We start from the raw sequence: 71,746 nt of genomic DNA, 5'->3' as shown, positions 1-71,746 counted from the left end.
GTGTGCCTTGGCAGGAGTCAGGCCCTGGGGAGGGTGCGTTCCTGGGGCAGCCTCGGCCTCAGCGACAGCACAGGCATCCAGGGCTGGCAGCATCCTTCAAGGTCCTGTGGCCCTTTTTCCACTGAAGGTATCCTCTCTAGAGCATCCTATGACCCAGCAGAGACAGCCATGGGGCTGTGGAGTCCGGAGAAAAGATCTAACAGTCAGAGCATCTGGGTCAAGACCCAGCACTCCTTAAAGGACTGGCCTTTTGGGGTGCTACATATTTAGGAGATTTTGGGCAAGCCATTTGCCTTCTCTGAACCTTATTCGTACATGTCTGTATGCGTTTATGGTGAAGACAAGATGTGATACGGGCTCTGTAGATAAGGATTGAATAAGGACTGCTTATCCACTCTCTACTCAAACTGGTCCGGTGATGGGTAACTTACTACTTTAAAAAGTAGAGCTTTGGGATCTAGTTGGTTCTAGGTGACATTAGCCAGACCACTGGTTATCTCTCCTAATTTCAGGTCATCCAGCACGTGAACCTCAAACCTTGAGAGCCTCATTGAAGCCACTGACTCAATATTGACCAAGAAAGAATCAGAAATAGAGGCCGATGTACTGGGGACTTCATTTTAGGCCGCTGGTTCTCAACCCTGGCTTCTTAAGAGAATCATCTGGGATGACAGCATAACCTATCCAAAGCTCAGACCTTATTCCAGATTTATTAAGCAAAACTCATCAAAGGTAGAGGCAAGACGTCAGTGTGGTTATTGAAGTTTTGCAGTTGGTTTGACTTATGCAGCCAGGGTGACAGTCTCCTTTCAGGTACGTTCAGTCAGTCATGGGTCCACCTCGGGGCACAGCCACAGCTCATATTTTCCCACCTGTCCACAAGGACATCTTGAAAGCATTTGTCGAATGGATGCCTGCTTCATTCCAGACACAGCATGTGGAGCCCAAATCTATCTAGGTCACCCCAGGTTGAGGTTAAACCTGGGGCCACATTAACAAAACTTGCCCATGTTTTACTGGCTCTGGCCCCACTTCAATGGGCCCCTGAAAAGTCCTCCCAGTTTTGTCGGGGTGTCCCTTATGTATTTAGGAATACATCTCATTCCCCACATGATGGAGTTTGCTAAGTTCCTTCCCTCCTGCCCCTCCTTTCTTTCTGACACCCGCTGCCCATGAATCAGAAAGTGGTGGAGTATCTCACTGCTTCCACCTCTGCTGGTACTCCCTGCAAGGATGCAGATGCCCATATCCTGTGTGCAGTATCCCAGACATTGGTACCATTCCTTGGCATTCCCTTTGATTAAGCTACACTGGGTCTGGTGCAGAAGTGAGGGGAAGGCTAGGGGGTGACACACTTTGTCATGTGGGTTTCACAGTAGGGCAGTTGCAAGTCTTTTTTTCTTTTTTTGCGGTATGCGGGCCTCTCACTGTTGTGGCCTCTCCTGTTGCGGAGCACAGGCTCCGGACAAGCAGGATTAGCGGCCATGGCTCACGGGCCCAGCCGGTCCACGGCATGTGGGATCCTCCCGGACCGGGGCACGAACCCGAGCCCCCTGCATCGGCAGGTGGACTCTCAACCACTGTGCCACCAGGGAAGCCTGCAAGTTTCTTTTGAGTCCAACCTCACCAGCATCTTCCTGAAACCTCCCCCCAGAGGACCTGACCATGAGTTCCTGGTCCAGATCCACGACCTGAATAACTAACTCATCATGGCCTCTCTAGTGTGTTTTTGCTCTTTTCACTCCAAACCAAAAAGACTTAACTGAGTTCAACCCAGACTGACTTGTACGCATCACCTCCTGACTGGTCTACCCCCAAATTTGCCTTATGAGCCCAGTGTACTCAGTCTGTCTTAGAAATCCAGGCCCAATTCAGCCCCGAATGTAGACTCAACTTAGGTCAAAGCTGGGATTTCCAAGTGTGTTACAATCCCCTGGTCTCTTAATTTAGCCCCACTACCTGAGGAAATAGTAATATTAATAGCTGCTGTTAATTAAGTTCTTAGTCTGGGCTGGTGTGATGCTACGTGCTATACATGGCTTATCTCATTTAATTCATGCAAAAGTGTTGTAGAGTGGTTGTTATTACGACCCGTTTTATAGATGAGGGAAAAGAGGGTCAGAAAGGTTAAGTAAATTTCCCATTGTCACTTAGCATGGAGGTGGATGAGCTGGGATTTGAAATCAGGTCTGGGTAACTCAGATGCCCCAACTCATGGCCTGATGCGGCTGTTCCTACAGAACTCACGTGGTTTCCTGGTGCTGCTTTCCCAGGGGCTATGCATCATCCAGAAAATAAGGAGATCTTCAGCCTTAGGAGGAGTCCAGGGTCGATGCCTAGGGTTCCATGTTTTCTATTGCAAAATTGGACGGCATCTTGTCTTCCAGATCCTAAATTATCCATACTTCCTGAAAAGTCCATTTAGACAAAGACACAATATTGAATGTCAGCATGTCAGAGCCAACAGTACCCTTAGAGATAAACCATGAAGTTCATTTCCTTCCACACCCAGGAGAAAGGGATATCCTTAAGGTTGCACGAGTTCACAGCAAGCTGGGTTCAGGACCCAGGGTCTTTTTCCCCAAGCCTTGGACTCACTGTGTGAGCTTGCGTAAGTCACCCCTCTCTGCAGAGTGAAACAGACAGATATCCACAGAAGCAGTCCCAGTATTAAGCTAAGATTTTGGGCAGTAAAACCTTTTGGCACAAAGGAAACTGAAGTGGGAATCTACTCTAATTGCTCAAAGCCAAGGTGGTCTGCTGAATCAGGGGTGTGGGTCAAGTATGTGCTATGCTAGTTAGAAAATGGGGGCCTTAAACAGTTTGGGGGCATTGAACTAAACTAACTCTAGTCATCATGCTGACTGAACTCAGAGGAAGAATCTTCCAACCAGTGGTGTAAGTAAATGGTTAACAGCCTACTTTCTGGAAACAAACAGACACACTTTGCCCATTTCCACCGTGTAAATGATGGCTACTTTCAAATTACCCACATGATATTAACTAACTTGCAAATTTCCTGAAAATTTAACTTCTGGCTCTTGTGGGCTGGTATAAGTCGTCTCCAGCACACTGTTGCTTTTGAATCTTCAAATACTTTGCTAGATTCCGTTCATTAAACTTTGTAGCAGACTTCTATTGTCCTGGGTATATGGTGAAACAAATGGTGGGTGGAGCTGCGCAGATAGCTTGGATGACTCATTGATAGGTCTTTTCCTGTGATATCACTACCTCTGTTTCATATCTTGGCGAAAATATTGCAATTTCTACCCTGTTATAGAACAAATAGAAGTGTGACTTGTGGTTTACAATCTACGAAGCTGATTTCATATAATTTTGACAATTCTATCGCATTTCTCACAGCAACATTTTTTTTTCCCCTCCTGGGATGGCTGAATGTCGTGTTGGGATACTGTATTGGGAATTGCTTCCCTCTGATCCTTTCTGTAAGGCTGCCTTCCTCTTTGTAGTTTTTTGTTTTTAGTTTATTTTTATTTAATTTATTTATTTTTGGCTGCGTGGGGTCTTCGTTGCTGTGCGCCAGCTTTCTCTAGTTGCGGCGAGCAGGGGCTACTCTTTGCTGTGGTGCGCGGGCTTCTCATTGTGGTGGCTTCTCTTGTTGCGGAGCACGGGATCTAGAGCACAGGCTCAGTAGCTGTGGTGCATGGGCTTGGCTGCTCTGCGGCATGTGGGATCTTCCCGGACCAGGGCTCAAACCCGTGTCCCCTGCATTGGCAGGTGGATTCTTAACCACTGCGTCACCAGGGAAGCCCACCTCTTTGTGGTTAGCGCAAGTTCAAGGCTTTGCCACGTGCACCCTATGAATTTTCCTTGCCTCCAGCCTGGTGCTTCTGGAGGAGGGGAGATGGGACTTTCTGGTTCTAAATCTCTCCTTGGCACATGTTCTGAAGAACCAGTGATTCCGTTTGAACAGAGAAACTGCAGACAGATGTGCTGTTTTCACATCTGGCTACTGGGAGGTACAGCTGCATTTGGCCACCCACTCTTTTTGCACTTGTGTTGGGGGAAGGAATCTGTTCCTTTATTATACTGGTGTTTTTATCTGCAAGGGGGGGAGGATGCATAGGTGACGTTCTCAGAGATACTAGGCAGACTCCTGGGGTGGGGCAGATATTTTCTTAAATCTGGGTGGGCAGGCAACGGGGTAGAAGGATTGAGGGTAGAAGCCATCCCTGCATCCCTGGTCTGCTCCTCACTCCGCTGAGGGTTTGTGAGAGAAAGCACAAACCCAACTTTACCCAAAGGACTCCAGTCACACCTCTCGTTGGGGTTAGGGAAACCCATTCCCCAGATGGCACTGAGCCAGAAAATTAGCAATGATCAGTGAAAGGGGAAGGATGATGAAATAAAAGTGGAGTCTCAATTATGCTCTAAATGAGCCAGGCGATATTAAGTCTTTAACAGAGGAGGGGCTGGGGACTGCAGGAAGGCAAAAACGATTACTTGGAAGAATTCAGCTCCCTAGTCTGGACTGAGTCATTGATTTCCTATTCCAGCTCCATAGATGGACCATAAAGGCCTTGTAGAGTGCACGTCTCCCCTGCTCTATCTCTCCATGATCTGCATCAAGGAAATGTAAGTTTCTCTGTCCTGCTTTTCTGTCCACCAGCATCAGATCCTGGGTGGGTCCAAGGGAAGAAATGTCTGTGAGCATTACGTTAGGGATTCCAACTTACTAGCTGCTGGGAAGTCAGATTTGTGGTTTCGGGGCACAGGATGTTGCTGTGCGAACCATGGTTAAAGTTGCTTTTGTAAAATTATAAAAGTCATTTGTTGTGTTTGTATGAAATGGAAGGCTGCAGTGTTTCCATGAAATCTCAGTCATTAAAAACAAAAGCACACAACTTTTTTTTCCTTAAATTCTGCGAAAAGACAAAGTAATTGATGTTGCATTTGGTGATTTGCCCTGAGAAATGCAATCATCGGGACAGCCTGTATCAGTCATTTAGAATGGAAACCAAATGTTACCTTCCATTTCTATCCATAACGTAAAACTTATCCCCCATCTGGCAAAACCTCTTTCTGTTGAAATGTTCAGAGTGGTGTTGCATTAATAAGTAGACATCAAGTGAAATTCACTATTTATGTCTTTTCAATGGTCTCTGTAAACCCAGTTGCACGTAGGGCTTGTATCAATAAACATCTCTACCTGCGGGTTTTCAAGACAGATTAACTGGGAAGGGCCATTATGGGATAAAAGAAGAGGGCGTGCTGGGAGAAAAATGACATCAAACATTCACCCGTGCAAACACTTCCTTCCTGGATACTATTCAGATTTTAATTTCTTTCTTTTTTAAAAAAGTATAAAATAAAATACAAGATGTTGGTGTGGTTTGGAGATAGCCCACATCTGTACCGTAATAAGACAATTCTCCAAAGTGGAACTCTCAGTGGGGTATTTATTTAATTTGTATTGGTTTTGGACCACAGCCTGTAATGAGAAAAAATACGGGTAGAGGCAGGAGGTGGCAGTTAGAAGTTGGTACCTTTTTTGAACATGAAAGTACAAAAAGGTTGTGTATGTATTTAGGTTTTGGTGAAAATTCAATAACTTTGGCTGCACACACTTTGCTCCAGAACATTGATAAAGATGGGAGAGCTAATAAAGGACCCGAATTCGAGCTTCTTGGAGATTAAGGCTGGAGCGGTGCCAGGTTTGGCTGCCCCGATGATGAAGAATGTGCTGATGTGTTTTTGCACGTGGGCCAGATGAAGACAAGGTTGATTTTTAAAGCATCTTCTAACAGCGTAGGAGCCCCAGGATCCTACAAACACCAAACAGACTCTGTGGAAAAGGGATTCACTAAAGGGGGCTTCAGAAATGCTTGGGTTTCCTGCCAGCAAATGTCTTGACGAAGAGACAGAGAGGCCAGAGTTGAGACCTGGAGGGTCCTTCCCCCAATCCAGACCGTCCTCTGCCCCTGGATCATTCTGTCACTCTGCAGGGCAGTGGTGGGAGCATCGTGTCCATGAGCTTGAGTTTGAGTCAAAAGGCCCAAAGTCCCCGAGTGAAGATGCACAAAGTAGCAAGAAACTATAGAATGAGAAGCTGTAGGTTTGGCCTCTGGAAAAATAAGGACTCTCCCTGAATTATCTAATGTCATCTCCATCACCAGCAGCCACTGTCACTCCCTCCTATTTCAGGACACTCACTTGTCCACAGTCATGACCTGTGGACAAAATCAGGGCTAGACCCCAGGCCAAAAGCATGGATGGCATGGTCTTAGCCCAACGAAGCCATCTGGGGCTTGGATCCTCCAGCTTCAGGAGGTAATCAGGGTCTGGAAAGAGATATCGGGGATGAGGTCCAACCTGGTGACCTGCCCCGCTCCTGGGCTTGGCCACGTTTGCCGAGAGCTGTTTGGAAACCATCTTGAATCCAGACCTCAGCCTTCTCCGCTGCAGGCTGCTGGACGCCCTCAGCTTACCCTGGGGTCAGTGCTTTGTGGATGGGTTTGCCCACATTTGCAGAAGGCTGCCCGAGAGCCATCTGTCTGAGAAGCTCAGCCTTCTCCTCACCAGGATGGAGATTCTCAACCTGCACTAGCTTTGCCTGAGGTCTAGATGCTCATTCGTTTGGCTATAATTAGTATGATTATTGCTACAGTACCAGGCATGGTCCATGACACATAACATTCCAGGTTACTGGTTGTGACAACTCAAGGAGGTTAATGCCTCATTACTCTTCTTTTACAGATGAAGAGAGTGATTTGAGACCAGGGCTGTCTCAATTCCAAGCTCATGTGGTTAATGTTGACCAAGGATGCTGTGAGTTGGGACCTTTCTGAACGAATCTGGAGGATGCTCTGGGCATTTTTGCCAGACTCATTGCTGTGAGCTGAGATACACATGGGCAAGGTCACACAGCCTGCTCCCAGGAGGTACCGCCTGCACCCAGCTCTTCCTCCCAGCGGTCTCTTGCATCCCTAGGCTCTGCTATGGGCCATTTTTGTCTGCCTGAGTTGCTTTCCCCTTCCCTGTGGAGTCCTGGAGCCCCTTCCCCAGTGAAGCTGACCTGCCAGTGATAAATACCATTTAATTACAGAACAAGTTTTTCTGCCATTTTTCTCAGCACGGCTTCTATTGCTGAAGATTAAACTTCATTCCAATACCGCTGAATTACCTTTTTAAACCTATTATTTCAATGTGATTAACTTCACTTCTTTCCACTTAGCTGTAAGCAAAATCTTGTTTACAAGGCAAAAAAAGTCTTTGCCTTAATATCGGCAATAATAATACAAACGAACATCGCAAGAAAATAATTTATGTGAAAAACAGGAAAAAATGGCATTGATACATGAGACTCCTCTTCAATTAATAAAAAGGAGGAAATATTTAAAAACAATTTATCAAAGAAATATATACAGTTCATACATCATGCATTTGCAAAGAATGTACTAATATTCATTCCACAAATAGCCCTGTGACCCGGGTTTTCTAATTCTTTTGTGTGTGACAAAATCTGGGTTGTGGTTAAAATCCAGAGCTGGGTTTGGTTAATGAAGTGCTGGTACCTGCAAGGTTACTGATGGAGAAATAATAGGTTTGTGTTGGTTATACACCTGCCATCCTTTATTATAGCATGTGCCCACCTTTGAATGTGGCCAAAATGCATTTGAGATTTTAAAAGAAGGCGGTTGTTACTGAAAGCCTGGGTGGGCAACCCAAAACCTAGGATAGCTTTTTGGACACACCTGCAACCTTTTTCTCTCATTGGTGTCTCTTCTTTTCAGGACTGAAATCCAAAGCCCTAAAAAAACACAGTGGTATGAAGAATTGCAAAAGATAGCACAGGGAACTATATTCAATATTCTGTGATAAATCATAACGGAAAAGAAAATACAAAAAAAGAATGTATATTTATGTATAACTGAATTGCTTTGCTATATAGCAGAAATTAACATAACATTGTAAATCAACTATATTTCAATTAAAAAATCGGAAAAAATATTTTTTAAAAGAGTAAAAAAGAAAAAAAGAGAAGAATTGCAAAAGGGAGAAATGCTTGGTGATTTTTTTAAAAAATTGTTTTTGTTTGAAGCAAATTCTGGCAGACTGTTTTCCGAAAGTTGTCGAGGCCCGGTGGCCTCTGGGAAGCGGGGGCATCTGTCACTGTAGTTATGCAAATCCTCTCTTGCTGGGGCCAAAGTGTGGGAAGAGGGGACACACGGCTGCTGCGTGTTGGCAAAACACGCCCCGTATGCTTCCACTCGCATTTCTCCCTAATTTATTTTGACCATTTTCTTTTATGGCCTTCCACGAGATGCACTTCACAGGGGGTTCCTTTATGGGGCGATGCAGAGAAATTAGCATTTACATCATGTTTAACAGTTTACAAGGAGGAGTTCTGCCCACACATAAAACAACGTGCTTTTGTACAGAAAACATTGATATTGGAATGAATATTTCCGCATATGGTGTCTGCGTTTAGCTCACGTTTAGAACCATAGATGGCTCAGGAGGTAAAACAGCGTCAGCAAGTCTCTTCAGCTCAAGCCAGGGTGCCCCACCCACTATGCCACGCCACCCAGTTGGCACTGGGAGAAAGAGGCTGAGAGAGAGAGAGAGAAAGAGAGAGAGAGAGAGAGAGAGAGAGAGAGAGAGAGGGAGGGAGAGGGAGAGGGAGAGAGAGGGAGAATATACAGACCCAGGACTGGACAACACGGGGGGCAACTACTCTGGTCCACCGCCTCCACCCTCAGAGCTCTGTCTCCTTGTCACTCACCGTCTCCCCGACCAAATTTTCTTGGCCTCTCCCCGCCTCCCCCCACCATCCCTCCTCCCCACTTTCCTTCACCTGTTTGTTTAAGCATATTAACTGAGCACCTACACGAGTCCAGGCTCTGACCTGGGGTTAGCATGGCCGGGGAGAATCAGACTTGCCAAGATTGCCTAATCCATGCAGTGTTTTTTTCAGGCATCGAAAACACACCCAAACATGCACAACCCGTCTGAACACCTTTTTCCCCCCATAAAGTACACGATGTCAAAATCATTTAGGAACTTCCAGTGATGCTGACTCCTAGTGGCCAGGAGAAGCAGTGATGGACCTGACCTGGACTGGAGCCCTGATCTCACCTTGGCTAAACGCACCCGCTGTTTTCCCTGTAAGCTCTCCATCTTGTTCTACCCAGCAGCTGGTGGATACTGATCATCAGGAAATGTATTTACATATTCTCATCTCAGTCGTAAACAACTCGTGTGTTAGAAGCGAAACCGGAGGCAGAAGCGGGGCAGTGGTGGCCGGCCATACAGACTCCAGCCCTGCTCTGTGTCGGGATTTGCTGCACCCGTGCAGCCCCTTTGAGGACTCTTCACTGTGTTGGTGGGTACCTCTGGGATCTGCATCACACTTGCCGTCTCGGAGGGGGGCTTGTCAGAGCGACGGGCATTGGCAAAGCGGCAGAGCAGACTGAGACAGAAGTCCCTGAGAACAGGGGACCGCCCTCTGGGGCAGCCACCTCTGGGGGTGTCTCAGGACGCCCTCCAGCGAGAGTGCCAGGAACTGTTAAACCCTGAGAGTGCGGCTTCTTCCAGAGTGGGGGACAGAAGCTCCAAAAGGCTGGCGGAAGTGCTGGAAACCATCAGGGCAGGTTGACAGATGTGTCTCCAGCGTCTGCCTCGCTCCTTGTGCTTGGTAGATGGGGTGCGGGGACCAGGCAGCCGAAAACCTCGATCAGTTTCAAACAGCTCCATTTCCCAAGCCGAAAGCAGAGCATTGGGCAGCCACCAACCCAGTGCCCCCAGGATGCTCCCAGCCAGAGAAAGTTCCACCGCACCTTGCACAAAGCGTGATGTTGATACAGGGAATGGTGGGTCTGAGTGAACATCCTCTGGCTTGTGAAACCCTTTATTTCTGCACCTGCTCTTGCCGCCCTGCAGACCCATGATAACCTTGAGATATGTCCACTTGCAAGATGGGACTGTCAGGCTGAAGGCTGAGTTGAGCTTCTAGAGCTGGTGCTGTCTAGTATGCAGTAGCCACTAGCCAGATGTGGTTATCGAACACTTAAAATGTGGCTAGTCCAAACGGAATAGATTGTCAGTGTAAAAGAGTCAGTGCATTGCATAAAAGAGTGTAAAATATCTCAATAATATTTTTATATTTGTTACATGTTGAAATAATAGCATTTTGGATATATTGGGTTAAATAGGATTTAATATTATTAAAATTATTTTCACCTGTTTCTTTCTGCTTTTTTAAAAAATGTGGCTACTAGAAAATGTAAAATGACATATAGGGCTTGCATTCTAGTTTTTTGGAAAAAAAGTGCTGTCCTAGAGGGCAGACCTTGTAACATGATTCTCAATGACGTTGTACCTGTGTCCTTAGCCAAATCTGTCCAGTAGCCTTTATTGCTGAGGACCCCCAGGTCCCGGAGGCATCAGCCCATCCCTTCCACTCTTGACCGGAATGTGAGTCAAACTGGGTCCTCAGGGATCCAGGCCAGCTGTTTCTTAAGAGTAGTGGCTACAGATGCTGCTTCGGTGACTCTGATCAGTTTCCACTGATCTGTCACTCCAGCGTTGAGACACAGCCCCTGTGCTGGGCCCCAGGGCTCATGTTTCTCCCTCTGGACCCAAAGGCAGGTTCCAGAGGGTCTTCTCTGGGCACCCTGTGGCCTCTCTTCCTGCTTCCCATGGTGGCTGGGCTCTTCCCTGGCTGACCCGCAGGACTCCCTCTCCTGCCTTGTACCTCCTTTACCTTAATGGGTTGCCGGGTTCCAAGCAGGAACCCCTTTAAGCTGGAACAACCTTGAGAAGCAGTTAGGAGACACTCATCCCTAAGGAGAGGGGGCGCGGTGGGATGGGGTGCTATCTCTTTGCTCAGAGGTACATCCTCGTTGGATTCCCCAAAGGCCGCCAGAATCCTCCATCTTCCGTGGCAGCCCCTCTCTTTAGGGTGTGGGCAAAGAAGTGCTTAATCTGCATTTCTCCCTCATCAAGTAGATATTTACTGAGCACCTGCCTCATGACAGGCACCAGGCCAAGTACTGGCGATGGAGCAGCAAACAGAGACACTCATCGCCTGGCCTCTCAGAGCTTCACTCTCGTGGGGAAGACACACTCCAGTCAAGAAATCACACCGATGTCTCCTTACAGCTAAAAGAACTCTTTGGCCAAGGATGCCGGAAACCGATCTGGTGTTCGGTGGAGATGGCTGGCTGGGGTCAGGGAAGGCTTCTTTGAGGATGTGATGCTTGAGCTGAAATTGTTGTGTTTCGCAAGCTTTGCTTTTTTTCCCATCCAGCTGCCGTTTCAGGGCCGGGGTCAAACTCCCTAGAAGAGGGTCCTGAGGATCAGGTGAGACCAGACAACATTTACCAGCATGGCCTGAGGCAGAATTGTCTGGAAAGGAAATTGTAATGAGAATAGAGAAGTGTTCCAGAAAATCAGCGTGTCCTGGCATTAAGATTTAAGAGTAGGGCCCGGCTGCACATGGGAGTGGGACAGGGCTGGAACTCAGGAGGGGTGAGGCAAGAGGTTCGAGGCGAAGGTGGTGAAGGGTGACAGGGTGTGCCTCCCCCCTCCACCGCCCCAAGTATGACTCCCATTGCTGCACACAATGACTTCATGGATCTGTGCGGCCTGCACGTTTCTTACGCAGTGCTTTGATGGACCTTGAGTTTTACTGGATCTCAGAAAAGCATCAAACAGTAGAGTGTGCCTGTTAGGGCACCCCTGTTGAAAAGAGCTCTGAACCAGGAGGCCTGGTTCCAGCCCTGATTTTGCCCCCACTCTACCCACTGTGTGACCTTGGGTGAGCCCCTTGACCTCTCTGGAATGTAGCTTCCTCATCTGTAAAATGAGGGGGCTGGACTGGGTTGACCTTGAAGCCCACATGCACAACTCAGGTTCCAGGACCCTGGGAGTCAATGACGTGCTTGACTGAGCTGCTCCCAGCTGTAGCCAAGAGGTCAGGGTTCAAGCCTGTTATGAAGCTGCCACTCAGATGCTGCCACTTCTGATATTAATTTCTTTTCTCCCCATGAGGCATGGGGTCTTTATAGATGACTCCGAGAATTGCTTCCAGCCTTGGGGACAGAAGCTGGTCCTGAAAGCAAATGGAGCTAAAACCCGAGAGTACCCCCATCCTGGGCTCTTGGTGAACCGACCAAAATCATCTCTTCGAGCAAGTTGTTGGCGAACTCCTGAGATCAGGGAGCTGGCGACAAACTTTCATTCTGACTGTCCTCAGAACCATGATCTGCTCCATTCCAATCCTGAATGAGCAGGTTTCCAGAGCAGAGGAAACCCTTATTTTATCCGAAGTGCAGAGTCACAGACATGGGGTTATTCAGTTTTGAGTTAGAATCCTGTAACTAGTTGAATAACTCTGGGAAACCTCCACAAACTGCATTTTTTTCATGCCTTAAATGGGGATAATAAAGTCACCCACCCTTGCCATATTTTTAGGATTAAAATGAGCTCACATTATATTATATCATATATAAGTTCCTGGTAAAATTTAAAGCTGTATGTAGATTATTATAAAATAATGACAGGGAATTCCCTGGTGGTCCAATAATAACTAACTAACTAACTAACTAAATATATATATATATATATATATATATATATCCCTTCCAGATGAAAAAAAAAATAGAGTTTAGAGATATTGTTGCTAACAAAGTTACCCTTCATTTGCACAGGGCTTTCACGTCTACTCCTCTGTTCGTTTTCTCATTTTATTCTCACCAGGACTCATGAGGCAGGTGTCATTACTCCTGTGTTTCAGGTGGGGCAATGGCTCATAAAGGAGAAGTGGAATGCCCAAGGTCACAGCTACCCGAGGGACATAAACACCCATCTGATTGCCTCTAAGTGGGGTGGTTTTCTATCTTCTTGCACTGTTTGGGCTGGATCCACAGCCCTCAGATCCTTTCTCCCTTGCAATTCTTGGGACCGCTGCTGTCTCTGTACTTTTAGGTGCTGGTCACTCAGAGCTGTGATGGTTTTGCTAGAAGGCCCTTTCTGTGACTGGGCTTAGAATAGCTCTGAGGGAGACCCCTTGGCCAGATGGCCAGAGGCCCCAGCTTCAACCTCAGGTGAATGGGAACTGGACGTGGGATGGACTTGCCCGTGTCCTGGGCTGACGGGTGGGCGCAGAGAGGGACCAACCACCCGTAAAGGTGAGAAACTCTAGGACAAGAGATCAGGCACTGGCCTCACTGACTCCTCTGGCAGGGTCAATTCCATTTCTCACCTTCCTCCTGCCACTCCCCAGGCTAGGGCCATACACTCATTCACACTAAAACTTCCTTCCTGCCCTTGAGAGGCTGGCGGTCACAGCCTGGACAAGGGGCTGTGTTTGGGGGCCACCAGCTAATCAGCCAACACGAAAGTTTCCGATTCCTTTGCAACTAAAATGAAAATGTCTCTTCAGGAAAAAAACCCAAAAAACACACACCTTATCAGAATAATAAAATTAAATTATAACAGGGCTGTCAGTGACACAATATCTGAGGGTGACAAGACGTAATCTCAGTAAAAACATCGGATCTGTCTGTTTATAGATCTAATAAATTATGTTAGAATTGTGCTCTTATAAATCCCGGCTGTCGAGGAAACCTAACAACTAATTCATCAGTTGCTCATACAGAGGTCTGCTTCTCCGTTCCAATTGTTCACCGGGCAGATAACAAGGAGACTTCCAGACCGGCTGGTTAAATGTCATTTGTTTCAGAGCTGTAACACGGCACGGATCATTGCTCACACATAGTCCCCCAATTATATTAACCTGTGCAGCAATACAGTGTAATGACATGACATTAACGCAGCCGCTTCAGAGGGGCACCAGCTTCCCTCCTCGGAAAGGACCAGGAGCCCGGCCAACAGCTTCTCCCCAGCAGCTCCCTTGTCATTTTAATGCAAAAACAAAAGCCGTGGAGTGGAAGAAGCAGAGAGTCACTTCTTTCTGGCAGCCTCCGAAATGTAAAATAGTCCAGGCTTTATCCTCTGTCAGCTCCGAGGGGCTTGCCGGCTGAGTTTTTTATTCAGCGGCTCATTTTTTCTCTAAAGGACAGGATTCCTCTCCTAATACCCCCACTCTTGAAATTCACAATTCCTTGTCTCCGAGCGCAGTTCTGGGGTTGTCCCAAAGATACGGAACAATGCGGTGAACTGAACTCTTGAGAGACGCAGAGAGCCCTATTTACAGAGGTAAATTACAAGGCGTGGAGTCCTTCTGGGTGATTAAAGCATTCGGGGGTATCTAGTTTCCTTTGTCTCGTCAGAGATAGAAGGGGAAGGTGAACAGATCTAGTTGATTCCAAAGCCTTGTTTTTCTCAGTCTCCGCTCTATTGACATGTGGGTCTGGATCGTTCTTTGCTGTGAGGGACGGTCCTTCTGCACTAACGGATGTTTAGCAACATCCCTGCCCTCTACCCATTAGATGCCAGTAGCACCCCGCGCCTCCAGCTCCCCACTAGCTGTGACAACCAAAAATGTCTCCAGACATTTGCTTCTGGGGGGCAAAATCGCCCCCAGTTGAGAATCACTGATCATGGGCAAGTCTTTCCCTCTACAGATAGCCAGCAAATATTTGCAGAGCACCAGATCTGTGCTGGGTTTTGGGCTCTTTAAGTTGCTCTGGAACTTTCTTAATAAAGGAGTGGCCTGTCTCTGAACTCCCAAAGTCTCTTTCCTCTTCAAACAGAGGTGGCTCTGCCTTTCAGACTTCTCACATTTGAAGTCCAGCTCCTCTGCTTAATAGCGGTGAAACCTCCAAGTTTCATTTGTACAATGGGGGTAAAAATAGCACACATCTCCCTGGGCTGTTGTGAGGATTCAATGATTTATGCAGGGAAAGTGCTGAAGGTCTGGCACAAAAGAAATCCTCGGCGCTTGGGGGTTGTTATTTTCATTAAATCCCACTCATGAAGGATCCTGGAGATGCAAAGTTGGCTCAAACCTCAGGAACCCGTGGGTTACCAATTCTGGCCACTCTAAATCAATCAGTCACCTACGTCCATAGCATTTGGTTATGTGGCAGGTGCTAGTGTAAGTGCTTTTCAAATACTACAGCACTTGCTCTTCACAATGACCCTATGAAAGTAAGATGTTTTATCATTATCTCCATTTTTACAGGTGGGAAAGCTGAGGCACAGTATCATTTTTTTTTTTTTTTTTTTTGGTAATAATTTGTCCTGTGTCATTTATTTAGTAAGTGGTGGGACTGGGATTTGAACCCAGGCAGACTGGTTCCAGAGTCCATATTCTCAACCGGTGTACTCTGCTGATAACTCCAACACCTGTCTCTGATGGGAATCAGAGACTCCTTGTCCTGCTTGGGGCTGAGGTGAGGGAAGGGCAAGGTCAGAGGGCTGGGGGAGGCCAGGGCGGAGAGCAAGCCGAGGCCATCTCCCACCCTGAGCTTGTTTGTCTCTTTCTGTTTGAGTTGGTCATGCCTGTTTTGTCTTCTCTACTTTTCCGTGGAAATGCTTATTAAAACACACAAATATTGCCATGTTTAACAGCACTAGAACCCTGGAATGTTAATCATACATATATATAATATATATATATAATATATATAAATATAATATATATAATTTCCACCAACCAAAAGTCAGATAAAGTCTTGAGGCAGAAAGTGGAGCCACATAAGGTGGAAGGCAGCCTCATATTCCCCATCCTCATTCCGTGGGAATTGTGTTCTAAGGAGGTCAGAGTTCTCAGCGCCTTCACTCCACCCCAGCAATACTCTCCCACCAGTATGGCTCCCAGCGCTGTCATGCCACTGGGGTGGAAATGCGTGAGGGTGGCTGGTGGACATCCTGGGAGGTGACGTTGGCTTTGGGAAGGAGTGGACCCTGGGACAGACTTGGGAGCTCAGGGGTGGGAGTTTGAATTTACACTTTACATAGATTCTTCAGGAGTACGTGACCTTCTCACGACCAGTTGGCCAGTTCATGAGCGTCTCACTCCCCATGAGCTGAGTCATAGTACATACAAGACTGGAAAACACTGGAAAGTTGGAGAGAAGATGAGAGAATGCTGTATGAGCCAGCTCTCCTTCGTATGTACTGGGTCCAGTGATTCAAACAGCAGCCGGCTGGACTGTGCAGAGAGACCAGAGAAAAATCTCATTTTATTTACCAGAAAAATCTTATGTCTGGATTGACTTCTCTTTTGTTTCTTTCTTTCTTTTCTTTTTTTTCGGCTCAAGGATGAGTACTCGGAGGAAAAACAGGAAGCACATGAAATTTGAAAAAGCCTTCATCATAAAACAGGCAACACAGTGCGCACAATGCAGGGAAAGAACTTGAAAAACACTGATTATAGTAAACTGAAGATCATTTTAGAACATGTCTAAATCTGCCTCTTCAGTGAAATGCAGGGAAATGTGCAGCTTATGATACAAGAAATGAAAAATGAGCTGACGGTACACCAACATGAGATGTGAAGGGAGCAAGCTAAGAGGGGTTAGAAATAAAACGGAAGATGAGATAATAAGTAAAAGACTAAATTTAAAGAAACAAAGTTAACATCAACATTAGATGTATCACAAAGCAGAATTGGCAATGCAGAAAGCAGAGCCAATGATCGCTTAATCTCTATATGCCACAGTGTTGTTATCTGTTCAGTGGAGATAGTACCTGCTTCAAGGAGTCAATTTGAGCAGTAAATGAAACAAAGCAGTAAATGTAAAAAGCAGTAAATGAAATAAAGCATATTTGAGCAGAATATCTGGGGGGGAGGCATGCCTTTAATAAATATTAGCCGTTATTTTTTATAATAGAAAACCTAATCTAAAAAACTAATATGATCACAAAATAAATGGTTTTAAATTTATTTTAGTTGTGCATTTCAACTAATCATAGGTGAAGCAGACATTGGACTTGGAATTAGAACTCTGGGATAAACTTGAAAAACTCAAGCAAAATATAAAGAAAAAAAGCAGAGAATAAATATATGGAAAGCAGAAAACAGTGCTCCCACATAGAGATCATTGCTTTTCATAAAGAAGAGATCATTGGGTATATTCTTTTCTATATATGAAATACTTTAAAATATTAAAAAAAACTTTCAAAATGAAAAACAGATTTTAAAAGAGACCAGAACAAAAAATAAAGTAACAACTGAAGGTGAATTAGAAGAAAACTTTCTCAACCTTAAGAAAAACCTAAGTATTTTATCTTCTTTCTTTTTCCTTTTTATTTTTTTGAACTATAGTTGATTTATAATATTGTGTTAGTTTCAGGTGTACAGCAAAGTTATTCAGTCATACATATATTTATATATATATTCTTTTCAGATTATTTTTCATTGTAGTTTATTACAAGATATTGAATATAGTTCCCTCTGCTATACACTAAATCCTTGTTATTTATCTACTTTATATAGAGTGGTGTGTATCTGTTAATCCCATACCCCTAATTTATCCCTCTCTTCCCTTTCCCCTTTGGTAACTATGTAAGTTTGTTTTCTATGTTTGCGAGTCTGTTTCTGTTTTGTAAATAAGTTCATTTTTATTATTTTTTAGATTCTTCATACAAGGAATATCATATATAATATTTGTCTTTCTCTGTCTGACTTCACTTAGTATGATAATCTCTAGGTCCATCCTTGTTGCTGCAAATGTTAATATTTCATTTTTGATGACTGAGTAATATTCCAGTGTGTGTGTGTGTGTGTGTGTGTGTGTGTGTGTGTGTGTGTGTGTGTGCGTGTGCCACATCTTCATTATCCATTCATCTGTTGATGGACACTTAGGTTGCTTCTATGTCTTGACAGTTGTAAATAGTGCTGCTATGAACATTGGGATGCATGTAACTTTTTGAATTAGAGTAAGAACAACCTAAGTATCTTAAAGGGATTCCATAGACAAGTTAATTGGGAAATTTTGTTTACCACATCTCCCTCTTAGACAGTAGCAATGTCCAGTGCATATTTTCCTTGGAATCCGGCTTGGTAAAGGCTGACTTGTACGTAAACAAGTTAACTAGACCCTATAGGATCTGATCTCCATTGCAACCCTAATCTCATCAGCTTCTTCTCTCCCCCACTTGCTCATTCTACTCCAGTCAAAGTGGACTTCCTATTATTTCTCGGATATACCAGGCATGCTCTCAGTTCAGGGTCTCTCCATATGCTGTTCCTTCTGTCTGGAATGTGCTTCATCCGATATCCATATGACTAGCTCCCTCACTTCCTTCAGGTTTTTACTTGAATATCACCCTACTAAAGTGTTCCCTATGACCCTATTAAAATTGTCACATGTCCAATTCCCTGTGCTCTTCCTCAATGTTATCCTCCCTCTAGCATGCGTCATCTTCAGAAATGCTGTATATTTTACTCCTTCATTTTGTTTATCATCTGTCTCCCTTCACTAGAATGTCAGCTCCATGAAGGCAGAGATTCGGTCTGTTCTGTTCATTGCTGTGTTTAGATTAGTGTTTCATACACAGTAGGTGCTCAACAAATATTTGTTGAATATATGAATTAATAAACAAACTCCACAGGCATACAGGAAGAAAACAGTTTCCTATAAAGGACAAAGATCAGATTGCTTTCAGATTTTGCTGTAACTTTGAAAGCCACAAGACAGTAAGACATTATCTATGGAATTTTGAGAGGAAAAGTTTATGATTCAAAACCACGCTATTCTCAGCTAAGTTGTTCATTTGTGAAGACAACAGAAAGATGTATGTGCAAAAGTGTATCATTTATGAGCTCATCCAAAAATACAAAAACAAAGCAAATAGAATCCTTGAAGATATACTCCACTTTGACGGGGACACAAGAATGGGTAAATCCACATATAAAGTCAGGGTAGTAAATATTAAAACCAGTTAAACATAGAACTGAATCTATTATGTTATTTTAAGGACCATAACTATAGTGACTTAGTAATGCAATTATCTAAAAACAATTCTTGGAAAAGAGGAATGTAGTATAAACAAACATAAAATTAAACATTAATGACCTAAAGTCTAAAAATTCTAGATTATATCAGTGAAAACATGAAAGTGGGTTAGGAAGGAATGGGGGTAAATTTAAAAATGCTGACTCACTCTTCTTAGGAGTGAGTCAACAAAAATGACTTACTTCATTACACTGATGAACAGACAAGTACAGGTTCAAGCATAGTTTTTACAAGGAAAAGACAATCACTTAAGAAAGTGGTATACTCTTCAATTAACCAGAGGAGAAAAGAAAAACAAAGAGAACAGAGTTTATGGGAATATTTTGATATATTATTACTAGTGCTTTTCTATATTTTAAATGTTTTTCAAAATTTAAAAATTAGGCCAATGGAAAACATAACTAATGGCAAGAAAAGCACAAAACCCAGAAAGTATAAGGTAGCAATACAATAGGAACTAGAATTCTGAGTCTTTAAATAGAATAAACTTTAATACAAAATTCAGACTTTTAGACTGAATTCAAGCAAGCAAGTAAACAACAGAAATCACTACAAATTTTGTACAACACTTACACCTACATCAAAATGACACAGAAAGACAAGATCAAATTCAAAGTAAAAAGCATTAAACTAAAATAAAGTAAAAAGCATTAAACTAAAATAATTTTATTTAAAATGGAAACAATAGTCAAAAATCTTGATGAAAAAAGAAAAAATAGTCATGAATCTTGATGTGCCAAATAACATAACATTGAAATTTATAATAAGAACTGTCAGCAATACAAAGGAAACCGATGAAACACAGTAGTGGCAGAGGCATTACATACACTTCTCTTTGACAGATCATGTGGATTAAAATATAAGTAAGGATATTGATGAGTACAGAAATATAAATATATTTATGTATATTTCACTTAAATCTATTGCAATAAAGGCTTCCTTGACCCTTGGAGATTTAGGTAAAATATTTCCAGCCTCATTTTCATATCTTAGGTCTGTCAGATGCTCCCTAAAAGTTACCAATCTCACCTCCTCTTGGTTTCCTTTCCCAAGTCTGTATGATCTTTCCAAAGGTTTCCATAAGACTCCACTTAAGTATTTTGGATTTTGTAGCTCCATAGATTTGGGGTGTGCCAGGTGGAAGGATCACAGAATTCATTGCTCAGTTCTGCGCATCCTTCACCTTCTATTCTCATTTTCCTTTGCATAAGCCCATCCTCCCCATAGATGATATGACCCTGGGAAATAGAGCTCCTGTTTTTGTGGGTTCTTTCCAGACTAGCAGCCGCTGTGAATCCAAATTGCTTCCTCTACTTTCTTTAGAATGCTGATAAATTAAACCTTTCTATCTCTTTAGAAAATTATTATCATTGATAATCCAATTTCTTCCATTTTTTTTTTTTTTTTTTTGAGGTACACGGGCCTCTCACCATTGTGGCCTCTCCCATTGCAGAGCACAGGCTCCGGACCTGCAGGCTCAGTGGCCATGGCTCACGGGCCCAGCCGCTCCATGGCACGTGGGATCTTCCCAGACCGGGGCACAAACCCGTGTCCCCTGCATTGGCAGGCGGACTCTCAACCACTGTGCCACCAGGGAAGCCCTCTTCCAAATTTTTTGAATGTGAATTCCTCTATGTAAAACATTTTGAGCCTACAGTTTCAATGTAAACATATTTTAAAATTACATAAACATACCACTGTACTAAATGTACTAAACGTTTGAGATTGTCTACCCCAATATTGTCTGTCTCTATAGTATGGTCATACCTGAGAGATATTGTAGGTTCAGATCCAGACCACCACAATAGAGCAAATATTGCATTAAGGTGAGTTACACAAATTTTCTGGTTTCCCAGTTCATATAAAAGTTATGTTTACACTATACAGTAGTCTATTAAGTATGCAATAGCACTATGTCTAAAAAAGCCATGTACAGACCTTAAATAAAAAATAATGCTATCAGAAAAATGGTGTCAGTTGATTTGCTTGAGGCATGGTTGCCACAAACCTTCAATTTGTAAAAAATACAACGTCTGTGAAGTGTAACAAAACAAAGCTCAGTAAAATGAAGTATGCTTGTATATGAAAAATTCACTTTGTGGTACTGAGAATCCCGAGATGACTGCAAAGAGGTTAGCAGTCATCCTTCAGAGGAGCTGAGGCCAATGAGAGGCTCACGGTATCTGTATTTAGTCATTATAAACCAGAGGAAGCAAATAGTGGCTTCACATGAGTCCCCATTGAAAGCCACAAAGGCAGACACTACAAATTACTGACACTAATTTGTAACCAAGCCACTTCTCACATGGTCAATGCCTTATAATGTGCTGCAGTGGGAGAAGCAGGAGGGATTTGCTTATTTAACAATGGTCAATGATTTTCTAAAGTAATGTCAGTGGAGCCGAGGAGTCTATTATTATACTTGTAAGAACAGGTCAAATGTAAAAAAAGAAGTGTTATCATCTTGATGAAGACTATAAAAACATTTGATAAGACTCAATATCTATTTCTGATTTTAAAAATCTTAGTTAACACAATTTTAACCACTCGTTACTCAACAAAATTTTAGCCTTAAACAAGTAGTCAATCCATACATAATGGTGAAACACCATGAAATTTCATTTCATTGAAATCAAGACTAAGATAAGAATGACCCTGTACCCAGTAGAGGCCAGAAACATCTCTCTAATTGTGATAACCAAAAATGTCTCCAGACATATTGCCAAATATCCCCCAGGGGGCAAAATCATCCCCGGTTGAGAATCACTGTTCTAGAAGTTTTAGTAAATGCAATAAGATAAGGTAAAAAGTCCACTATGCAAATAATTGTTATATCAAATATTGTTTTAGAAGTTCTAGTAAAAGCAATAAGACAATTTAATCTAGTAAATGCAATGAGGTAATGTAATTTTCTAAATTACAAATTATAAATATTGAAAGAGAGAATTGCCATTACTTGCAGAAGATGTTTTTACCATCCTAGAAAACTTAAAAGAATGAACTAGAATATCTATTGCGAGTAATAAAACGAGTTCATTAACGTGGCTGGATATGGAATAAATGTACAAAAAAAGCACAAAATTCCAACAACCAGTTAGATAAAATAATGGACAAAAAGATTTTACATCTATAGCAACAATAATGGGATATCTTGAGTAATAAACTCACTATGATATGTACTGGAATACGTACGAAGAAAACATACAGTCTTATTGAATAAGGTGTTCTTTTTTTTTTTTTTGCGCAGGCTCAGTGGCCATGGCTCACGGGCCCAGCCGCTCCACGGCATGTGGGATCTTCCCTGACCAGGGCACGAACCCGTGTGCCCTGCATCGGCAGGTGAACTCTCAACCACTGCGCCACCAGGGAAGCCCCTGAATAAGGTGTTCTTGGATCCACCTCTAGAGTGATCTTTTGACACTGAAAATGTGTTACCATTTACTTAACATTGTCAGTAGTTTTCCATTGCCTTCAAGATAAAGGCCTAAGTCTGTAACATGCCCACTTTGGCCCTTGCCGATCCTTGCAGAAGTTTGCTCCTGCTCACTCCCTGGGCTCCAAGAGGACCCAGGATATTTGAATGCAGGGTCACATGCCACCCACCTCTGCTTTTCTTCAGCCTGTACACCCTCAGAACTTTCATCTTATACAGCATAGTTTTCAGCCCCTTGACCATGCACATCACTTTTCTTTGTATATATTCCATTAGCTAAACAAAGTCTCTCTTTAAAGTGTGGATCTAGAATTGAATGCAGTACCCTGAGTGTGGTCTGATCAGAGTTTAAATATTGTCCCCTCCCTTGTTTTAATATTTCACTCATCTATTCATTAACATTTCTAGGATGCATATGGAAATGTATTTAATTCCAGGCTCTACCATTTAGTAGCAAGACACATAACCTCTTTGAGCCTCACTGTCCCCTTCAACAAGATGGGGATAACAGTGTCTCCTCCCAGTGCTGTGATGTTAGTATATAGCACTTGTTGTTTTTCCCTTCCTATTTTCCCGTTAGTCCTGTCCCAGTCTCCTCCATCCTTTCCCCTTCATCATCGTCATGCTGTCCATGCCAACATGATGACTTTGCTAGGCTTTTGTTGAAGCTGAGTGGTTGGACCCGCTGCCTCTATTTGCACCCCCTCAAGTCCTCTTTGCAGAGCAATCTTTGTAAAACACAGGTTGTACATGACTCCTCTTCCAGTATCTTTGATGCCTCTCCACTGCCTCCCCAAAGTTAAAATGTTTTATCTGTAACTGGGCTGTGTCTACCTTTCTAGCATCATCACCCACTCTCTCCCTCTGGGCACCCCACACCCCAGTCTGGCTCAGAAAGTCCTTGGCTTGCCAAGTCATGGCCTGAGAGAGGAGATATTCCACATGGGCCTTCCTGCTTCAAATTCCCTCCTCTAGAAAGAGTCTCAACCCAGAGAGAAAAGATTATAACAGAATAATGTGATGCTAAAGACAAAACTGCTTCTTACCAGAGTAAGAACCAAGGTCAGGGTGGGGGTCTGGCTGGGAGCCATGAAGGTTCCAGGAGGATTCCTCTCCCGGAGCCAGAGAACAAGCCCTGGGGCTCCGGAGGCCCCGTTTCTGAGCACAACGTCTTCCCCAGCCCAACACCTCATTGGTCACGGACACTCTTCCATTTCACGGTCAATTGGCCATAATTTCAATTATGTAGGAAGCTTTTATTTTACATGCAAATTCCAAAACAACTCAGAAATCTGCGGAGAAGCCTAGGTATAAAGGAGTAGGAGTTTAAGCCTGAGAGGTGAGAATACCCCCATATTCGACATAACTGCTCCTACTAGCCCTGGCACACTCAAGAGGGTGTTGTGAACAATGATTATTGAGAGAATTTGGGAGGACGGGAGGTAAAGTGTCTGGAACATAGCAGATACTAAATATAATTTAGTCGAGTGGTCTTTTTTTTTCTTTAGCAAAGTCTGTTTGCTAAATGTATGTTTAAGACGTCATGTTTCTATCTTACAACACCTCGTATATCCATACAGTCACACACAAAAAAGTTTCTATCATTAGGTTAAGATACTTAAGGTTTTCTTTTTGGGGGGGATTTGTAAAAAAAATTTTTATTGGAGTAGAGTTGATTTAAAATGTGTTCATTTCTGCTGTACAGCAAAGTGAATCAGTTATACATACACATATATCCACTCTTCTTTTTAAAGATTCTTTTCCCATATAGGCTGTTACATAGTACTGAGTAGAGTTCCCTGTGCTAAACAGTAGGTTCTTGTTAGTTATCTATTTTATATATAGTAATGTGTATATGTCAATCCCAACCTCCCAGTTTGTCCCCTGGTAACCATAAGTTTGTTTTCTACATCTGTGACTCCACTTCTGTTTTGTAAATAAGTTCATCTGTACGCTTTGTTTTAGATTCCATATATAAGCAGTATCATATAATATTTGTCTTTCTATGTCTGACTTATTTCACTTGAGTTTTGATTTGGAAATCCAGATCCCAATTCAAGGGAGAGGGTTTTAGCCTCGGATGGGATGACCTTCCTCCTCCTTCCCTCTGTCTTGACTTGAGCTGACAAAGCAGACACCAGACAGACTAGTGGCAAAGCCCATGAGGCATTTAATGAATGGCAGGGAAACCCTATGGACGAGAGAGTCCCAACCTTGGTTGCCCATTAGGATCACCTGGGCAGCTTTTAAAAGCCCTGATTCCCAGGCCACCACTCAGGTCAAGTGAATGAAAGCCTCTCATGGGTGGGGTCCAGGTTTCAGGGGCTCCAATGTTTAGCTGAGGTTGAGAACCGTCATCCTTCTCTCCCCTGAGGGCTTTACTATCACAGCTCTGATGCTATCTGCAAGGAGCAAGAAGGGACCTTACATAAGCTGAGTGCTTGTTATACATCAGACCTGTGCTGGGAATTTTCCTTATATGTCATCTTCATAACAATGCCGAGAGGTACATATGATTATCTTCGCTTCCAGGAGAGGGGTCAGCAGCTCAGAGGGGCAAAGTGACTTGCTCAGGGTCACTTAAACCCAAGTAAGCGATGGGGTTGGGAGACGAAGCAGGTTTTTCTGGTTCCAAATCCTATGATCTTTCAGTTTCATCAAGGTGCGTGCACTAGGAGAATGGACCCAAACTTGCCGTGCCCAGGGTGGGTTTTAGCTATCACCTCCTTGTCCTAAACTGCTTTGGACAGTGTTTATGCTCTCCCTTGTCCCCAGAGGGAGAAGCATGAGACAAAACAAGAACTGAAATGCAGGAAGTAACCCTTATTCCTGATCTTACTGCATCTCCTGCAATAACTTCAGGACCTCTGCCTTATACGCAATTCAAGCCATCTGCATTACATGCCATCCAGCTTGTACACTCACATACACAAACACTTTCATTCACACACAAACCCAGACATATACACATTTGAACCCATGCATTAAACAAACACAATGGGGAATCTACTATATGTCAGGCACTGAATGTGTGTATATTACACCTGATTATATCGGAAGGTGGTTCATTGAGAGAAGGTTAAATGAATAAGCTCTGCAGATAGAGAACCTGAATTTTGAGCCCAGTTTCCCAGCTGTATAAACTTAGCCAAGTTAGTTGAGTTGAATTTTTTTCTTTTTCTGCCATTACTGTTCTATGCAAGAGTTTATACACACATCTTCCTGGGTGTGGAGCTAAAATAAAAGAGGGAGCTGGGGAGACAGCTCACAGGCCAGTGTCCTCAGAGTCTCTCCCTGAAGTCGGCTGAGGCTCCCGTGGCGGCAGCTGTGTCTGTCCTGATCTCTCTCAAGCTGAGGTGTCAGCTTCCAAGGGGATCAGGTATCAAGCCAGGACCAGCCAAGGCCAGCCAGAGGAGACCTGGAGGCTGGGGGTGTTTGTGCTGAGCATAGGACGGTGCGACTATAAAATTGAGCTGCCCCAACCTTGACTCTTCCCGATGCTTTGAGCAGCGAGGGTAGGTGTGGGCATCCTTTCTCCCTCCTGGAATTTGCCTGGCTGCTCCGAGGGCTCAGAGAGACAGACGGATAGATGGACATCCCTTGGGAGACAGCCCTGTGCTGTGGTTAAGAGAATGGGTTCTGGCCTTGGACCCATCTGGGTGACTCTCAGCCTCCCTCTGTGCTTAGCTCACGGCCTGGTGCACAATTATAGATCTCTGCTGTTGCGTGATAAGCTTGAACCTACTCCCCTTGTTTTAATACTTAGGCTTAGTAAACGTTCCTGGCTTTAGTCCTTAAAAGAAAGAAAAAAACCCTGATTTAGAGAACGTTCGGGCGTAACAGAAAGTCAGTTCTTCCTTGCTGCAACTTAGCAGGGTCCTGCAGAGCCACAGTGAACTCAAAGTTTGCCAAGTTGGACAGATGGACACAGGCCCTTTGCCCAGAATCCTTGGAGACCCTTTGGAAACCATTTTGGCAAAACAGCTGCACAACATGGGCGGGGGAGTCAGTGGACCTGGATGTGAATCTGCATTCTGTTACTGTGCAGCCCTGGGTGAGTTACTTAACCAGTCTGAGTCTCAGCACCCTCTTCTCTACTTTGAGTAATGGCCTCACATCAAGTGTGTTGTAATCCATTGATTTTAACTTGACTACTTCTCTCTGACGCCTGAAGCAAGGTCAAAGTCCTCTGTTAGACATGTTCACAACATAATGATCCCTCCTCGCAGAGGCCTCATCCCTGCGTCATTGGATATTTACCTGGGGGATGATTTGATTGCTATCTACGCCAGTCAAATACGAGCTCTGTGAAACAGGCACCTTGTCTAACTTGCTCATTGCTGTACCTCCAGGCTAGCCCAGAGCCTGGCACATAGTAGAAGCTCAGCAAATATTTGCTGAATGGTGAACTCAGGAGTGGCCAAGCTCCTGCAGTCAGATTCACTGATTTACAAAGTGGCTCGTGCCAAGAGTTCCTGGGAGCTTGATGTCAATGATGTCCCAGTAGATTGACCCATTTCACAGATTAGGTAACAGGCCTCCTGCCTCCGACTGAGCTGCCTCAAACAGAGGAAAAGAGGGCTGAGGGAATCAGGCTTCCTTCCACCCTGAATGCCCATTCACAGGGGGCTTGGAAGGGAGGTTGGAGAATCAGGGCTTGGTGAAGCTATGTGTGGTCTCCTGTCTCCCCGGCAAGGACATTGAGCAGATAGGGAGCTGCCCGAACAGCAGTGTATCCAGGGACAGAGGCTGAGCCTGGGAGTCGGGAAGCAGGGGCCTGCAGATGTAGCTGTAAGACCCAAAGTGAAAATACGGGCATCTCTGATAATATCACCCAATTGTCACGAGGATCAAATGAGATCATGCAATGCAAGCATCGAATAATGATAGCAATGGATTATAACACATCGAATAAAAGAAGAATCTCTGAGTCCATATGATCAGAAATCAAAAAATGAATTCATAAATAGATGGAAGGAGGGAGAGTTCTTTTTACTTTATTCTTACAGTAGAATGCCAAGTGGGAAATGGAAAAAAGATGTTGGATTTAGGAAAATCCATCATTTTGCAACCATCACAGTAATAATTGATTCAGGCAAGAATCATCAATAGAGACTAAAATGAATGAGTACAAGGAAATTTACATATGTCAAAGCATTGCTCCACAAATTATCTATGGATAACAAAGGGAAAATAATATCTTTACCGTGGAGAAATCTGGGATCACCACATTACCCAAGTGATTGAGGTCAAGATCACCAAGAATGGGACAGACACAATGCACTGAGAAGGACACATCACTCCTGTGTTCTTTCAGCCCTAAATTCATAACCTGAATCTAATCAAGAAGCAGCAAACTGAAGGACCTTCTACAACATAACTGTTCGAAACTCTTCAAAAAATTTCAAGGTCATGAAAGACAAAGAGAAGGGAACTGGGCTTCCCTGGTGGCGCAGTGGTTGAGAGTCCACCTGCCGATGCAGGGGACACGGGTTCGTGCCCCGGTCCGGGAGGATCCCGCGGCCCGTGAGCCATGGCCGCTGAGCCTGCGTGTCCGGAGCCTGTGCTCCGCAACGGGAGAGGCCATAGCAGTTAGAGGCCCATGTACCGCAAAAAAAAAAAAGAGAAGGGAACTGTCCGAAATGGAAGGAGTCTGAAGAGACACGACCAGTAAATGTAACACGTGCTCCTGAACCAGACCCTGAGACAAGAAAATAAACGGCTATAAAGAGCATTAATGGGAGGGTTGGCGACATTTGAATATGGACCATGAACTAAATAACAGTATGGCATCTCTGTAAATTTCCTCATCTTGACTATTATATTGTGATTATGTAAGAGAATGTCCTTGTTCTTAGGAAATACACCCTGAAGTCTTTAGGGTTTAAGAGGGGAAGTGAGACAATGCATTGGAGGCCTTGGCTAGATACAGAGACTGTATACAAGGCTACTTTCTTGGGTGTTGCCAGGAAATATGCTCCTAGCTGGCGGAACTCGGCCATTTGGTTGGTGCTGCCATGTCCTGCACACAGATACAGGCTACCTAAAATGCACCCTCAGAGCTAGGTTTCCACCCCGTCACGGCTGGGGAGTGGGGCTTCTGGCCCTTTACAATCTCTAGATCTTCCCTCCCCCATGCCATCAGCTCCCCGTTACTCAGAAAACGAGCCAAAGGCATAATGTTCTTCTGTTTATGTACGATCTATGCTCCCAGTCAAAACCCACTAGAAAATACATCGAAACAAAATTAACTTGACAGGGAAATGGATATTTGAATGAAGCCTCTGCTTAAAACAATTTATCATGTTCCATCGTACGTCTCTACAAAACCAGGATCACGGGTGATTTAGCTGAAATGAGGGAATTCATTACTCCCCGAAACATCTCGGGGAGTCATTTCACAGGGGTTGGGGATTGTGGGGAATGAGGGAGGGAACAGACATTGACCAAGCTCCCCAAACCTGTAGGATACTGTTAAGCTCTTTTTATGCACAGCCCCACTAAACCCTCACACTTAGCCTGGACATAATGATCAGGGCCAATTTCAACAGTGAGGACACTGGGACTCTTTAGAGTCTGATGGCCAAGCCCGAGGTCACCCAGCTAGGAAGTGATGGGCCCGTTTTTCAAGGTGGGGAGAATCATCGTTACTCTCGTCAAGGCCGGAATGGGCTGTCTCATCCCCTGCATAGCTCATGACCTCTTAGGAGAGCCAGGCTTGTTTCAGTGGGTGTGGGAAGCCACAAACCCTGTCTTGAAGTTAAGAGCCTTCAGTTAAGAGCCTTCAGCCTTGTCCCAGGACACATATTCCTGCTGGGCGCTCCTGCAGATGTCTGGCAGATGCTGGGTAACCTAGACAAAGTGTAGTGACGTGAGGAGTCCCAGTTAGAGGACTCATGTCATTTACTCCAACAGTTACGCACTCATTCATTCATTCTGCCAACAGAAATTGCGTCCCTACTATGTACTGAACCCTGGGGATCCAGAGAGTTTAACGTGGAGCTTAGAGTCTAGTGTCTCAAAATCTGGTCCCTGAATCAGCACTATTACCCGGGAACTTGTTAGAAATGCAAACTCTCAGGCTCCACCCCATACCTACTGATTCAGAAGCTCAGGGAGGGGGTCCAGCAGTCTGTGTCCCCCCCCCCGGTGATTCTGATGTGTACTACGGTGTGAGAACTGTACTCAAGGGCACGTAAAATAATGACAGGCTGTGATAATAACAGCTAGGAACAGAAGTACTTGAGAACTTTGGGGCTCTGATCATTATAAACAGAGCCCAGGACTGCATGGAAATGCCCTTTCCACTTCCATCCTGTCTGGAAGTCTGATCTCTCCTCACCCCAGACTGAGCAGCTTTATGGAATATATCCAGCAGGTGACCCATGGCCTAGCCCAGCCTGGGCACCCTGCTCCTGCTGGGGGCCCAGGGATGCCCTGAGGGACCTAGGATGGGAGTCAGCTGGGCCTGAAGACAGTGAACACTTTTTAGGTTGTGTCTCTCCTACACAAAATGTGGCGTATCAGTGAGTCAACGAAAATTTGCAGGAAACAATGATTCAATCTGATGGCATCAAAAACTGAGCAGGGAGTTTGGGAAGTATTGGGGGCAACAGTTCACAGATCGTAGCAGGCAAAAGAAATCATACAGGGAGTTTATCAAACGTTCAGACTGCCAGGCCATACCTCCAGATGATTCTGCTGCAGGTTTGGGGGACGCCCAGAATTGGCAACTCTTACAAGTCCCAGCAAACCAGTTTGAGGAACACCCTTTGAGAAACACAGCCTTGTGAGATGCGTTCACTGGGGCAGGCTCACAGCTCCAGCCACACGCCCAGGCTTATAACCTGACCACCCTTGGCTCCTGGGCGCCCCGAGACAGGTCTGTGGTTTGGGGCAGGTTTCTCGGAAAAGAATGAATAACTACTCTCATCTGATGGGTGATAACAGGCATGAGAAGGGCCTTTAGCTCGGCTGGGGAGTGGTTAATGGCTCTATAAGCAACAGAGAAATAATGAAGCCTTTCTCATTTTATAAAAGTTGCTTTGAAATCTAATTGGAATATGAAAGTTGAGATCTCAGGCTATTTTTAAACAAAGTATGAGTTCAGCAGGAATAATCAATACGAGAGCTGTGAGCCGCCCGTCAGCCTTCGCTGGGACGAGTCATGCGCTTCCTTTAGGAAGAGTCCTCGAGGATGGGACAAGTGGATGGAGGAGAAAGGGACCAGACTTAGAAACGGACCGGGCTCTAGGATGTGGACAGCAGTTAGGGGAAGAGATGGGGGAGGTCATGAAATCTCCAGACCCTCTCAAACATCCCATCGGGCACCTCAAGGGAAAGAGTGGGTGGCTGCCATGTGGATGGTGTGTGACCTCCTCTGTTACATTAGAGGAAGCAAATACACTATATTTTGACTCCCAGGAGAGAGAGCTGTGGGGATGGTTTAGTGAAAAGGAGCACGAATCTTTGGAACCAGATCCTAACTTGAAGCTCAGCCCTGCTCCTTTACTCACCGTGTGACTTGACACATCTTGCAGCCTTTCTAAGCCTCAATGTCCCCACCTGTAAAATGGTGACAGTCATACTGACCTTGAGAGTGATGAAATGAAATGATAATAGCAATCACAGCTAACCTGTGTGCACTTCATGTGCACGCAGTATTTCAGTTGGTCTTTACAACAACTGTATGAAGTTCAGGGAAGTAGAGGGCTTTGCCTTACTAAATGCAAATAAAGCGCTCAGGATAGTGTCTGGTACAGAGTAGATGCTCAATTAATATTTGTTTCTTTCTTGGGGCAGGGGGTGGGGGCCGTAAGGAGGCTCATTTCTGAGAACTGAGCCCTCCCATCAGCTGCACTTCCCCAGTGGGAAGTGATGACTTAAGTCTCCTGAGCCAGAGCAAGGCTTCCAGAACCAGTGGAGGGGGGGTATTTCTGATCTTTTTGCTCTGACATTGGCCGAGCAGGCAGATCTGGTAGCGCCTGCGTGAGCCAGGGTGCACAGAACCCGGAGACACTCACATGACCACTACGGGGCCCCTTCCCAGGGACGTCCCACCCAGATTTGCCTTCCTTGAAGAAAAGGGATGCAAAAGGCCATTTTTCACTTTTAAATAGCTTTCATTCTATGTCTTAATAAATGCACGTTTGTTGATTTGTGCAAGCATGATGTGGGAAGTCTGCAAATGGTTGTAATCTGCACCGAGGGCACGTGTAAGCACCAGTGAGCACTTTTGAATAATGAATCCCTCCCGTAAAAGACGGACGCTATTCATAATAATTCCTTGCTTTTCTCATTTTGCTGCGTACAGTAGCGATTAATCAATTTGCAATGTTATGTCACCCGCAACAAATTGCTAGCACCAAGACAAATTTATTGCTTTATGATAAAAGAACTTGTTTAGGTAGAAATAAATTAAATTTGGGGGGCTGTCCTTTGGGTTTGATGTTCACATAGGTGACCCATAGAGAGTGGGCTGCCGGGGGCGAGGGGTGAGAGGTCTAGATGATCGCTGCAAGGACCTGGCATCCCGGGGAGGAGTATAAAAGCAAGAGGGCATTTGCTCAGTTACTGACCCTGAGACGGGGCAGCTCTGGCAGGAGACAGTAATGTCAAGAGCTCCCAGAGGTTCTCGGGGACGCGTGCTGGGCTCCCGGTGTCAGGAAGTGTAATTTAGAGCTTTGTGCAGAGAGGTTTGTACTATCAGCAAGGCTCCAGGGAAACACACCCTCTTCCCCTTCTATATTTCACTCGAATTATAAGATTCTGATTTACCTCAAATTGGCAGACAGGAACCTCTCTTCTAGAAACTTGAGCCTGAAGGAAACCTTCGTTATAGGAACTGGGAATGGGGTTCAGAGATCAGAGTGTGACAGAGGCCCTGATGCTTTCGTTTATCAAGGCTGCTGGGAGAAAAGGCCAAAATGATGTTACCAAAATTGTGGTGTAATAAATGTTACATTCAGCAAATGAACGCTTTTTATACATGCTAAATTTAATACTGCATAATGGGGCTATGAACACAGACACTGTCTAAAGCTTCCATCTGAAGGTCTTCATAGTATAAAGGCTGGGCTGGCTGGGTTGCCACCGTGGCAAGGGTGAGCTGGGGACTTGCAGTCCTGTTCTCCTTATCACATTTGTAGAAAAGACTCTGGGGGCCAGGAAACGTTTTGCCCGAGGACAGAGTGAGGGCGTGTGGAGAAGCATCTCACTCCCAGGACAGCACACACTTTTGTCATTAATTTATACTCCATTAATTTGGAATCTGCAGTGGAATCAGGGGCGGAAGCATTAATTCTGACCTTTCCTCCAACACACACACACACACACACATTCGGGACAGGGTTTTTTCTTAAGCAATCTGATAGTCTAACATGATTTGTGAAGAGCAGTTTTCAATTAGGAAAGACGTCAGTCAGTTTCACCACCCATGGAAGGGGATGTCCCTGCCCCAGCTCATCAAAATCCATTCCTTTCTGCTCTTAAAGCAGGCACTGGGACCACCTCCTGGAATATCGTTATTCATGGTCCACCTGCCAGGGAAAGCACCCCAGTGACTTTCTGGGCCATGGTCTCTGTCATCCTCATCTCATTTTAGCCTTGGCGGAGGCGGGAGGGTCACGGAGGCCTGCTTGCAGAAGCCTCTGCAGCCTTTCTGCAGTATCTGACCAGCCTCTTGGCTACCCCGATGCCCACATCCAGAGCCCTGTGAACAATGGTCGGCACAGAACTCAAACCCTTCGCTGGGACCCTTTCTACCACCTTGTGGCTGAAGGGGCCTGAGAGGGTGCCCCGGCAGCCCCAGGAGGAGCCCGACTCACCTGGCGCTGGCTTCTTTGTCTTCCACTGTGCCTGCTCGCTGGGCTCCAGTCGGCCCAGGTCCTGGCGAGGGCAGCCAACATCCCTCCTGTGCGCCTGGCCAGGCCTGCCCACTCCCTGGACGCCTCCTGAGCCAGGGGTCCTGCAGGGGCTCCCAGCCCTAAGTGGGGCTCGGTCACCCCTGCTCCAGCTGCCCGCCCGCTGGCTAATTCTGATTATTTCTCTTTCTCCTTGTTCTCTTGGGCGCCTTTATTCCTGACCGTGCATTTTCTCTGGGCTCAGGATTAAAAAAAAAAAACCCACACTGCTAATATCCTTGTCAGCCTTTTCCTGAATCATTGCCGCGCGGCTCCAGGGAGCTATGGGCCAGTGCTTTCTGGCCAGCAGACTCCATCCCTGGGCGTTCCTGTCCTTGGGGTCCTGCAGGCCCCTGTCTGCGTCTCTTTACCTCCTGAAGACAACACTCAGAGGCCCAGATCCTCAGAGAAATGTCCAGGCAGTGGAGGCAGATGGGGCTGAGAACTGAGAATCTGGCTGAGGTTTTCCATCTCACAGGTGACTTCTCGCAAATGCTATTGAAAACATTTTTGTAAAGTGTTTTCCTTTACGTTATCTCATGTGCTGTTATTCTCCCTGTTTTACAGATGAGGATCCTAAACTCAGAGGACTTAGCGATGTGCTTGAAGTCGCACAACTGCTAAGGGTCGGGACTCCGGTCTCTACGTGCGTAACTCAGGTATGGGAGGAATAATCATCCTCGTTTGGCACATGAGGCAACTGAGGGTCACGTTGCTGAGAGGGCTGGTCTCAAATCCTGCGGCCGTACGAGGTGGTGCTGGAAGTGGGATTCAGTCACCACAGGGTCCAGGCCAGTGCCCAGTGCTGGGCAGGGGTCTTTCCTTCTGTGTCGTAAGTGAAAAGCCAGGTCAAGCCAGGCTAGGAAACACCTAAGACAATACGTGAAAACCCCAAGTCCAAGAGTCTGAGGCGACCGGCAGGCTGTCCTGTGTACACCTGTCTCCTTGCACACACACACAGAGCCTGCTGGGGAGCACATGTTTATATTTGCAGGGAGAAGCCTGGCTAACAGTTTTAGCTCATCATGCTGTGTGGCCTGGGCGATGTCCTCATTTCTGTGCTGGGGACAATAGACTAAATATGCCTCTGGTCGTTAATAGAGGTTTTCAAAATTCTGGTTCAGACCTATCCCGTCAGAAACTTAGGAAGAAGGTCCTGTTTAGCAAACGCCCCCCCTCCTCCAGGCAGTCCTCCCTAACTCCCTTTAGGGAGGATCCTTTCCCTAAAGGATCCTTTCCCTCCTTGGTCTTGCAGGCCATACTTCCCTGAATGGTCACCTCTCTATTGAATGGGCCAACCGTTCCCCCACCATCCCTCACCTCTGCTGAGCTGCAGCCATTAAACTTCTCAGGGAGACATGACACCTACATAGATGCACAGACAGTCCCGTGGACATCTGTGTGGCCAGCTACAGTCACTTACACACATGCCCACCAACCTCATCCTCTCCTGGAGACACAATTATACACAGAAACACTGTCCCACATATCACACTCAGCCACGTGCCTGCTCACTCACACACACACACACAGCCCTGCAGACAAATACAGGCCCACTTAGAGTCTATCCACGTCTGTACAGGCCACTTTGGGCAGGACACCCACCTCCCCTATCCTGGTATTCTGTGTGTTCTCTTAGAACAGTGGCTGCAGCTGATTCTCTGGTCTATGGGGAATGGGAATTCGACCTGCTCAGGCCCAAAGCTTGTAGGGCACCAAACTCTAACATTGGGAACTTTCTGGACAAATAGCCCATTCCAGCTGGGGCCTGTCTTTGTCCTCTTTGCCAGATAGACCGGCCTCAACTATCTCCAGGGAGCATCTGCCCGCATCACACTCACCATCAGATAAGCTCCCTTCCTAAGGGCCCCCGGGGCCCTGTCACCACCTTGCCTTGCCACCTCGGCACTTTCTCAATAACTCACCAAGGTCAACTGTTGCTCACTCAGTCATTTTTTCCCCCATCACATCTGAAGCTTCAATTTTCCTTGGGACAAACAGCCTGTCCCTGGGCTGGTGGCTTAATGGAATAGTAAGCAAGAAAGGGAAAGAAAAGCCAGGATCTCCGCTGAACTCTGGTTTGTCCCCTGCCCCAAAGATACTGCAAGTCCTAAGAGGAGGGCACAGTGACAGACCACGGATCGTGGAGTCTGACAGGCATAGGCTTAACCCCCAGCTCTGCCCCTACCCAGCTGTGTCACTGTGGACAGTCCCTGGGCCTCTGTAAGCCTCAGTTTCTGTGTCTGTAAAGTGGGCATAACCATTTGAAACTTACAGCGTTGTTGGGAGGATTAGATGAGGTTAAATGCTTGTAAAAAGCACTTGATAAATGACAGAGGGCTCTAAAAATGTTAGTGACTAAGACCATTGTTTTAACAATGACCTTACCATCTGAGACTCAGGGAGGATCTGAGTGGCAATTCAAAGAAGGCTCAGTCAGCCTCTAGCCTCCAGCAGGGGAGGGAGGTAAGAGTCTGGGCAAGGGTCTGTGTCTCTTTTACAAAGCAGGGAAGAACTAGTTAGGTAAGCAGTTCTGTCCACTGGTGTGAGCTGTCCCCAGCTACCTGTCATTGATCAGTTATTGCCTATAAGGCTCAGGAAATTACCATTTTCCTCTGAAACTGGGAGGGAGGAAGCTTATAGATAAGGAGCTCTACATGGATAAGGGCCACACCCATGCTGGTCATTTTTAAACATATTATCCCATTTCATCTCTGAGCAATTGGCAAGGGAAGGATTATTTCAGATGAGGACCCTGAGGCTCAGACAGATGACGTAGCCCCTAAGTGGCTGAGCTTGGAAATGAGCCCCTGATTTCTGACTCCACGTGATGGGATGCTCCCCAGCCTCGGGCCACCTATGGAACATGAACGGCAGAAAGAGCGAACTGAATTGCAACAACGAAACCAGCTTCCTTGTCCTCAGAGGCAAGACGCTGAACAAATCCATATCGTAAGCAGTACTTACAGTGAATCTCACTCCACCGGACAATTCAGACAAAGACCTAGTTTATGCAGCTGAATATGAAATATGGCTTGTGTCTCAGGCCATTTGTATAAAAAGACTATTTCTTTACTGCCACAGCCTCAAAGCCACCTCTTACCAGAGGCTGATCTGGAAGGTGGGAGACTCGGGAGATTTTTCCATGAACTTCCTGGGGAACCTCGGGTCAATTTTATTCTCTCTGTGGGTCTCTGTTTTTCCGTTTATAAAAGAATGTGGTTTTCTGGGGTGATTTCTCTGGGTTGCTTTTAATTCCCTCAAACCATAGCTATACACTCCAATGTAGAGCTCATGTTAGATCAACAAAGTATGTTTTTCCAACTTGTAAATTCATTTGCTAGAAAATCCTTACAAGAGTGGACTATGTCTGGGGCTTCCCTGGTGGCGCAGTGGTTGAGAGTCCGCCTGCTGATGCAGGGGACATGGGTTCGTGCCCCGGTCCGGGAGAATCCCGCATGCCGCGGAGCGGCTGGGCCCGTGAGCCATGGCCGCTGAGCCTGCGCATCCAGAGCCTGTGCTCCGCAACGGGAGAGGCCACAGCAGTGAGAGGCCCGCGTACCGCAAAAAAAAAAAAAAAAAAAAAAAAGGGAGTGGACTACGTCAATGGTGTTTGGTTAATGCATTTAGAAAAACCAAGAAAAAGTCACGTCGCGTATAGAAACTCAGGTAGAAATGGCTGCCGCTGTCTGACTCTATCATGTTCAGAAGAGAAGAATTTTTGGCCCCTGAAGCCTGTGTCCTTGGTCACTGCTTTGAGTAGTGGTTCTCCCTCCTTTAAAGGAAGCAGGCAGATTCCTGGTCCCAGGTGCACTGCCCACCTTCGTCTGTTTCTGAGGTGACAGAAAACCTTTGCAGGACCCTTCTTTCTTCCAGAAACACGAGGACTGGGGTGGGCAGCTGTGCTAGCCTCCTGGCTGTGAGGGGCGGTTCTGCTGAGGAAGATGCAGCCCTGGAAGTGCCTGCTCCTGGCGCTTTCTTTTGGGGAGGGGTGGGGTGGAGGAAGGGAATCAGCACCCGCTGATGCTACCAACAAATCAATCTGTTGACAGAGCCGCTCCCCTTGCGTGTCCATTGAAACACCGTTCCCCGTGTGGGATTCAGGCTGGCCGACTCGTTTGCCAAATGCAAATGCATTAACCTTACAATTGGGTAATCTAATAAAAAGGATCAATGGTCTGATACAGTGCTTATGGAGTCATTTACTGCAAGCGAGAGCAATTTAGCCAGGACCCAGACGAGTGGCTGGGGGATGCGATGAGGGAGGAAGCCTGAAGCCTGCCGGTGGTCCTTGCTGACTTCCCCAGGCGGAAGCAACCCCGCCCCCCCCCCCCCCCCCCCCGCCCCCGGCCCCGGCTGTCCAGAGTTGCTGGGCTGAGTGGGCGACGGAACGAGCCGGGTGTGCGCCATTCATTCCTGCCAGTGTAATCACTTAGAGGTTCAATTAACTATAAATCATTAGTGGTATTTCAAGTTACTTTATCCAGGCCCCCCGCGTAACACACTTGACTGGCGGTGGGGAGCTTTCTGTGACTAGATTTAGCGAGTGAGCGAACAAGGCAGTCATATGGGTTTTTCTGCTATGAAATTGATAAATGAAGCGGGCATTGGAGGTGCAGCAGTAATTTCTGTGGTGCAGCCGAGTGCTCGCTCCCTGTCTCCTCCAGCGATGAGGGCATGGGCCCCTTTAATGCGGCAGCTTTCCCCTGGGGGCCCCAAAGCTAGGCTGGGCTGCTGGCCTTGGGTTTATTTCCTTCCAGAGAACTTCCCTGAGCAAGCCCTGGTTCATTAAGGGGAACCAGGGGAGGGAAAAAAAAAAAAGGAGAAACGGGAAAAAAAAGGGTTGCCTCATCCTCGTTCATTCTGATGAATGCTGATTTTTTCATCATTTCTTTGGAGTAGCAAGTGGGCAGCACCAAGGGGACAAAACCGGGCTGTCTTGGCGGCTGGATCCCCTCTTCTCATGGACGCAGTTGTCCCTGGTGGCTGGCATCCCTGTCTGGAAAGCATATTTTCTCCTAATCGGTTTTACAGCTCTTTTAAAGTAATATGTCAGATCATTTTCCCCATATACATAGTTAATGAAAGTAACCCTACAAATTCATTTTAAATAGATGGAAGTTGTTATAACCCTGATCCAGAATTTATTACGTTCATTACAATCTTGCTGAAGTAGGTAATGTAATGGACTATTACTTTTATTATCTTTTTAATCCCTCAAAATTATTAGGAACTGACTAATATTTGGCATCACCCTGTTAATGTTTAAACAGAAACTGATACTTTAATTCTTCTAATAAATGATGGGGCACTTTGAGTGGAAACAAAAGCCTGATGGGGTTTATCTTGATCAGACCCAAAGACTTTTAAGTGGGACTCAGGGGTTTGAATGCAATTATTTCCAGGCAGGGTATCTTCATCAAGTACTCAGGAAGGACGGAAGAGTGGAGATGGAGATAGTGACAGAGAGATCCAGACGGACAGTGACGAAAACAAGGCAGAAAAGTGAGAGTGAGAAGAATTCCACTTACATATCCGAGTTCTAATTCTGATTCATAAAAAGCTCCGATTTGGGCTGGTAACCACGCGAGTGAGCTCTATGTCTTTTCCTTCTTTTCTTCATCCTCCCCTCCCCTCCTTCCCAGATTAAAAAGACTTTTCTTTCCAACCATCCACCCTGTGTTAGTAATCAGCTTTATGGCTAAGAATTCTCGAGTGCTCTAGAATCCATGCGTTGCCAAGACAAATGATTGGGTCACATTCTCCTAGTGAGGAGGAGAGACTCTGCTTCCTCCTTGGAAAATAATGATGGCGGCTCAATTTGCAAATTACCATCCCACCGTGAAACGGGAGGGGGCGGGAGGGGCATCCTGTGGTATCTCTTCCAGAAGTGGCTGGGCCATGCCTGTATTCTCCAGAGCTCCCCTGGACCGTTTTCTGCCAGGAGGGTGACAGGTAGGATTTAGGAGAAATGGATCATTTGCACTTTCCAGCTTTTACAAGGCACAATGCAATGCTAGACACTTAAATTAAAAAAAAAAAAAAAATCTGTTTAACAGGGCAAGAGGAACAAAGTACTTCCCTTTTTGGCTTGATAATAAAAGATGAAGGGAGATACATTTGGGAGAGGAAAAGCTGGCATTTTGCGTCACTTCAAGGGGAGGGTGTGTTTTCTAACAATGAAAGCTTCCTGTTAGCAAAGTCACTAATTAGCACAGAGAAGCTCATTAGAATTTAAAGCTGCTTTGCTGTGTATCATGGCATTGCTCTCTCTCAGCACCCCGAGTTTCCAGAGCAAGAAAAGTATTGATGAAATTGACTCAGCATGAAATGTGTCTGGTTTGTGCCAACCCATAAAGAGGTGGCTTCCCAGCTCTCCTGGTAGGAGAGCTTACCAGGTGTCCCATGAGCTGGGCCCAGGCAGGTGGGCTGAGGACAGCGTCCTGCCCACCTGTCCACTGTAGCTGAGTCCAGGGGGACTGGCTGCTTATCATTGGGCTAAACTCTGTTTTAATCAGTGGAGGGGAAACTGGCCTTAAACTAAGTTTTGCTCCTGACGCCTTATAAATCGTGCTGGTTGCTTTCGTCAACGCTGAGTCGACAAGGGCTACACGTCGTTCGGGGCTTGATAAAGAGCCTAAAAGACAGCTTCTCAGCATGTTTATTTTTAATAGACATAAAAAATGAAAACAGAGGCTTTCTTACTCCTCTAAACCCTCATTGACAGAAAAATACTGAGTGTGCCGAAGTATGGATGGAAATCTTGGGGTAAGAGGGTCTTTGTTTGTGTGTTTGTTTTGTTTTGTTTAACTGAAATATTCTTGTGAACACAAGGACAGCTTCAGAACTAAGAAAGGCTGGGCTCCAGAAAGCTCCATTGTTTCCTTCCCCGACATGAAGTGTCAGTTACCATGTTTAGGCATCAAGACGTCAGAGCTGTAGCAACATTCTCTGGGCACACAGCTCGGGCTCTGTCTCGTGGGTACAGTAAATCCCACCTATTCCTACCTCATCTCTTAGAGATGCAGCATTGAGAATTGAAGTTATGTCTTCTGAGGTACATTGCTGGAAATCAACCCCCATTCTTATTTCTAAACCTTTATTTAATAGAAATAACTCATCCTCGCTGCTTTACTAGATATGGGTGGCACTAAGATCATTTCAGTGACCATCAAAGCAGAAAAAATATACCTTTAAAAGCCAATTAAAAAATAGTCACAGGGCTTCCCTGGTGGCGCAGTGGTTGAGAGTCCGCCTGCCGATGCAGGGGACACGGGTTCGTGCCCCGGTCCGGGAAGATCCCACATGCCGCGGAGCGGCTGGGCCCGTGAGCCATGGCCGCTGAGCCTGCGCGTCCGGAGCCTGTGCTCCGCAACGGGAGAGGCCGCAACAGTGAGAGGCCCGCGTACCGCAAAAAAAAAAAAAAAAAAAAATTCACAATAAATGTGAAAAGAGCTGATGTCCTTCATATAAAAAGAGCTCTTTCAAACTGATAAGACATCAAGATGCTAGGAGAAAAAGTGTTGAAAAAGAATTTACAAAAGAAGAAATTCAAGTAACTATTATTTATTGAGCATTTACTAGGTGTAATTTACAAGGGATCTCTCATTCATTCTTTACAAAGACCCTATGAAGTAGATGTTGTTTTTCTCATCCTTATTAAAAAATGAAGAACAATAAACTTTGAAAAGTTAAATAGCCAGGATTCAAGATCAGGCAGCTTGATCTAGCCCAGGCTCTTAACTGCTCTGCTATAATCCCACAAATTCACAGACATAATCATGTAATAAGGTTGAAAAAAAGTTCATGTTTACCAGTAAACAAAATGTTAATTTAAAACAGAGAAAAATTTCATTTGTCAAATTAACAGAGAATTTTAAAATGTTAATATTCAATGTTGGCAAGGATGGGTTGAAACAGACATTTAAAAATATGAACTGCAATTTGACAATCTCTATCAAAAGTCTCAAAAATTTACAAGTTCATCTGACCCAGCAAAGCCATTGTAAGTAATTTATCCCCAGGAAATGAAAATGTAAGCAAAGTTTTATACACATGAGTCTGCATTAGAGCATTGGAAATTGGCTAACTGTCCCACATTAGGGGAATGGGTTAGTAGATTATGGTCCATTCATTCAATAAAATACTGAAAACAACAAAGAAGATGTTGTGAAAGAGTTTCTAAGAACATGGGGAAATGGTTATGCCGAGTGAAAAAAAAGCAGGGTATAAAATTGTAGGTATAATGTCAGTCGTGTAAAATATGTGAACCAGGGGGTGTTCTCTGTGTTATTGGATTTTGTATGATCATATCTTTTTTGTTATGAAGTATTTTCCAAATTTTCTAAAGTAAACATGTTTTACTTGTCATCAGGCGTGGGGGCACCCTTTATCACTTAAATCAACTTCACTTAAATCGCAGAGCTAATGAATTGCTGAGCCCCAGCACCATGTTAACCTAAGATGCTGGGTGTACTGCTCCCTGCATAGATCTGGGACAGCTGAAAGCAACCCTGTGTGTTGTTCAGCTCTCTGGGTCTCCCTGTCACCTATAACATACCTGCTCATGGGGTTACTGTGAAGATAAAATATGCATAAAGGCCTTAGAACAGTGTTGGCACAGTGTGGACTCTCAGTAAATGTAAATAGTAATAATGATAGTAATATATTAATGATGTGGCTCTTGTTTTGTTAGTAGGAAGGACGGGCCGAGCATCTACCAGGCACCTAGAGGTGTGTATAGACTGGCTTATCCGGGGATATGGCTAAAAGCATCTTTTATTGGTGCCCATCATTCTAGTCCTACATCTGGGCTTCTGGTGCAGCAAGCCTTTTGTCAGCTGCTGCAAAAGCTAAAGGGGTGCTCTTTGGATGTCCCATGGACCTGTATGCAGACCGTCATTCACCCCCCACTTCCCGGTCTTCTTCTTGGGGCCAGGCACCGTGCTGAACGTTTTCACATAAAGATTTTCTCCCCTACAACTTGGAGAAGCAGATTTCATCATCAGCTCTGCCTTATGGCTCAAACATGAGAAGTCACTCTTCTGGGTCAAGAAGCCAATAAGTGGACAAAGCTGGAATTTGAACCTATGTTGGTCTGGCTCCAGGGATGGCTGAGATGTGCAGCAGTCATGGCTGAGAACATAGGCTTTGGAATCAGGAAGATCTGGGGGTTTGACTTTCTATGTGGCTTCCAGCGAGTAATAAAGGTGCCTAAACCTCAGTTTGCTCATCTGTAAGATGGGACAATACTGTATTTCCTTTAGTTCAAGTAGCCAGTGATTGTATGTTACACCATTATTTAATGTCACGCCTGGAAAAACAGAATCATTGCTAATTAAACTATGATATAATAACTCTCTTATCCTCTAGAATTTTAATTTTATATTTATGGAAAGAGCTCTACGGGTTTATTTAGACATAAGTTTTTATCATAAGGCCATTATCATAAGGCCATTGTACGTACGTAAAAAGGAAAATACAAATGAAATAGTTTGTTTAAGGTATTCCTAAAGCTTCTTCATATTCTGAAATTGACTCAGAATTGTCGTGGTCCATGTTTTTCTACATAGTAGCATCTTCTGTAACATCACAAACATCACTAGTAGCATTTCTTTAAGAACAAGTCCTCTATTTTCCTCAGAATTTTAAGCCACAGCAACCCATTCTGCAAGTTCTGATGTGTTCCCAGATGTGGCAATGACATTAAGACTGCTGCCAGGCTGACAGTGATCTCAGTTGCAGAGATGTTAAAACGAGGAAAAGAAAGTGTCCATCTACGCGTCCAGAGCCTGTGCTCTGCAACGGGAGAAGCCACAGCAGTGAGAGGCCCGCGTACCGCAAAAAAAAAAAAAAAAAAAAAAGGAAAAAAAATGTTAAGAAAGTGTCCATCTTAGAAATGATGAAATACAGTAGCTAACTTATAGGGTCATTAGGAGAATTAAATGAGGCTGTGTTTGTAAAGAACTTAAACCAGAGACTGGACGCACAGTGAGTGCTCAACATCATCGTATCATCAGCACCAGCATCACTATTGTATTCTATTCTGTTCTCTGGGAAGTATTGCATATACACTTGGCTCTGTAGAATTTTCCTCCAGACGCTGAGCCAGTGTGCAGCGCTGATGAACTACGGTGTGCTTAGGTAAAGCCTGCCTCATATCCCTTTCGATCTCTTTTCCCCCCTACCTGCTTTCTGAACCTTCTCCTTCTGCCCCCCTGCCTCTCCTGCCTTTCTCTTTTCCTCTCTTCCTCCTTTCCTCTCTGGCTGTCCTTTCCACCCCTCCCCAGCTCTTCTGCAAATAAATGGTTCTGCCACTCCAAATCTCTTGTAGGTTTAGAGTGAATGGAAGTGTCTTTTTGAAAAGCTTGTTCTGACATCCCTGACCGGCTCAGCAGCAGGGTCCTGTGCTCCCCTCCCTTCTGCTAGAAGATCTGCTCCTGTGGTTAACGATTTCCAGGATTGCCCTGGGCCTTGAGCACTCCACTCACAGAAGAGGCAGCCGGGCTATGCCCTCCAGAGGAGGCTGCTGGCCGTCTTGGAGGCTGCATCGGTCCTGCCTCTGGTGGCCGTGGGAAACAGGCACAGGGTCTGCCTAAAAAGAAACCATTTATTCTCATTTATGATTCTTTAAAACAGAAGTTCACAGCTTTTATGATGAGCCTTATACATGCATTTAATGACATTACAGTATATGATTATGTGCCTTAAGAAGAGGTCTGAGAGCTCTCTGGTGTCCTTAGTTTTAAGCGTATTTTAACTGCCTACAATGAAAGGAACAAGACAAAAAACGAGCCGTGGCCACATCTTCATAAATTCTGAGCTGTAATTGACACACCTTAGCTGACACCAGGAATGGTCCAGGCAGGTGGATACAAGGAAGAGGAACAGTGGAGTTTCTATTTTCTCATGGGTCTGGGTCCAGAGGAAAGCAAGATCAGCCATCTCTGTGATACTTTCTAGCCAGCATCCAAGACAGGAATGAGCATGGGTTGGGACTAACGACACTTTGGACCCAGCACAGCGCTAGGCTTGTGACACATATCACCGTGTTTGGTCGCACCAGATAGGTGCTATTAGCCCCATTTTCCAGATGAAGTAACTGAGCCTTAGCCAATAAAGTGACTTACTCCAAGTCTGCAGATATCTGAGCCGTTATCTGAAAACAAATCTTGATTCTAAGTCTTTGAACGGCCACTGGGTGCAGAGCTCAGTGGAGAAAGAGGAAGGCGTAGGTGCCGAAGCCAAAGAAGCAGAGGCCTTCAGGGAGAAGCTTCTTTCTCCCGCCCATGGAGGCACGCATCGCGATGGAAACAGAATCAGGACAGAAAAAGCCACTTGAAATGAACTGCGCCCAGACAGGCCGCCATGGTGGCGTGATTGATACTGGAGCATGTAGGTGTAATGAAACTGATGCCGGCTCCTCCGCACCTGTGATTTATTGAGGACAAATTTAAGATGAGAAAGGGCCCCATACCAGGAGCTGCATCTTCCCCTCTAAGGGAGGGTGGTCATCCATCACCAGCCATTACAAGGGCCCATTGCTAGCGGCTCATCAGATGAGCCAATAGTCTCTTTGTTGGGGTTCCTAACAAGTGTTGGATCAGCAAAAGTCTATTTATGCTGGTGGACCTTTCAGGACCAATTTGTAGTGGGTCACTGACTCTGCTGGGGTATTATCTTCTTTACTACTCGGGCCAGTTGGGGAACGCGGCAAAGATTAATGGTTTTGGCTGCTGACCTGCCGCCGCAATCTACTGCTTCTGGACCAAAGATTAAGTTTTTTTGTGTTTTACCAGAAAGGGCCCACCTTGCGTGCTTTGATTTACTGACTTGCTTCTGGGGAAAGGAGTCGTGGAAATGTACGTGATTGTGGTGGGGTTTGGCACATGGCTGTGAGAACTGGCACCCACATGCTCAACCCCGAGGCCCTGGGCAGAGAACGGGCAGCTCCTGGCGCCATAGTTTGGGTCCTGCAGGCACAGGGCGGGGTTCTCCTTGAGCTCATAAGATATCAACCCCCTGTCTGGCACCCAGCAGCTGGCTCTGGGTTCAGAGAGGCAGGCAGTGCCCTAAACGTTATTATTTAGAGCTATGGTACTAAAAAAAATTAGTTACAGCTTTTCCTTATTATTTGGAAAATTGCACATGTTCGTTTAATACATTTAGGAAAAAAATTAAAGAAACAAATAAACAAATTTGTTTCCTGCCTGAACCAAATGCACAATGGTATGACTATTAGTATTTTGGTTTGCATTTTCATCTAGGACTTTTGCTATATGCATATACATGCACATTATTTTACAGGATGAAAATCGTACTGGATTTATGTGGGCTTGTTAAAAAAATTATGTGTCTTTGTACTCTTTTTATAATGAACATTATACCGTAAGTACTTCCCCATTTCTTCATTTTAATATGCACTATTTTCTTTCTTTCTCAAGTTGGGTTTGGTGCAATGTCTCCAGTGCCAAAGGTCCATTCTTTGGTTCAGTGACCATTTGCTGTGGGCTTTCTCTGGGCCAGATTGTGTTGTGCTGGGATCACATCGCTGATCAGATACAGTGCTCCTGAAGCAGAGGTGCTGGGGGTCAGCTCACGGGGATGTGCTTGTGCCCTGCGGGGGACTGTATCACCCATATCTCCCACGTTGGCCCAAAACACTGCAGATGGTTTGGTGGCAGGGGACTCTTACTCATGACCCCTCCAAGGTCCCTGTAGAATCAGAGTTCCAAAAGAGAAAGTGAGCACTGCTTCTGCAGGAGACAAGGCTGCTGTTGGCTTTGGATACCCTAGCTTGGTTTTTTTAGGGTGAATTGGGAGCTGAGAGCCAAAACCTCGTGCATGAGTAATAGCAGCTCAATCTTGGAAAACTGGAGAAAAAGCCCTGTAGCCCCCAAGGGACCGTAAACCCCAGGCAGCTGCAGAAACTGCCAGGGAGGCAGTAAGATATGACAAAAAAGAGTGTGGCCTTCGATGGAGCTCAAAGGGCCCGAATTTGAATCTCCTAGCTGGAGACCTTGAGCAAGTCATCTTTCCCAGCATCATTTTCCTCATCTGAAAAATGGGGCTTATATCCCTCATCTCTCAGGCTTTTGTGCCTGCTCACCACGTAGAAAGTTCTGGGTGAAGAGCTGGCGCTCAGCCCATGCCAACCCTGCCCCAGGCCCATTTTCCAGATACTGTGCCGACTCAAATGGATGGATGGGCTCTAATTGTTCCAACAACATGTCTGAGGTTCACAGGGCTTTTCCTCGGGACCCTTTGTCTCAGGACTATAAATCACTGGGCAACTGTCCCCACGGTTGGCTTGGCCGGGACTTCCTTCCCCTGGTGGGGTGGCTGAAGGAGGGAGGGGCTGGAGCGAGGCACCGGCCACCTCTTCACCGCAGGTTTTTCAATCTCTAATTGGGAGTCTTACTTACTCAGCGATTCCAATGTTCCCTTTGTAGCAGCCTCTTCTCTGCCCCAGGGCAGGCTCCCTCCCTTCTCCTCCCCCTGCTTCCAGATTAACATTCTTAAGTAGAGTATTTTTGCTGGAAGACACTTACACAAACTTTCCCAGTGCTTGTCTACATACCTTGCAGGAGCCTTTGTCCGCTGGCCCAAGGCTTATGTCTCGACAGGACGTGTTCTCTTTCCGGGGGAGAAGTTTCTTCTGGTTCAAGAGCAGCGGTGAACACCCCAGACATTCCCCAGCCTACAGGCTCTCCTCTGGTACAAGCTCCTTGTTCTGGCCGTCTGCCCCAGCCACCCTCCTGGACCTCACATTCCTGACCATCCCTCCTGCCCCAGGACATTTGCTCTTGCTGTTCTCTTGACCTGAATGTCTTTCCCCTTCCTGGACTCTTCCCATGGCCATCTCCTTCTTATCCTTCAAGTCTCAGCTGAAATGTTACAGAGGGTCCTTCCCTGACCATCCCTCACCCCAGACCACGTCATGTCCCGACATGTTAAACTCCCTGAAGGCACACAATTCACTTTGTTCCTCAGACTCTTCACGGTTTGTGAAGATATATTTGTGTGATGGCAGATTTAACAAGTTGAATCCCTTCCCTGCTTTCCACTGTCAGCACTACAAGGACAAAGCTGACCACCTTTGTTTCAGTGTCTATTTCAGAGTCTGGCACATTGTAGGCTCTCAACAAATAGGGGTGGTGACTGAACAAATGAATGAATTGATAGAGGGATGAATTGGACAGTGAATGAATGTGTGAGCCAATGAATGAATGAATGAACTGTGTAGTGAATGAGGTAGTGAATGAATGAGCAAGTGAGTGAATGAATGAATGAATTTCAGGGCGGCATACAAAGGCTCATTTTAAGGGACATGCCACTTCTTTGAAGTCCAAGGGACTGGGGAGTCTGCACTGTCCCATCCATCTTTATGGGGCCAAACCTCACTCAAAACCAGAATTTCTGAAACCTGTACGTGTAACTCTTCCTATACAGTGATCTGTCTTCATCCTTTGCCATTCTTTTTCTTTTAAACGTTTCATTATGAAAATTTCCAAACAGACACAAAAGTAGAGAGAATTATAGTAAACCCTCGTGTACTCCTTACCCTATCCCTCACTGGAGCATTTAAACTAAATCCAGTTATCATCTTATTTCATGCATAAATATTTTAGGGGGCATTGCTAATAGACATGAACTTTAAATTTAAAAAGTAACCATAATACTATTATCACACCTAACAAAATTTTTTTAAATTAATTCATTTAATTTATTTTTGGCTGCGTTGGGTCTTCGTTGCGGTGCGCGGGCTTCTCATTGCGGTGACTTCCCTTGTTGCGGAGCATAGGCTCTAGGTACGTGGGCTTCAGTAGTTGTGGCACGCGGGCTCTAGAGCACAGGTTCAGTAGTTGTGGCACACGGGCTTAGTTGCTCCGCAGCACATGGGATCTTCCCAGACCAGGGATCGAACCTGTGTCCCTTGCATTGGCAGGTGGATTCTTAACCACTGCACCACCAGGGAAGTCCCCAAATTTTTTTTTTTAAAAAACACCCAGTTCCTTTAATATCTAATATTTGGTCAATGTTCAGATATTCCCGATTGTCTCAAAATGTCTTTTTACATTTAGGTTGCTCAAATTAGGCCACAAACATTGCTTTTGGTTGATACGTCTCTTAAATTTCTTTTCATCTGTAATAGTCCCCCTGTTCTCCTCACATTAAAAAATGTCATTTATTTCTCTTTTTAAAATGTCATTTGTTTTTTGATGAACACAGGTCACTTATCCTGCATTCTGTTTCACGTTCTGGCTGATTGCCTCTTGGTGGTGTGATCTAACGTGTTCCTCTGTCCCCTGTGTTTCCCAGAAACTCAGATCCAGAGGCCTGATCAGAGTTGCATTTGATTTTTGGCCAGAAACCTTCGTGGACGGTGTTGTGCAACCCCTGTTGTATCACATCCTAATGTCTAGTTGTCTCTCCTTTAAAGACGCTAAGATTGATCAGTGGCTCAGCCCGCCCTTCTTCAGGAACTCCCTGCTCCCATCTCTATTTCCATGGCTATAAGAACTTGTTTTGCAAAACAAGCTAGTTGAGAACATTGATCATATCGAACAGATGTGGGAGCAGCAAGGTCTTGTGACAAATGCACTGATTTAGAGCAGCAGACCCAGAGAAGAGGTTGAATTTCTCTGTGTCTCGGTTTCTCTGGCTGTAAAATGGGACTAAGAGTAGCAGCTTTGAGAACTAACTGACGGGGGAAATGTTGGTAGATAACACACAACACACAACGTTAAATGCTCACTGTGGATTAACCCGCTTAATCTTCTCAACAGTTCTTTGAGGTATATGTGCTATTAGTTCCATTATATGTACGGAGGAGAGTAGACACAGAGTGGTTAGCTAATTTGCCCAAGGACACCACAGCTAGTAAGTGGCAGAACTGGGATTTGAACCCAGGCAGTTGAGCTCCACAGCCTGCACTTCCATGCTGGATGCTTGCTGAGTCGTTGCAGGGAATGGGCGGCTGTTAGTTCCTACACTACGGGGTGTGCTGGGGCGGAGTAAGGCAGCCCTCCAAGGCCAAAGGGGGTTTGCTCTTTGAGTTTTACAAAGTCATTACTTCTGTCCCCCACTGCTTTGACATGGGCCAGAACCAGCTTGACAAAGTCACATGCTGGAGAGGGGAATGGAGGTATAAAGTCCTACCCTCATTTGGGTGGGATTTGACTTTCCTAGAAAAACTCTTCTGAAGCCCAGAGAGGTTAAGTGACTTGCCCAAAATCACACAGCAAGTTTGGCCCTGAGCTAGGATTAGAATCTCAGACTCTCTCAAGCCTTGGGCCACTGTATCTGGATTCCCAGGTCCTTCCATGCCCACGTAGAGGAGGCTCTCTCTCTACTCCCCACCGATACCCCATGAGTCATATTCATTTGGGGCAGAGCTCCTGTGGGGAGAAAAATGGACAAACATGCTTGCCAAAGTCACTGTAGCCAGTTAGGGCTTTCTTGGCACATCACAGACCTTCCTGTCTTGGGCACTATCGTAGATGTCCAGGCCTGCTAACCTCATCCTCCCCAAAGCATTCTGGAAACCGAACTTTCCTCTCCCTTGGCCTCAGTCTTGAAGCCAAAGCAAATAAAAGCCCTGAGCCCCGTTCTTCTGGCTCCTAGTTCAGGAGGGCCAGAAGTGATGCCAGCACATCTGCCATGACGACAGCCCTATCTTCCAGATAAGGGAAGTGAGGCTCAGAGAGGGGTGGTAACCCAATGAGCTCACGTAGCCTCGCCTACAGTGTGGGCGGCTGCAGGGGCTGGACTGTTCCTCCTGCAACCCGGGAGGTCCCCAGAGTGGTCTCCTGTTGGGCCGATAACAAAGACCAAGACAATAATGAAAGGTGTCTTTGGGCTCCTTAAGCAGGATCCGGCGCCAGTGCCTGGTGGCTCCACGGGTGCCTTGAGCCCTGGGCGCTCACTAATGGACTGTGGCTGATGCCGGGACTGATTGGCAACCGGCCCCGAGATCCTCAGGGGAAGCCTGGAAACAGTGACCTCCAGCCCGGAGACACTGTCCCTTCTGAGAGCCACGGGGAGGGGGGAGAGGAGGGGTTCCGGTTGATCCAAGGCAGGAGTGCCTCTGAGCCCACGGGGTGAGGGGAGATGAACTGTGTCCCCTCCACCCCACAGCCACTGAACTGGAACACTAGATGAGCCTTCCAGACTGTGCAGAAAACTGTCAAAATGCCAACTCCTCGTTTCCTTTCTCTGCTGCCTCCCTGCCCTGTGCTCCTGGCTGGCTAGCATGATATGCTGCACACCTGCCAGGGTGGTAGTGGGACCAATAAGAAGGCTCAGAGGTGTCCTCAAATGCCACACTGTGATCCCAGTGGAGCCAGGCCACCATCACTCCCAAGACAGGGGAGACATCTCTGAAAGCAGTCCTCAGCACAACACAGGCAAAGGAACAGAGGCCCAAGCACTCGGGGAGCAGCACAGGGGAAAGGAACGTAGAGCATTAGGGCGGTGAGGCTAGAAGGGCAGACCTTGAAGGCAAGGCAAAAATCTAGACTGTACCTGACTGGCAATAAGGATCCACTGAAGGCCTCAAAGGGAGGGCAGAAGAGAGAATGCTGGGGACCGCCCAGAGTCACGGATCTCTCTTAAGCACATCAGCCCGGGTGAAAGGCAAATACAAAACGGAAGCGTCTGACCTTTTTCTAGGACACCCAATATTTATGCGCTTTGCTCATCACCCAGATTTTATTCATTTATCCAAAGAGTGAGAAAAAGACACTTTAGGAAACTGCTATAAATCCAGTGCAAGTCACCATGGTAACCTGATTAGCAGCTAAATTAAGTTCATGGTTAAGAAGAAATAAATAAAAATAACTCTCCTCCTTGGCTGGGGCTACCCACTGGGCCAGTGGCGGCTGAGCAGATGCTGAGGTCTTGGAGGGCCAGGGCCTGGTCCCTATAGAGATGCTGGCGCTGCAGTGGGAGGGATGGATTTGCTGCAGAGATGCAAGAAGCCCGGGGGTTAATACTGCCTGGGGGTTGATGAGGCCCCTGGCGACCAAGCTGGGGAGTGCAGGCTGTACCCTTCAAGGACAAAACTATGGTCTCAGGAAAAGGGGCCCACATCCACCAAGAGAGTCTTCTCGTTGCCCTGGACCAGCCTTCATTTATCAGAGTATCCTTTCCTTGTATTGCCACCCCTCTAGTTCCAGGTCCCCATATGCTGGGTGCTAGGCACCACAACATGACTTAGACCCGGTTTGGGTCCTGGAGGAACCCATTTTAGTGGTAGAAACAGGTAAAATAGACACTCTGGACACTGTGTGATAAATGCATGGATGGAGGTCAGTATAAGGTGCTATGGAAACATGGGTCAGTCAGGGAGGCTTCCTGGAGGAGGTGATGCTCGAGAAAAGGACATATGTGGCTGCTGGAGAGTGCCTACTTCAGGTGAGCATTCTGGGTTTTCTGTTTGGAGCTGACTGGCAGGATGTTTGTACTCCAATGCTAACCTGGAATGGGCTGGCATTGGCCCTGATGAGACCTGAGGGGTTTTTCTTGGGGGCTGTGTGGTTAACACATCGTAGGGATCAGTAGCAAGAGAGATGGGTGCAAAGAGAGAAATGAGCCTCCCATTTACCCTTTCCAAGCCTCCCCCTGGCCGAAGCAGTCTAGTGCAGTGGTTAGAGTCAAACCAACTTTGAATGTTCTTTCCGCCACTTGCTAGCTATGGCCTCTGGGAAGTGATTTCATTAATTTGAGCTTCAACCTCTTGGTCTATAAAATGGGGGCAGGGGATAATGATAACAGTTTCTATCTCATAAGATTACATTGGGTTACTGAGATGTTGTAAGCTAGATGTGGCATGGACCCTCACAGGTAGCAAACACTCAACAAGATGCTTGCTGGTGTTAGTTTCTCTCCCTGGGGCCGTCTGCCCTGATTGGGTGGAAAAAGGAGGGTGTGGTGGCCATGGAAATGCCAGGCTTAAGTCTCCTTCAGGAGAAATTGCTGCAGGGAGCAGAGGAGACTGACAGTCCTAGCCACCACCCCTCGGGATCCCCCAGCGTGTTCGAGCTGAGGCTACATTTCCTCTCCGCTGCTCTCAGCCAGTGATGGAGCACAGGGTCGTGATGCCGGGGCTGGCCCTTTCCTACAAGATGCGTGTCACTGGCCCAGGGATGCCTCACCAGCCTGGCTGAAACGTTTCTAGAACACTGCTGTGGTCTTCAACTCTTCCCTCCTGCCTTCCTTCCTTGGCCCTCCCCTCTCCCAGATGCCAGGCCCACCTCCCTGCCTCCTCTTGCTTCTTCATCCTTTATCCTTCACAGACGTGTCCCCAGTAAACCTCTTGCATGTCTAATCTTGTCCTGGCATTTGTTCCTCAGGACACCTCAAAGGACACAGAGGGTCAGGGGAAGCGTCCCAGAGGCGGACGGCAGAGAGAGAAATATGCGACCCACAGCAGGTCACACGGGTGCCTATAGGTGGGATGTCAGGCCTTCAAAGACCCCAGTCTCTTCCCACGTCCCATCCTCAAGCATGTATGTGTGTGCGTGCGTGTGTGTGTGTGTGTGTATGTGTGTGCGTGCGCGCGCGCACTCCCCCGTGCATGCTTCCATCACTGCATTGACCATAGTCAATTAGTTGGAAAATTAGTTTCCACCTGAAGAAGATGAGCTCCTCAGGTTGTCCCCGACATTTAGCCCTGCAGAAGACCTCGTGTATGGTAAATGCTCAGTCAAAGTAACCTGAGTGCCCCGGGAGCTGTATCTACCTTAAATTTTTCTTTGAACAAATGTTGTTTTTATTTTCAGGTATTCTGAATTGCATAACGTTAGCTTATTTAAGCTTTTTAGTCCTTTGTTTTTGTGACAGAGACATAAATGTATAGACACGTATAAATCTGTACACCCACACAGAAGGGTGATAGCAGCCTTGCTTCATGGTGGCCACACACTCAGCAGACCCTTTAACCCGCCCCTCTGTCTCTGCTGAGCCCTCCACCATCCCCCTTTCTAGAAAGGTGCTTGGAGTCTCTTAGCTCAGCTGCATGGGATGAATCTTCTCTGGGTCTTCTCCTTTCCCCCCACCTCCGGCTCCCAGCCTCAGCCCCCATCTAGCCCTCCCTGCTCAGCGAGATCAGGGAAGCTGCAAACCCAACCCTTACATCAAAAGGGAACTTGAAAAATACTTGGAGCAAAAACTGCTAACTGTGCATCCTTGCTCCGTGCCGCCTCTGATATTAAATCAGGAAATGGCACTGAACAGTCGCTCCAAACACAGAAACAGGGGTTGTCAACACAGAAACCAAAAGCAATCTCTAATGGGCAGAGGTGAAAGGGACCTGGCACAGGGCCGGGATGGGGGTGCTGAGACCAAGGAACGGATTCCTGAGCCGGGCTTTTCTGTGCCGTTTCTCCAGCGTGCAGAATGGAGCCAGACTCACAGTCCCGGGCTCTGAGGGCACCTTGTCTCCATGAGAGATGAAAGAGAAATTAAGCACGTTGCTTAAATACCTTTGGGATGCTCCTTTTCATTTCTACAGATATTTATTGAGTCCCCAGCAGTGAAACAAACAAAGAAAAATGCCTGCCCAAGTGGAGGTGATCTTCTAGTCAAGAATGGGGTCTGACTCTGGCGCGGCATTCAAGGCCCTTCAAGTGTTGGCTTCTCCAGCTCTAAATCTAGCCTCTTTGAAATAGCCCCCCAAGTGCCTGGGTCTTCCTGTACTTCTCTGATACATATCTGCTCAGCCTTCAAAGCCTTAGTTAAGGGCAGCCTTAACAGCCAACCCCTCCTCTAACCCCCTCCAACAGAACCAAGTGCTCCTTTGCTGGGGATCTGCCAGCATCACCACACTGTCTCTCCAGCTGCAACGGCAAGGTTTGCAATTCTCTGGAGGGGAGGAAAGATGCCATGCCCACCCCTGTGCCTCATCTCCCAGTACTGGTCACAGAATGGACATAAGTAGAATTGACACGAAAAACCTTGTTAAAATCCATTGTCGGTGTGGCCATGGGGAAACAGGTTACTTTCATATTTTTCCCGTGGAAATTTCAAGAGGTCCAATCTTCTTAGAGGCTAATTTGACAGTGTTAACGTTACAAATGTGTTCACCTTTCCTTCAGTTCGGCCATTTCATTCCTTAACTCTCTATTGCAGAGACATACTTGTACACACGCAAAAAGGAGCATGTAAAAAGTGATTTGTTGTAGCATTGTTTGCAATCGTGAAAGATGGGAAAGCATTTAAACGTCCATAAATACAAGACTGGATAAAAAACTACAGAGCTTCCATTGGACGAACTGTCGCGCATGAGTTAAAAAGCAAAAAGTAGATCTCGACGTATGGATGCAGAAGTTGCTGAATAAAAATAAAAAGCAAAGCTGTAGCTCTAGACATATCTGTTAAAACTACATTGTTGCATTTTTTTACAATGAGAAAGTAGGCTTGTATATCTTGAATAATTCATCTTTAAAAGAAGAAAGGGAAGAAAGAGGTTGAGTAACCATAGAAATTCCTGGCTGAAATGAGCCTGGGCTTAGATGCGGTCAAACATGATTCCCTCCATCAGCCCTGGACCGCAGTTTCCAGCAGTGGGATGGTGCCACCCACTTTCCCTGTACTCAGAAGCTTGCTCCCCAAGCTGTGATGACAATGTGGTGGGAAGCTGGACCCCTGGGCCCCTGAAGAGCATCCAGATAGAGGAGAAGGGAAGAGGGGAGGCCAGTGGGATGGAATCACTCAGATCATCCAGATTTCTCCTGAGTTGGTCCTTTGTCTAAAGAGGAAGGGTAAGGATTGGTTTAGGAATGATTGTTAATTAAGGGAGAGGAGAGGGCTGAAGGGTATTCAGGAAAGGCCTGAGGGTTCTGAGATATCTACTGCAAGGCAGCCTCCGTGTTTGTCTAGTTGTTAATTTCATTCATTCATTCATTCTCTATTCCACAACTGTAATCTGGTTTCTCCTGGTATGAGATACGGAGATAACTGTCAACTTCTAGATAATTTCCTAAGGTGTGTTTCTTGTATCCCAAACATCAGAATTACCTAGGGAACTTACAAAAATGCAAATTCCTAGGCTCCATGTAGACCTATAAAGTCAGACTGTGGCTCAGGAATCTGTATTTGCAACATGTTCTCTCAGGCAGAAAACATTTGCACTCATTGGCCAAAGCCTTTCCCTGACCTCCTTGTATTATCTCCTAAGGCCTCTCCCAAATCTGAGGTCTACGCTGATCCAGCTTGGAGAGGGAAGGGATGGAGGGGAGCCCTGCCGCATGACTCTCGTGTGTGTGATTTCCGCAGAGTGACCATGACCTTACCCTGGCTCCTGGGCTCTTCTCTCCACCTGCATTCCCAGCTACACTCCAAGTCTCTCTGAGGCCTGGGAAGAGCCACAGACCACCTCTTCTGTCTAACGTCTTCAGAACCAAGGGACTGACTCAGTCCCGGCAGGGGGATGGCATGTGCAAATGCCTGGTGGAAGACAGAGCTTGGGCTGTGGAAGGACTTACAGAAGGCAGTGTGCTTGGAGCACTGTGTGTGGGGGGGGAACAGTGAGAGATGAGGTGGGAGCAGATAGATCCTTCAGGGCCTGAAGGCCATGCTAAGGAATTCAGTTCTTTGTCCAAGTACTGAAGGAATCTGTAGTTAAGCCCAGGAGTAGGGGGTGAAGGTAGAACGAACAGATTCATATAACATGAAAACTGGCTCTACTGTCCTGGGGAGAAGAAAGTCTGAACCAAGACCTCTGTAGTCTTCCAAGCAGAAGATGAGGGTGGCTTGGATGAGGGTGAAGGCATTGGATGGAGAAACCGAGGTCTTAAGTGATGGTTGAGCTGTGGGGGGATGAGGGTCTCAGTCCTGGGGAGCAATGATGAGGCTTCAGAGTCTGTAATGCTGCCCTTGGGGTCATGGGGAGGAAGTGGGGGGAGAGAGCCCTGCTGGTCATCCCTCACTGGCCTTGAGTGACAGCGAACTTCTCATCAGCATTGAGCCACCTTCTCTCCCCACCCCACCATATGGATGGATGGGGCTGAAGGTCAAACAGGCTGAAGTTCCAACTCAGGCCAGAGGCAGGACCAAGGATCAAGGCCAGGATTAGGGGTCAGGCTGAGGCCAAGGGTAAAGGACAGGACCTTGGAGAGGACTCTGCAAACTTTCTCTATTTTGGCTTGCATCCCGCCTTGGTTTCTAACTCCCACCCTCCAGCCCCACACAGTCAGGGAAGAGGGAAGAGAACAAGAGTCAGCCCAAGGATGTTTGAATGCCATCGACCAGAGGACAGACATGTTCATCACTGCCTTGATAATTGAGCCCTCGGCAGAGACTTGGCAAAGGCTAGAGGCTCAACTGTGACCTGAAAGGAACCACCAAGTCTGCGGAGAGCTGGAGATCCTGACCCAGAGAGCGGCTGAAGTGCTGTGCTGACACCTGGGTCCCTGGGATGCCACCCAGTCGAGATCAAGACCATGTGCTTCATGGTATCCAGAGTACTGGAGTTAGGGCCAGAAGCTCCAGCTTGTCGCCACTGTGTCGCTAAAGAAATTACTTAACCTCTCAGAGCTTCTTTCTCTGTGTAAGATGGGGATAATCCTCCCCACCTCCAAGGGCAGCTGTGGGACTGAATGAATTGATAAAACTCTTAGGACACTGCAATACATCTGTATTTACCTCCCTGCCTACATATCTCTGTAAAATAAAGATAGCGATAGTCACTACCTTATAGAGTTGTGAGAATTGAAAGAAAAAGTGAACGATAAAGGCTTTGAAAATCTCCGTACAGTTGGGACTGGAAATTATTATTAAATATCCCATCGGTATTGGAAGCTATACTGCCCATTGGTTGTCTAACACAGCACTGTCCAATAGGAATAGAATATAAGCCACATAATGTAATTCAAAAATTTCTAGAATTCACATTAAAACAAAGTAAAAAGAAGCGGGTAAAATAGCTTTAATAATAAATTCCCATTCCCAGTGTGAGTGTGCGTGGGGGTGGCATTGGGTGTCCCTGGTCTTCAAGAGAGGGAGCTGGGAAAAGGCTCTGCAGAGTTGGGGTAACTGGCTCCCTACTGGGACCTGTTGTATCCTTTGGGTGCTTAAGGCCACCAGGATACAGAAGCCCAAGAATACCTGTTAAGAAGCATTGGGTTAGAATCTGATGGCCACTGGGTGAAGCAGGGAACATTGCAAGGGCCAGTTGCCTTTGGGAAAGAGGAGGAGGAAGGGAGAACTATCTTCTGCCTCTTCCTGGAAGCCGAAGCCCTTGGGAAGCTCAGAGGCAACGGGAGCGAAAGAATACCCTCCTCCCAAGGGCCTCAGGAAAGGTAGCCGAGATGTCAGGGCTCTTTGGAGGAGACAGGCGATCTGACATCTGGGTGATGCAAACGCAGAAGGCAGGCTCTTGGGGGTCCCCTAACTCAGGTTCCTCCCCGGCAGAACTCACCCTGGGGCCCTTGGGACCACCGGCTTCCGTTTGGCGACCCGGAATAGTACGATCCTGCAACGGACTTGGCGCAGGGGCCGGGAGTTGCTGGCTCTGCGATTCGAAGCGTTCCGCGTGCCGTGCTTCCCTAACACCCGCCACCCATACCGCCCCACACACCTCCCGCACTGCCTGCCACTGCACCCATGCACGCACAGAGACGCCCACTCGCACACCAAACACCTGCAGCCCTCTGGAAACGAAGGGTGTACGGTGCACCTCGGGGCTGAATGCGGCTGCTGGGAGCGCCGCGCTAGACCGGAGGCGCACGGGAGAGCGCGCCGCTCTCGGGTTAGCGGGCGGGCTGGGCAGGGGCGGCCGGGAGCGGCGCGGCGAACCTCGAAGCCGGCGAATGGCAGTGGACCCTTCGTTCCCTTAGGGAGTAACTTTTTCACCCACTTCCACACGGGGTGCCCCGAGGCTCCGCTGTAGCTCGGACATCTCCTTGATCACCATCGGTAGCTGAAGAATCCCAAGTTGGTGCGCTCAGACGCATCGCCTCTGGCTCAACCTGGGGTGGGTAGGGAGAAGGGGTGAAAAATTCAAATTAGAGTTTGGGGGGTTAGTGACAACAAACTGTTCAGAAGAGGTCTCTGGCCGCCACCAGTCCTCCTTAGCTTCCCTTCAGAAGAGGCTTGGTGTACTACTCCTGTGTCTCCTGGCCTCCTTCCTTTCCACTTCTCTTCCTCGACTCTCCACTTCTCCCACCAGCCCTTCTCTTTTCTTCCCCCCACCCATTACCCCACTAGTCTTTCAGGGATGGCGTGTAGCCTCTGGGTACGCGTCGACCGGGAGCCCGGCACTCTGACCTTTAAAGCCCCCAGGCTCGGAAAGGAGACGCCGGCGTCCGCAGGCGGGAGAGGGATGCCAAAGGGTTTGGGACGCCGCGACCGCGCGGCCGAGCGCAGCAGCAGCCAGGAAGGCGAGGCCGGGCCCCACCGTGAGGTCGGTTGCTCTGCAGCGGCTTTCACTCCGGAGCAACCTGAGCGTCTGCTTCACTTTCACCCAGTTTCCAACAGTTTTTGTTGGAGGTGGTTGTGGGTAGGGTGGGTAGAAGAGGGACTGGCTAGGCTGGGAGGGCGGCAAAGAAGCGGGTTATTGGGGAAGGTGGACCTAAGGATGGACAGTCAGAGCCTCAGTCAGAGCCCAGGGGAAGGGAGTATCCGAAACCCGAGACAGAGGCACAGGGACAAAGAGGAACGCGGCCGCCCAGACAAAGCCCGAGTGCTAGAGACTCTGAGACCGCGGCAGGATGCCCGCAGGGGAGCAGGAGGCTAGAACCCTCAGAGCTGGGGCTGAAGGAACCCTAGGGCCTCGATGGGCCACACTCCCGAGACTCAGGTTTGGTCCTCGACATCAAGGGTCAGACAGACCAGAGGGGACACAATGAGGGCACAGACCGGCCCGGCCGCCTCCCTGCACTCGCAGAAGGCCACAGTGTCCACGGGAAGGAGGGCGCTGGCGGCTGGGGTTCAGCGTCACCGGGAGAGGCCAGTGCGTTTGTCCGGACCTGGCCGCCTGTAGCCTCAGCCATAGTCTGCATAGAACCGAGACGGCCGACCCAGCGTAGCCTCGGAACGTTCCCCTGCTGAGCCGCGATCCGAGTACGCTCTGGCTGCGTGAGAACGCGGCAGGGACAGGCAGGGTGCTGGTCCGCAGCGCCCAGCTCTGAGCAGGGGCGGGGCGGCGGCATGGCCCGCCCGGGAAGCTCTCCCTGGAGACAGCCTGATCCTTTCTGCGGAGAGCACGCTTCTCGCAGAGGGTTGAAGACGGGCTCTTCCAGCACTACAGTTGCTGATCCAAACCTTTCAGTCCAAATTTTAGTTCAAATATATTCATTTTATTAAAAATAGGCGGCCCAATATCATACCTCACTCGAGCCTTACCGAGGGCGCAAGAGAAGACAGTTTTCAAAATTAATTGGAGGAAAATATTTTACCTTCTAACACTTGAAAAAAAATCTGGCTGCGTCCGCATTAGTGGGCCCACCTGACCCCTACGCGCTGCGTCAGTCGTGCTGGTCCCGTACGGGCAGCGGCTGGACACACTCACCCAGTGTGCGCTTCTCCTGCTTTTCGCTGCTCGCGCCCAAAGCTGAAGAGCAGAAGGCGACGCGGGAGGCGGGTCGGGTCTCCGGGTACAGCGAATTTGCGATTTATCCGGTTTCTGCGCCCGGGCCGGGGTCTAGGGAGCTCTTATTTCGGGCCATCCTGTACCCGATACGGAAGGTGCGCAGCGCCCAAGCACTGTCTGGATGCCGTAGTGCGGTGCGCTCAGGGGTCCCCGTCTGCACTCGGGGGAGGTTTCTCATCTGACAGCCCTGGGGCCCCTCGCTGTGGCGTTTCCGCTTTCGGCCATCCGCCTAACTCGGCCTAGGATCTTCTAGAGCAGGGAGCCGCCGCCGAGCACCCCTCCCAGCCCCTCCGCCCCCCGATCCCCGGAGCCGGGGCGCGGAGTTTCATGGCGGGGAGATCAGCGTGGAACTCGCGGCTGAGTCCGAGGACCGACCCGAGAACCTGTACGTGGCTCTAGGGGAATCTGTCTTGGGCTCCGGTGCACACACAGCCTGCGTTCCGGGCCGGCTTGGGTTGGGCGAGTTGGGAAGACCCAGCTGAGTCCGAGTCGTCGGCCGAGACTTCCAGTTGCGGGCCCCGCGATTCGGCGCGCCTTTGCGCACAGTGGCCACTTGGGGTCGCACTTTATGCCTGTTTGAGCCTCTCCTCGGCTGGCTGACGCCGGGATCTGCTTAATCGTTACAAAACGTTCAAACAAAAACAGGGCCGGTTTCCCAGCAGCCAAGAGCCACCCGGAGCACCGTCCTGGGCTGGCCTCAGCCCCCAACCTCGGAGAACTAAGGGTTCACTGCGTTTGGCTGGGGAGAGGGCTTCGGAGCCTTTGGGCCGATTCCTTCCCCACTCCCTTCATCTACTGCATTTGTGGGTGGGGTGTGCGGGGAGCGGCGGGGCCCGCCGAGTCCTGTCTCGGGGCTCGGCCACCACACCCGCCAGGAGGGGGATGGCTCCCGCTTGGCCCGAGGAGTGTCCTCTGAGGCTGAGTTGGATTTGAACACAACTCTTCGCGCCCCAACCCTGCCCCCCAACACACAAACATGCTCAGCCCTGCAAAAACACAGCCACGCACTGCACACACACGGCCCGCGGCCGCGCTGCACACGGAGCGTCCCCCACTGGGCGGGGGACGCTTGGGAACAATGGACCCGAGAGGTGTCGTCCCGGCGCTCATTCTGAGCCTCCTGGGGGTGACACGGACTGGGGTTGGGGGAGCCAAGGGTAAAGAGGGAGGAGAGCGAGCGAAGGGGTGGACGAAGCGGCCCAGCCTATGGTGGTGGAGGCGGGGGGGCTGGCACCGAAGGCGAGCGGGCGGGGGCCGGGACACCGAGGGGGTGGGGGGCTGGGCCCGGGCCGGCTGTCCCTCTCTGCTCCAGCCCTCCGCCAGGCCTCGGCGGCTCTCCGGCTGCTCGAGCCGCCAGTCAGCTGACACGGGGGGCGGAGGAGCTGTCAGGCGCGCCCCGCCCTGCGCCGCCGGTCCGCGGGGCCCGTACAGCCATTGGCCAGCGCGCCGGGCTGCTCGGGCCCCCGCGCCCCGGTGACATCAGGGAGGCGATAAAAGGCAGCGGCTGCGCCGGATCCCGCACAGCTGCACCGCCGGGCTGCGAGCGGCTGAGATCGGGAGAGCCCAAGAGCAAGAGAGCTAGAGAGCGAGCGGCGGGCGCTCGCCCGGCGCCACCCCTCGACCCGGCCGCGCGCCCCGCTCGCTTCTCCACCCCTCCCGGCTCGGCCCGGCCCCGGCTCGGCCACAGCCCCGAGCTCTGGGGCGGCGCAGGCAGCCTCGGGACTCTCCCGCGCGCCGCCGCGTCCCCAGACAAAGGCTTGGCCGGCGGCCCCGGCCCGCTGCGCCCTCCGCTCCCCACCTCCCGGGCTCGCCGCTCTTCGCCCCCGCTCCCGGCTCGGCGCGCCCCGGCCGGCTGCAAAGTTTCCCGGGCGGCGGCGGCGGCTGCGCCTCGCGTGAGCGATGGCCGCGGAGCTGAGCATGGGGCCCGAGTTGCCCACCAGCCCGCTGGCTATGGAGTACGTCAACGACTTCGACCTGCTCAAGTTCGACGTAAAGAAGGAGCCGCTGGGGCGCGCGGACCGCCCGGGACGGCCCTGCACGCGCCTGCAGCCAGCCGGCTCGGTGTCGTCCACACCGCTCAGCACGCCGTGCAGCTCGGTGCCCTCGTCGCCCAGCTTCAGCCCAACCGAACAGAAGACCCACCTCGAGGACCTGTACTGGATGGCGAGCAACTACCAGCAGATGAACCCCGAGGCGCTCAACCTGACGCCCGAGGACGCAGTGGAGGCGCTCATAGGCTCGCACCCAGTGCCACAGCCGTTGCAGAGCTTCGACGGCTTCCGCGGCGCGCACCACCACCATCACCACCACCACCCACACCCGCACCACGCGTACCCGGGCGCCGGCGTGGCGCACGACGAGCTGGGCCCACACGCGCACCCGCACCATCACCATCATCACCAAGCGTCGCCGCCGCCGTCCAGCGCGGCCAGCCCCGCGCAGCAGCTGCCCACCAGCCACTCCGGGCCTGGGCCGCACGCGGCGGCCGCGGCGACGGCGGCTGGTGGTAGCAGCAGCGTGGAGGACCGCTTCTCCGACGACCAGCTCGTGTCCATGTCCGTGCGCGAGCTGAACCGCCACCTGCGGGGCTTCACCAAGGACGAGGTGATCCGCCTGAAGCAGAAGCGGCGGACCCTGAAGAACCGGGGCTACGCCCAGTCGTGCAGGTATAAACGCGTCCAGCAGAAACACCACCTGGAGAATGAGAAGACGCAGCTCATTCAGCAGGTGGAGCAGCTTAAGCAGGAGGTGTCCCGGCTGGCCCGCGAAAGAGACGCCTACAAGGTCAAGTGCGAGAAACTCGCCAACTCCGGCTTCAGGGAGGCGGGCTCCACCAGCGACAGCCCCTCCTCTCCCGAGTTCTTTCTGTGAGTCGTGGCCGCTCCCGGCCCCCGCCCTTGCCCCGGCCCGGACTCCCCGTCCCGTGTCCCCAGCCCCGGACTCCCCCGGACCCTGTCCCTGCCACGGCCCCAGCCATGACCTGTTTGACTTGAGGGAGAGGGAGGAAGGGCGCGCGGGACGCGGGCGACGGGAGGGCGCGCGGGCAGGCAGGGGACATTGGCCAAGGCGAGAGCGGTGAGCGCCAGCGGCGCCTCCTAGACTCGAGCAGAGCCAGAGGGAGGCGAGGGGGTGGGAAGTCCCAGAGCAACTTTTCTCCAGGCTGGAGGGCGGCAAGGCATAGTCGCGAGGAGTCGCCAAGGCCGTCTGGAGACTCCTGGCTTCCTGAACTTTGCGCGTTAAGCCGGGGCCGCTTCCTCGCGGCCCGGAGCGTAATCCAGTCCAGCAAGAGAGCAGCGAGGAGAGGAAAGGAGAGGGAGCCTGGCGTCCCGGCAGGCGCGAGGCGAGGCTGAGCGAAGCAAGGAAGGACAGACGGACCTGTCTGTCCAGGGTCCGGAGAACACTGGCTCTCAGCCCCGAGACGCGGGCCTCAGTTAGGACGTTCTGCGCGCAAATCTCATCAGTTTTATTGCCTGCTCGATTATATAGAAAAAATACGAAAATCTGCATTAAAAATATTAATCCTGCATGCTGGACATGTATGGTAATAATTTCTATTTTGTACCATTTTCTTGTTTAACTTTAGCATGTTGTTGATCATGGATCATAACCCCCTTGTTTCTTTGGGTGAGAAGGGATCGCAGTTCGGAAACTCCGACGGCTGCTTGTCGGGTTTCAGTCTATGAGCTGTAGGCTTGTAAATACCCGCCCCGCCAAACCGCTTAAGAGAACCTGGCAGCAAGCTGAGTGTCTTTGTTTGGGTTTATTATTATGGCATTTTTTTGTAAGTAAAAAAACAAAAAACAAAAAACAAAAAAACAAACTTCTGGGCATTTGCATCAGAAAACAACTCTGTCTTGGGGCACCCTTGGAAATTGCATGTTTTCTCTCCCTCCCCTGCCCCCTTTCGGTCCTCTTTTCCTCCCGTTCTAGTTTTCAATTTTGTTTTTGTTGGGAGAAAGAAGACTGGGGTCCCAGCTCCCTAGTACCAGGGCAGGGCAGCTGCAGAGTTTCACACCCTGGAGGCCGGGGGAGTGTCCTCACATCACCTGGTTTTAGGGCTACGTTGACACCCCTAACAAGATAGGAAAGGAAAACAGACCTTGTTTGCTTTTTATTGCAACCAGAATCACCCCAGGGTCCCCACGAAACTCTCCAGGCCCGCACTAATTGCTGGGGCCGAAATGCTCCTCGGGTGACCGGCTTCACCAGCCCAGACTGCCCAACGGTGACCTGAACTTATGTTGAACCAATCACCACACTCAGAAAGTACCAGAAACCCAAACATTGGCAAGTAATTTTGCAACTTTCAAGTGCATTCTTTAGCCCAATATGTTATGTGTGTTTCTTTCCCTGCTTTTGAGAGAGCGGGAGAGTTATTGGTGGTGTTACCCCCGCCCCCTTCAGTTGTATAGTAGTTATAGGGAAGATCTGGGTGTTTTTTCTTTATTATTACTTTTTTTCCCCCCTGCAGGTCAGTAAGAGGATTTAAGTTGCACTGACAAAAATACCAAAATGAAAGCGTATTTTTTAGTTCTCATTTGAAATTGCTGGCGCTGCTGGCCGGATGCATTTTTGAGTTTGTATTAGTTGATAAATTAACAGTAATAACAAGATTGTATGAACCGCATGGTGCTTGCAGTTTTAAATATTGTGGATATTTGTCCTGCATCAGAAACGAGCTTCGGTTTTTACGGATTCAACTGTGTTGAAATCAAATTTGCCTCAACAGAAATTGTTTTTATTTCATGTACAATAAGGGATCAATTTCAAACCCTGCTTATGATATGAAAATATTAAAACCTAGTCTATTGTAGTTTTATTCAGACTGGTTTCTGTTTTTTGGTTATTAAAATGGTTTCCTATTTTGCTTATTAAAACCATGGAAATGGTGTTTATTTACAGGACTCTGCATTCGCCTGTCTTTTCTTCTCTTGCCTCTTCAAGTATCGCCCCAGTTTGGGCGGCACCCTCACCCTTCCCCCGGCCAGTGGGGAAGCAGACAAATCTGGGCAAAGCTCTCCCTTGAGTGTGTGAGTGTGTGTGTGTGCGTACCTGAGCCTCAAACGTGTCTTCTGCTTCTCACTCTAGGTTCGGACACCGGTCAAGAGCCGGTTGATGAGCGGAGAGGGGGGCACACGCCACTTTGGCGGAGCGTTCAGGCTTGGGCATCACGACTGGTCTGCTGGCCTGCTGGCTCTGAGGTTGGCTGAACCCAGGAAGCCGAGAGCTGCCACCCTGATGGGGAAGCAGGGTGTTTCTGGCAATCAGGCTCGTGGGCCCTGCCATTCTGGCCCTCCTGCTTGGAGCACCTGCTGGGAGCAACCAGAATTGCCCTAGAATGCCAGCTCTGAGTGGAGGCCTAGCCCCCTCTCCCCCAGAGCTTGTGAAAGCAGGTGGAATCCAGCACGAGGTCCTGGGGTGTAAGACCCTTCAGACAGGAAGCCCATCCGTGCAAACCGTTTGCTGCCACTCAGGCCTGGAGCCCTCAGCCCCAAGGAAGGGCACTGCACCATCGGACCGGGATCTCAACGACTCCACAAATCGGGGGTCGTAGGGGGTTGGGGCATTGTTCTGGTGCGGCAGCTCTGCCCATATGTCCTTGACAGGGAGGTGGTCCCAGAACCTTTCCTTTCCCAGACTCAGAGGAGGCAAGGTCGTCTGTCTAGGTTCCTCCAAACCCCTCTCAGCCTTCTCGGAATCCCGTCTAGAACTCTGGGTGGGGACCGCCCCCTCCCACCACCTCTGGAAGAATTCTCTGTTTCTTTGGCAAAGGCAGGTTCCAAGGGGTTTCTGATCTACTCAGACCCAGTATCTGCAGTCTGGGAGACTCAGCTTTCCAGCCCTCGGGCTCCCTGGCCCGGGATTCCTAACATGGAATTTCAGGACCTGAATGGGGAGATGCAGGAAACCCAAGCAGTAGAACCCCAGCCAGGAACTAGAGCTGGAAGCAGCCAAGGAGAAGAAAGGGGACGGTGAAACTAACGGCAATAGATTTTGGCCTAGGTCCCTGGAGGCCTGGGATTGGTGGTCAGGGTACGGCAAAGAGGGGGGAAAATCCCGACAGGAAGGATGCAAATAATACCAGAGTAATTTACATGTAGCAGAACTTTGGTGCTGTCTGGGAGGAGAGAAGTCAGAGATTCTAGCTTCAATTAAATTCCAAGGCCCAGTTCATTTCACCAACCCGAAGAGGTACCTGGCAGGGAGGGCTTTGGCTGTGATCTGGGAATAGGATGGAAGCTGGGTCTGGCTGTGGGGTGACTCTACCGGTGCATGCACGGCGGAAGGAGCAAGGGGGTATGATAGCTGGGTAACTGCGTGTGCAAGTGCACATGCACAGAAGGGGTAAAAGCGTGCCCACGTGAACGGTGTATCCCCTTTGGGGCAAAAAAGGTCTGGCAGGTGGCGCTCTGGAAGAAACCCGGATGCGTGGCTCGGGGGACCAAGGGAGACCACCAGGACTCCATGCGGTGGAGACTTGACTCCCTTTGGAATCATCCCAAGCCGACCGACATCCTCCACCTCTAGAGTCGCCTGGACTCCGCCAGAAAACCGTCTGGGCTGGGAAGGGTCGCAAACTCCAAAACGTTGTTCCTCCTTCCCCAGAGCACAGAGACACACAGTCCGGTGACCGACATCATCACGCTGCATCCTGAACGACACGGTGGCTCAGGCCGGTTCAGAGTGACCATTTGCATCTCTGAGAAGCTGACAATCCCATGACGCAGTCCTAGTGACACACTGACACACAGATACACAGACATCCACATCCTGCCTCCACACTGGTGCCCTCTTGGGCACTGTTGGTCCCTGCGCAACCCACCATTAGAGCACCAACCAGCCCGGGCGCACGCAGATGAGAGCAGGGCCTTCGGAGGAGGCCGGGACCTCCAGCAAGCAAGTTCCGGCCACATCCCTGCCCGCCGCCTTGCCGCAGACCCGGCGCCCAGAAGCTCCGGAAAGCGACCGGGGGCCCGAGGTCCTTGGGTTCGTCCCACCCCGGCGGCGCCTTGCAGGCCGGAGGCTCCTTTCGGTTCCCACCACTCCCCGCCACCCACGGGCTCCTCGCGACCCTCCGTGAGCCGGGGGAAAAAATCGTCCCCACGTCGGGTGTGCTCCACGCCAGCACGGGTCCCACGTAGACAGGCTGGCGCCTGCCCTTGGGAGCGCATGGCGAGACAGACACACGGGCCTCGAGACTGTGGCTCCGCTGCAGCCCGCGACCCGGGCTGGGGAGGCCCCGGTCCGGTCGCGAGCGCAGGACCCCGCTTGCGACCCCGGAATCTCATGGGCGTGCGGGAGGCTGTGCTGGCTGGACCGGTCGGGGAAGGCGCCATCAGCTCCACTTTCCAGTCTGCTCGCGTCCTTACTTTCTTGGCCATTTCCCTTTCCTTAGCTCTTCCTTTGGGAAACTCATCATTTCAGAAAACTTTCTCCCTCCGGTTCCCACCCCCCCTTTTTTTTTCCTTTCTCTTCTGCCTTTTATTCCGGCGCGGACTGGCAGAGAGGGCTTTGAGAGCGGGCTCTGAGGTGACGGGTAAGTGTGGGGAGGAGTGGAGAGATGGAGATGAGAGTCTGGCGTCCCCAGAGCCACCGCGCAGCGCCGGAGCCCTGGCCAGCTGTTCTGGGCTCCCGCCGGCCCGATTCCGCTATCCTCCCTTTCCCCTCCTCATGCTTCCCCCAGCGGCAGGGCTGGTTGGGAATGGACCCGGAGCAAGGTCCTCGCTGGTGCCAGAGGGGACCGGTCGGTCTCCACTCTCCGTGAACGGAGTCCCTGGGGAGCTGGGGCTGGGTCCTACACCCAGACCCTTCTTTCTGCACAGCCAGGCTTCCTTCAGTCCAGGGTCTCTGGGCATTTCTGTGGCAGGACAACCCCCAACCCTGTCAGAGGTGCCCACCTGCCTGCCCACTCCAGCTGTGCCTACCCAGGGGCCTCACAGTGGGAGCTGCCAATAACCATGGCAGGTAACCCAAGATGGTCGTTTCACTTTTTCTGTGACGTAGAGATGCAGCTTCTGCCACAGCCAGCAAAACCCTCAGCCACCCATCCCCACTCCTCAAGTTCTTTCTCTCCAGGCCTGGGAAACAGCTGGGTTTAGAGTCTAGTTCCCTTGCAGGCTTTCAGATGCAAAACCCGCTTCTGAGCCCTTCTGTTTTCAGAAAGGAAAACCCAGCACTGGCGTCTTGCGTAACCCTTCCCTCTACAGCCCTCTGTCCGCCCGCCTGGCCTCACAACCCTGAGATAGCAGTGTTTGGATTTGTTATGTAAGGACAGGAGGATTAGAGGTTTGCTCTGCCCCTCCTCCCCCCACCAAAATAAAAGTCCTCACATGGCGCATCCTGTAGACAGTGTCTTCTGCAGCAGCAGCTCTCCTGAAAGAGTTCAGTCAGGGTAGAAAAGCTGCTCCGGAGCTTGTGCCCAGCACAGTACTTGGGGGAGACATGCCAGCTTTCCATGAAGGGAGAGTCTCACGTGCAGGGTGTACCTGGTTTGAGGAAGCAACCACCATGAACCGTCCCAGGCTGGTACTTACCAGGCTCAGAGGACTAGCCTCCTCTTGGGGAAGGCAGATGCTTCTGCTGCTGGAATTTCATCATTTCTACACTTCTCGCCCCTGGAGCAAGGTGTCCAGACCCTGGAGAGCACCCCTTACACCTGGAGAGCTCACATTCTCTGTGCCTTGTGTGTCTTCACCATGTGCTACATGCATTTTCCGTGCCTTACACGTGTTCTTAATATCTTGTACCCTTCTCCCTTGTTCTGCACATATTATCTTAAAAGATGCATTTAGATAAGAACATCAGAGCTAACTGTTCTCAGCTGGAGGAAATTAAATATATCAGAAAAGTTGCTGCTCCGGTTTGAAAAACAACCTACCTTATTAATAACGATTTGTTCCAAAGCAAAACTTGGTTTTAGCTGCATCTCCGCATTCTTTGCATGTGAAGGCACTTTCGTGTAAAATAGCCACTCATTACACGTTCCTTTTTATTGGCATCAAAAAAAAGATGATGTCCTCTAGGCTGGAGGGGCTGCCACAGAGGCAGTGCAAGGAGGCCTGCAACTTTTGGAAGAAGCCAGTTGCAGCTTGAGAAGAGAGCTGAAGCCCACAGATCCAATGTTTTTATTGTTGTGTTTTCCTTTTTGGAGCTTGGGGGCTTTTATCAGGACTTACATTTCGTCCAGTAAATAGACGGGGTGGGAAGATAGAGGGTGTCCATTTCGGAGCCAGGGATGGTGAGATGGACATTGAGCCTGGCCTGTGACTCCATCAGAAGTCAGGAAACGAGGCTGTCCTGAGCTTACTTTCAAGTCCCTTTGTTTCTTCTGATCTGTCACTTTCACTGCCCTGACCCTGCCAGGGTTACTTCCATCTGTGTCCTACTGAGGAGCGCCCATGCGCCTGGTCTGGTCTGGGGACAGCAAAGGGCTGCGCTTCTCAGTGCAGGACTCGGCATCTGCCCTCCTTTGTGTCCTGGAAATCCGAGCCTGGTACATGTCCATTTCCACGGACAGGAGCAAGCAGATCGCAGTGCATACAAGGTCTGACCAGATCACGAGGTTAATCCCATTACGACATTTCACTTAACTCTCTGAGTGCGGGCTGCTAGTACCCATGCCGGTCAGGGATGGACAAGTAGGCCCAGAGTGGTCATCTCTTACCCAGGGTCACCCAGTGCAGGGTCTAGGACTTGAATCCCCACCTATCTGATGCCAAAATTTGTATTTTTGCCACCAAACCCCATAAGTCCACTATCCCTTATCTGAAACACTTGGGAGGGGGGTAGAGCTTGAGGAAAAGTATGGACTGGTGGGAAATAGCCCTTTTGGGGGACAGTTTCCTTTTTAATTCCCTTTGCAGAGGGCAGTCACTTTCTTGGGGGCATATGTAATGCTCTCCAGCCACAAGGCTCCCTGCCCAGACACGGAGATGGGGAATGGGGCCTTGGAGATGCAGCAGGACAAACAGCACAAGGGGGTCAGAGGGACAATGCAGGTCTGTTGCTCGTTTCAGACTCTCATGGAGGAGCCAGCAGGGTGGTTATGTGTGTGTGTGTGTGTGTGTGTGTGTGTGTTGGGGGGAGGCCCACCTAGCATTGTTAGGCTTGCGACATTGGTGCTGTCTGTAATTAATCAGAGTCCTTTCACCTTTTATCTGTTCTCAACTGAACTTTCCAAAAAATGTATCGTAATGATCAGAGCAAGTGTTTATAGAAGAAGTAGCCTCTAGGTGAGGCAATTTTAATGGAATTACTCATAGATGAACCAAAGCTGTTTCCAGTATGATATTGGAGCTTTGGACCCGTACAGAGATGTGCTTACACTCTTAAGCAGGAACCTGCAGAAACACGTGTGTAACTCATGTTTACATTCACAGAGACAGGCACATAGGTGCACACACACTTAAACGCAGAATCCACGTGTGCTTATTTGCCATACATGCACTCTCAGAGTCACTTGCACACACACATGCATGTACATTGCACATGGATCCACAGGTGTGTATCCATGCCCGTGTGCATGCATGTCCGAATGCTCGTACACAGCCATTTACACGGTGTGCATGGACTGTGCAATATTATGCACACGCCCATTTGGATTTATACTCGCACTGAAATACAATTGATTGCATACGTCTATACACTCTCACAAAACGCACATGGGTCACACACACAAACACACACGTTGTATGTTGAACACTGGCCTTCATATCCATTCACACACAAGCACCATGTCACAAGTGAAATGTGGCACTGGTGGGGTTAATGGAGGCCCAGACTCCCATAAATATTTATACGAAGCACTCAGGCTCTCAAAGTGGGAGACGAAACCTCTCCCTGCAAGCCGCTGTAAATCACGCAGCTGCTGTGTGGTACCTGTCAGATCCAGGGCTGTGTGATCCTGTACTTGTTCCATGAGGGCAGCCATATACGTGCTGGAGCACACGGCCCTCTCCCCGCCTCGCCAGGCATCCCAGCAGATGTGCCAAGGTCGGTCCCCACTCCGAGGATTCTTCTGTGAGCAGCAAAAGGAAGCATTTGAACACTGCTGCTACTGCAAGTGCAGGGTTGGGGTGGGGGGAGGTAAGGGCGAGGCTTTTTGTGAATATCTGAGCCTTGTCCTCTCCAGTGAAGAGAGAAGTTATCCCGGAGGGCCTTGGAGAGCAGGTAGGTGCAAGAGAGGGCTGGGGGTCCTGGGCTGATCCAGGTTCACTGCAGCAGGGACTCCAGTTTCTGGAGTTGAGTTCACCTACTAAATTTTGGGTCCCAGGAGCCTGCTGAATGGCAGTGTGCCGTAGCCGCTATAACCCTGAGTTCAGTGAATATTCTGCCTCCAATCCTGCCACCTCAAAGCATTCATTCAATCATCGAGCAAATATTTGTTGTGTCTTCCCGATGCCAGGCACTGTGCTAGGTGTTGGCAATACAGCAATGGGCAAAACCAGAGACAATCCCAGCAAACAAATCCTCATGCAGTTTACAGTCTAGAAGGAGAGAAGGGGAGAGAGAGAGAGAGAGAGAGAGAGAGAGAGAGAGAGATGCAGTTAGATGTTACACTAACCAGGGTATAATTTCAAAAGGAGACAACTGTTATGGAGGAAAGAAACCGAGCCCTCTGAGAGCCTATGTACAACAAAGAAGCTGACACAGACTGGGAAAAGAGTGGTCAGGGAGGGCTTCCTGGAGGAAGTGATGTTTGAATGAAGATCCGGAGCCTGGGTAGGAGTTATCCAAGTCAAGTGGGTAGGCGAAGAACATTCTAGGTCTAAATTTCTTTTAGTCTTAATTTTAAAATAAGTGATCAGAATCTCTGTCTCCTCCCTGATTTTCTTTTTTACTTTCTCACCTTGTTCACTATTCCTGCCACACTGACTGCCTGGTGTTTCTGGAACTTGCTGGTTACTCTCCTTGCTTAGAGCATTTG

General features: G+C 48.3%; 1 protein-coding gene across 1 annotated transcript; it reads left to right on the top strand.

Moving 5' to 3' along the window:
* Positions 1-61,467: 61,467 nt before the first annotated feature.
* Positions 61,468-64,724, top strand: MAFB (MAF bZIP transcription factor B). The gene has a single exon (XM_082670785.1). It carries the CDS (start codon positions 61,720-61,722, stop codon positions 62,689-62,691), a length of 972 nt encoding a protein of 323 aa, XP_082526911.1. The 5' UTR covers positions 61,468-61,719; the 3' UTR covers positions 62,692-64,724.
* The last annotated feature ends 7,022 nt before the right edge of the window (positions 64,725-71,746 follow it).

Source organism: Grampus griseus, assembly GCF_964374135.1.
Source record: "Grampus griseus genome assembly, chromosome: 14".
NCBI classification, from domain to species: Eukaryota; Metazoa; Chordata; class Mammalia; order Artiodactyla; family Delphinidae; genus Grampus; species Grampus griseus.
The sequence above is the reverse complement of the archived record's forward strand: the minus strand, read 5'-3'. Positions and strand labels throughout refer to the sequence as shown.

Excerpts from the sequence above, each read along its gene's own strand:
- MAFB (XM_082670785.1), top strand. The coding sequence starts at position 61,720 with ATGGCCGCGGAGCTGAGCATGGGGCCCGAGTTGCCCACCAGCCCGCTG.